We start from the raw sequence: 72,089 nt of genomic DNA, 5'->3' as shown, positions 1-72,089 counted from the left end.
ACTGCACAATCAGTAACAATCCCGAAAAGAAAGAAGAATGGAAAGCATTTATGGAGACCAGGATGGCTGAATACTGAACTTAAAAGCTTGCTAAAAAGGAACAAAGAAATGAATATCAAATGAAAAGAAGGGTTCATATCTAGAGATGAGCGTTGTTCTACTCGAACTGTTCGCCAATCTCAAATTCGAGCTGTTTTGGGCGGTGTTCGAGCCGGTCGGCGAACACGAACAATTTGAGAAAAATTCGGCTGTTCGAGGTTATGTTCGATAACTGTTCGTGCACCAAAATCATAACTGGATTTTTTCTCAGTAATGATGAAAATTAATGTTAATACGCAGTTTGAGTGTACAGCGGGGCGGGGGGAGGGGCAGGGGATGGATCTCTGCAGGAACAATGAAGATCTCCATTTTTTTTTCTCTTTCCCGCATTTGCAGTGGGGAGGTGCAATCTGTCAGCCTATCAGCAGCGCACACACGGAGCGAAGTGCTTTTTTTCACACAAGCAAGGGCATGTGTGATTGGCAGTGTATGTCACATGTCCTTGCCCTATAAGACCAAGCCATTTTCCCCGTCGCCACCATTTTCTCACTGCTGCAGCTACGTGCTAGACGGCACCGCTGTTGCTGTGTGCGCTATACCTTGTTAATTTCAAGCCAATTTTCGCACAAATATACAGATAGCTTGGGAGTAGGGAATAGTTGTGATTGCAGTCCTTTTAAGGACTAGGTTACAGCATTTCCTACGACTTTTATCAAGCAGGTCTGTGATCTTAAATAGATAGATTGTGGGAGTAAAGACTAATTGTAATTGGAGTCCTTTTCAGGACTAGGTTACATCAGTTCCTATCAGTTTTTGCCAGGCAGGTCTGTGCCAGTGCTGTGCAAGTTTTTTTCACAGCATTTGGCTGAATCTAGCAAAGCTAATCCTTTTTGGCCCATTGCAGAGTGTGTTAGTCAGTGGAGTAGCCTATCTGTGTTGCAAGATATACCACCTGTGTATAGAATACCAATTTTTTTACTGCACCTAGTGAAGTAAAATCTTTTGGGCATAGCATCATTCTATTAGTCCATCTATACTGACCTCCATCAGGATGCAAACTGAATATAATTTTTTTCTGCATCTAGCTCTGAAAAAATATTTGGGCTTCTAGCAGTGTGTGGGACTTGGTCTATTAGTCCATCTATACTGACCTCCATCAGGTTGCAAATTAAAAATAATTTTTTTCTTCATTTAGCTCTGAAAAAATATTTGGGCTTCTAGCAGTGTGTGGGCCTTGTTCTATTAGTCCTTCTATACTGACCTCCAGCAGGTTGCAAACTGAATATAATTTTTTTCAGTATCTAGCTCTGAAAAAATATTTGGGCTTCTAGCGGTGTGTGGGACTTGGTCTATTAGTCCATCTATACTGACCTCCATCAGGTTGCAAATTAAAAATAATTTTTTTCTGCATCTAGCTCTGAAAAAATATTTGGGCTTCGAGCAGTGTGTGGGACTTGGTCTATTAGTCCATCTATACTGACCTCCATCAGGTTGCAAATTAAAAATAATTTTTTTCTTCATTTATCTCTGAAAAAATATTTGGGCTTCTAGCAGCGTGTGGGACTTGTTCTATTAGTCCATCTATACTGACCTCCATCAGGTTGCAAATTAAAAATAATTTTTTTCTGCATCTAGCTCTGAAAAAATATTTGGGCTTCTAGCAGTGTGTGGGACTTGGTCTATTAGTCCATCTATACTGACCTCCATCAGGTTGCAAATTAAAAATAATTTTTTTCTGCATCTAGCTCTGAAAAAATATTTGGCCTTCTAGCTGTGTGTGGGACTTGGTCTATTAGTCCATCTATACTGACCTCCAGCAGGTTGCAAATTGAATATAATTTTTTTCTGCATCTAGCTCTGAAAAAATATTTGGGCTTCTAGCGGTGTGTGGGACTTGGTCTATTAGTCCATCTATACTGACCTCCATCAGGTTGCAAATTAAAAATAATTTTTTTCTGCATCTAGCTCTGAAAAAATATTTGGGCTTCTAGCAGTGTGTGGGACTTGGTCTATTAGTCCATCTATACTGACCTCCATCAGGTTGCAAATTGAATAAAAAAATTTTCTGCATCTAGCTCTGAAAAAATATTTGGGCTTCTAGCGGTGTGTGGGACTTGGTCTATTAGTCCATCTATACTGACCTCCATCAGGTTGCAAATTAAAAATAATTTTTTTCTGCATCTAACCCAGCCAATAGTTTTTTCCTAATACCTCAGTTTGGCCACTCAGCTCTGCTCGGTTACCATCCATTGTTTTTTTGTGCAAACAACTCCAGAGTTGTGAATTAGTTAAAAACCAAAATGAGTGGAAAAAGGCCTGCTGCTGGTGGAAAGGGGAATAGGCGTGTTGGGAAGGGGAAAAAAGGTTGTGTCCGTGGGGTAGGTGCAGAAGAAAGACCATCTTCCAGCCAAACTAAAATGTCTTCTTCTTTTAGCGGACAATGTGATAAGATCCCTTTCTTACGGCCACGCCAATCGCTACAAATTCCAGATGAGGCACAAAAACAGCAGGTGCTTCAACGGATATCAAGTGCTCCTTTAAGTGGGCTCTCCTCCACATCAACTTCAACATCACAAATACTCCAGTCCTCAAAGGTGTCACCCAAATCGCACTTGCTTCCTCACAGCTCCCAAATCTCCAGCTGCCCGTCTGAGTATGAGGTAGAACAGATGGTTGAGTCTGCAGAGCTGTTTACTCATACTATAGCCTGGGAATCAGAGGTCGACTCCAGCGCTTCTGTGAATCCAGACGAGGAAATGATCTGCACTGATGCCCAGAATCTTTATGAGTCGGATCCAGGACCAGACGCAGAAGGTTCTGACCATAATGTAGACCCTCATTCCCAAACTGCAACTCCTGTTGGTGGAGACAATGAGGAAGACGATGATAAGACTCAAATACCTGATTGGAGCGACAACTTTAGTTTTTTGTCAGGGCAGGAACAGGTTGGCTCTGAGGACGACGGGTGTGATAACGCACAGGGTGATGATGATGAGGTCGGAGATCCCACTTACTGTCAACCCACAGTCAGCCAAGAGATGAGGTCAGCAGAGGAGGTGGAGGAAGATGCTAGTGACGACGAGGTCAGGTTGCGCCTTCCTGGACAGAGACGTAGTACTGGAAGCACGTCAACAACTGCATCCTCAAACACAACTCTGCCTCTCACCACAAGTCGTGGTGGCTCTTCAGGTCGCATGGGTGCTAAGCCTTGCATAGCCTGGGCATTTTTTCAGATCGATAAAGATGACCCAACTCGTGTTATCTGTAACATTTGTCAGCAAAAGCTAAGTAGAGGCCAAAAAATACATAGTTTGAGTACTTCATGCATGAACCGGCACATGGACATGAAGCATAAGTTGCAGTGGGAAGCTCAGTGTGCTGCAATGCGGCCTAGCCGGCCGGGGAAACCACCGTCTGCCATATCTTGTGCATCCGCGGCCTCTTCATCCTCTGTGACTGGGGGGACAGCAGTCACACCTGTTTTGGGGCGCAGACCTGCCACCTCTTTACCCGCAACAGCCAGCGTGATTGGCAGGTCATCATTTTCTTTGGAGGTGGTAACACCAGCTGGTCTTGAGCGCTGTCCGACATCGATAGCACCACCTTTGGATCAAGGCAACCTAACATGTCCGCCTGCATCTTCCTCACAGACCGGCAGTTTGCCGGGGACACCCTTATCAACCCCTTCTAAGCACAATAGCCAGCCCTCGGTCCCTCAGATGTGGACAAGTTAAAGACCATTTCCTCCTAGCCATGAGAAAGCTAAGAGGTTGAATTTCACCATCTGCAAGCTCTTGGCTACAGAAATGCTGCCTTTCCGCCTGGTGGACACAGAGGATTTTCGAGACCTTATGTCCGTCGCAGTACCCCAGTACCAGATGCCCAGTCGGCACTACTTCTCAAAGAAAGGTGTGCCTGCGCTCCACCAGCATGTCGCACACAACATCACCGCTTCTTTGAGAAACTCTGTGTGTGACAGGGTGCATTTCACCACAGACACTTGGACGAGTAGGCATGGACAGGGGCGTTACATGTCGCTGACTGGGCACTGGGTAACTATGGTGACAGCAGGACAAGGGGCTGCTGTCCAAGTCTTGCCGTCCCCACGAGTTGTGCGTCAATCCTCTTTATGTCAAAGTTCCTCCACTGCTTCTGCCTCCTCAACCTCCTCTCGGTCTTCCACCTGCACCCAAAGCCTGTCTGGTCATGCCACAAGCTTTCTAACTGCGCAGAAGGGATCCTGCACACCTCCTTACTATGCTGGCAGTAGGGCTCAACGTCATCAGGCGGTTTTTACATTGAAATGTCTGGGAAATGTGAGTCACACAGCTGAGGAGTTGTGGTCAGCTCTGGAGAACCAATTTCATGAATGGTTGTCTCCACTGGACCTGAAACCAGGGAAGGCCGTGTGCGACAATGCTGCAAACCTGGGTGCGGCCCTTCGCCGGGGCAATGTCACACACGTGCCTTGTATGGCTCACGTGTTGAACCTGGTTGTCCAGCAATTTTTAGCCCACTATCCCAGACTAGATGGCCTTCTGCAGAGGGCACGGTCGCTGTGTGCTCACTTCCGCCGTTCGCATCCCGCAGCTCAGCGACTTACATCTCTACAGAAGTCGTTGGGCCTGCCACTTCACCGGCTAAAATGCGATGTGCGTACCCGGTGGAATTCAACTCTGCACATGTTGCAGCGACTGTGGCAGCACCGACAAACCCTGGTGCAATACGTTCTGACGTATAGCCTGGGCCAACGAGATTCAGAGGTGGGGCAAATCACGCTGGAGGAGTGGTCTCAGATCAGGGACCTATGCACCCTTCTGCACAGTTTTGAAATGGCGACGAAGATGTTTAGTGCTGACGATGCCATTATCAGCATGACTATTCCGGTGATTTACATGCTGGAGCACATGTTAAACAGAATTCGGAGTCAGGTGGTGGCACAAGAGGAGGTGGAGGAAGTAGAGGAGGAGGAGTTGTATGCGGAATGGCTAACATCTGCAAGGTCCAGACGGTCGGCAGCACCAAGGCGGCAGGTATGTGAGGGTGGGGGAGATGATTTTACCAGGGCGCATGGTAGCAGCCAAACTAGTGAGGAAGGTGCAGGAGCCCAGGAAGAAGTGGAGGACGAACTGATGGAAGACTCATCAGATGAGGGAGACCTTGATCACATTTCTGTTGTGCGAGGTTGGGGGGAGAGGACAGAGGAAGGAAGCATGATTGTTACCTCGCCACCAACACAACAGGGACTTGGTGCTCCTGGATGCGCAACACACATGAGTGCCTTCTTGCTGCACTACCTGCAACATGACCCTCGAATTGTGAGAATTAGAAATAATCCTGACTACTGGGTTGCCACACTGTTAGATCCCCGGTACAAAAGTAAATTTGCAGAAATTATTCCTGCCATAGAAAGGGATGCACGCATGCAGGAGTATCAGCAGAGACTGTTGCAGAATCTTACATGTGCTTTTCCACAAAATACCAGTGGTGCACGTAGTGAATCTCACAGTTCCAACTTGCCAACCGTGGGACCGTCAAGTGTTCAGCACTCAAACCGTAACAGAACCACAGTATCTGCTGGTAACATCAATTTTGCGGAATCATTTCACCACTTTTTTAGCCCATCCTTTGCAAGGCCACAGGAGACAAGAAGTCTGACACATAGTCAACGCCTAGAGACGATGGTACAGGAGTATCTCCAAGTAAACATTGAAGCCACGACTGTGTCACTGGACCCTTGCTCTTTTTGGGCTTCCAATCTGGATAAATGGCCGGAGCTAGCCACTTACGCCTTGGAGATCTTGTCATGCCCCGCAGCCAGCGTTCTGTCTGAACGTGTGTTCAGCGCTGCTGGTGGTGTGCTGACAGATAAGCGCACGCGGCTCTCCACTGATAATGTAGACAGACTCACGTTCATAAAGATGAACAAATCATGGATCCGAAACGACTTTTCTACCCCTGTGTCATCCTGGGGAGAGTAAAAGCTTGATGATTGGTTAAAATCACCCTACCAACCGTTTTAAGCTTTCAAATTACTAATCATGTTTATCTGTATCTTGACTGGAAAATAATTTGGGCTTTGTAGCAGTGTGCAGCACTGATCCTATTAGGCCATCTATAATAAGCTTCACCAGATTTAAAATTAAAAATAATTTTTAGCTGCATCTAGCCCGGAAAATAATTTTGGGGCTCCGAGATGCGCAAGACACATAAGTGCCTTCTTGCTGCACTACCTGCAGCATGACCCTCATATTGTCAGAATTCGAAGTAATCATGACTACTGGGTTGCCACACTCTTAGATCCCCCAAACTTTTCGATCAACCTTTTCATTTTAATAAAGACCAAAAAAATGGTCATTTTTGAAATTATAAGCATTAGCAGGTTGTTAGAAACTGAAATCAAACAGTTTTCAACTCAAAACTTTATTCTAGGTGATGTTACATTTTCACATAGGACCCCTTGTTCGAAAGGAGCTTCTGAACTCTCTCGTCCATTGAATTTGTCAGGTTTTGGATGGTTTCTGCTTCAATTGTTTTGCATGAGGACAGAATACCCTCCCAGAGCTGTTGCTTAGATGTGAACTGCCTCCCGCCATCATAGACACTCCTTTTAATGATGCTCCAAAGGTTCTGAATGGGGTAGAGGTCAGGGGAGCATGGGGGTCACACCATAAGTTTGTCCCCTTTTATGCCCATATCAGCCAGAGATGCAGATGTTTTATGTGCAGCATGAGATGGTGCATTATCATGCAGAAAAATGATCTTGCTGTGAAATACACGGTTCTTCTTCTTGAACCATGGCAGGAAGTGCTGTTTGAGAAAATCCACATACATTATGGAGTTCATCTTTAGCGCCTTCAGGGATCCTAAAGAGGCCGACAATCTCTCTCCCCATGATTCCAGCCCAAAACATTATTCCACCTCCTCCTTGTTGGCGCTGTAGCCGTGTTTGCGTGGGTTGTCCATCAACCAGCCATCCTCCACTACATTCATCTGGACCATCGAGCGCTGCACGGCACTCATCCGTGAACAAAACAGTTTTGAAATCAGTCTTCATGTAATGTTTGGCCCACTGGAGCCGTTTCTGCTTGTGTGAAGTGGATAGAGGAGGTAGACAGGATGGCGTATGCACAGCTGCAAACCTCTGAAGGACCCTGCATCTTGTTGTTCGGGGGACGTTGGAGGCACAAGCAGCTTCAAAAACTTGTCTGCTGCTATGACAAGGCTTTTTTGCCGCTGCTCTTTTAACCTGACATAATTGCCTGTAGGAAAGAGTCCTCAATTTGCCCTTATCAGCACGCACACGTGTGTACTGTGAATCAGCTACATACTTCTTGATTGCCAAGACACTTCATCCTGATCATCGCACAATGTTGATTGTAGTCATGCCTTGACCTAAACACTCCACAATTTGTTGCTTCTCAGCAGCCGACACATCCTTTTTCTTTCCCATTTTGGCAGAAAATGTAGGCTGCTTAATAATGTGAGAGAGCCTTCTTAAGTAGTCTTGCCTTTCATTGGACACACCTGCCAAACTAATTAGCACAGGTGTCTGCAATTGCTTACAGTGACATAAAGAGCCCTGACACACATCACCATCAATGAGTTTAACTGACAAACAAACAAATTCTTCCCTTATCACTCCTAAACACTTTTTGCATAATAATTTGGAACGCGGTGTACATGTGCTTTTCCACAAAACACCAGTGGTTCACGTAGTGAATCTTACAGTTCTAACTTGCCAACCGTGGTCTGTATGGAATTGTTCAATAAAGGGCCCAAAATTAAGATAACATAGATGGGAGAGGTCTCTATGAATAGGAATTCCTAAGTATTTGATACCCTGTGAGGGCCAGGCAAAGGGAAAGTTGGACTGGATGGAATCCTATATGGATTTAGGGAGGGAGACATCGAGGGCCTCAGACTTCGCTGCATTGATTTTAAAATTTTACCATGTAACAAAGTGATCTATTTCAGCCATAACAGCAGGGATGGATATATGTGATTGAGTGATATATACTAGGACATCATCAGCAAATAGAGAGCACTTGTACTCGGTGCCTCCCACCTCAATCCACCTAATATTGGGGTTATGGCGAATTGATGAGAGCAGGTTCTCCGTCACTAGGATGTATAAGAGAGGGGACAGAGGACATCCCTGCCTTGTCCCATTGGTGATTGTGAAAGGTGATGAAAATGTTCTGACGCACCCCCTGGGCCTTGGGACACCCGGAGCCGGACCCTTTTTGGTGGATGCTGGTGGTTGTAGTCTTCGTGGCGGCGATCCGGTTCCGTGGTTCAGGGCGGTCAAACCAGTGGCGGAACTATTTATGTGGTTTTGATGTTTAAATGTCCGACTACGCCACCCGTGGATTGCGGTCAGAGTGAACCGCCGCTACAGAGCAGACCGCTAAGGCTGGTGTTGTGGGTGCAGCAGAGCGTAGCATAACTCCCCACGGGAGGAGTATAGCCTCAGGGCAGTGTATGCGGAGGATGGGGGTGATGGTGCAGGGCAGCAGCAGTAACGACACGGAGTCAGTGATGCAGTTCAGGGCCTTTACTCACAGTTCTTATTATCCAGACCACGTCTGCAGGTAACGGCTGCCCACGTCGTACTGTGCTCACCAGGTGAGGGGCTCAGACAACTCCCAGATAACTTTGGAGTGCTTCACAGGACCCCCTTTGTGTGTCCTTTGTCTGGCCTTTCTTACCAACACTTCTGTCCGGCTGCCTCGGGCCTCCTCTTGGTAAACTTGGCGCCAGTTTCCCTGACCCTATGTGGTGCCTTCCTAGCGGGTGGAGCAAGGGGCTGCGCCACATAAAATGTCAGAGCCTCCGGTTTCTAGCTGAGGGTCGTTTCCTGACTCCACTAGTTCGGGGACCGGTCTCCCCCTTTGGCCTGACCCCTCCACGCAGGTGGATTCGGGAGTGCGGTGGCGACTCGCCCGTCCGCACCCCTGGGATCCCTTCATTCCTCGTTCCTGGAGCCTTCTCCGCTCCTCTTCCTTCCTTCTCCCTCTTGCAGGCCTGGGCCTCTGTTACTAGGCCCGCCTCCGGAGCAGAGCTCATGCAGAGCCCCTGCTCCCTGCCACTTCTGCTCAGACTTCTCTGCACTGAACTAAGATGGTGCCCACCTTTTATACTCCCTTCTCAATGCACCCAGGAACTGCTTCCTCCCTGCTCCTGCACTGCAGGGTTCCCCTTCCTCAGTGTTCCCTCCCCCCACTCCAGCCAGGGACAGGGACTGTTGTGCCCATCTCAGGGGCATATTGGTCGCCCTGCCCCATGGCAATGTGGTGTAATGCATGCAGGTGTCGGGTCCTGATCCACACTCCATCCTTATCTGAGAGTGAGATATCACACCTCTGGGTGAGGTGCAATACGTCTGTAGCAACCGAGCCCTCGGTGCTACAGTTCCATTTATCTTCAGCCTAGGTGACGTATTGTGATACAGGGCCGTGATTTTGGCTATAAAAGGGTCCCCTAGACCCCTACCCCAAGCTTTTTAAGAGAATCATATATGGCGTGCCAGGAGACTCTATGGAATGCTTTCTCAGCATCCAACGAGAGTATCTACTTACAAATTTTTAACTGCATCTAGCCCAGGAAATACTTTGTGCCTAGTAGCAGTGTCTGCTAGTCAGCGGATTATCCCGGCTGTTAAGCAAGCTACACCACCTGTAGTTTGGACACTTAATTTTTTCAAAGGAAATGCTTCGGGACCATGGGATACTCAGTGAAGAGCATCAGGAGGCACCCCAAGGCATAGGGGCTGGGACTGGCAGTAGGATGCCTTGCGGTGGACAGCCGAGCTCGATCCTTATAAAAGCTTTTTAACTGCAGCAGCTTAAGTGGACGCTACTGGAGCTGGAATTACGCGGCTGCTGGCATGAGACTTGCCCTCCAATAGATCCTTGTAAATGGATTTAAAGTGTATTCATTCAAATTAGAGGGACAATTTAAATTAAAAAGCTTAGAGCTGCCTCCACCACAGGGGGGCTCTCTCGACCCACCAGCGGACAGGCACCAGTATTGGGAGAGGGGGGCTGGCCGTCAGGGTTCACCGCGGCTCTGGCACAAACCCGGCGACACGGAGGTGGCACGGGCAGGAGCGGACTGGCCGTCTCGGCTTCTCACTTTTTGGATTTTAGAAGGGCATGACATGCCTATATCTGTGTCTCCCCCTCCTTTTACTCCTCCACCTCTTTTCTTTTCGCATGACTATATGTACTTGTCACTTTTCCATGTGTTAGTTGTGTCTTCTGAGCAGTTTGTCAGCTTTTGGACACCTTTGAAGGTGTTTTCTATGTGTTTCTATGTGTTTTTGTTTCCCTGCCATTGGTTTTAACGGTGTTCGAAGGTGTTCGACGAACAGTTCGACGAACAGTTCGGCGAACACACGGGTGTTCGACGAACCGAACCGAACTCGAACACTACGGGGGTGGCTCAACACTATTCATATCTAAAGAATAATATAATGCTGTCTGCAGGGAAAGCTGGGCTAGCGTTAGAAGAACTAAAGCCTGTAATGAAGTGAGGCTTGCAAGAGAGACCAAAAGCAAAAAAGAAAGGATATTGGAAGTAAGACAAAAGTTAAAGAAAAGCCAAAGATGCTATAGGATTTTTAAAGGATGAAAAGGGTAAAGTGGTCAATAATGATGTTGAGAAGACTGAACTTTTAAATTCCTATTTTGCTTCTGTGTTCTCTAAGAAAGCAAATGTAACATCAAGTGATCTTCACTGTGCTGTAGAAGAAAAGGAACATGTGAACAAGTCATACGTATGAATACTGTATATGAGTGGTCATGTTGGCTTTAGGCATCAGAATTAATTACATAATTTATCATCTATGTTACATCCATGTCAGTTCAATCAATGATCAACCATTCTCAAAATTTGACAAAATCATTCTTGGTCAAAAGAAGTCTAACTGCTAGCTCATATCCCTGCTGCCTTTTTAGGGTTATCAATACAGGATGAGCAGAGTGATTAGCAAACATAAACAGAGCCATGCTGCTTCTGCTGCTTTCCAGTAAGTCACCCTAGTGATGAACTCATAGCTACATTGCTCTGCACTGCTGTATAATGTCTTCCTTTCTGCTGCTTCTGATTATCTGTTACGTACAGGCAGGGGTGTAGAAATCCTTCATGTTTGAGTGTCCTGTATGTGGGAGATCACAGCAAGTAATCTATACCACCTAATTCAGTGATATCTAAAAATTAGCGGATGAGCCAACAGAGGAAAGATTAGTTGAATATCTGGATACAAGTCATATGTTTTGTAAAATGGTGCCCCAGAGTCAATGTACAAACAAATCCCTGATAACTACGTTGCTCATGCATAATAATATTTGTATTTTTGTCTAATTAGATATACAATGTTTTCTGCCACTTATATCATTAGCAAATGTCTGATTTAAATAAGTTTGAGCATGTGTATGAGGTAGCATGGCCGAGTGGTCTAAGGCGCTGGAATAAGGATCCAGTCTCTCTGGAGGTGTGGGTTCAAATACACTGCTACCATTATTTATTTGGATCTATTTTTTACCAAAAATTAGGAAACAGTTGAGAAAGTAAAGGGGATTGAGAATTTAGGAGGCAGCGTTAATTCTATCCTATACTTTTGAACTACAAAAGGTGGAAAACCTGCGAAAACTGAGATTTTAAGATTGGACTGTAGAAAGGCAGTTTTTAATGGACTCAGTTAAAAGGAAGGAAAGGTAGGATGTTCTAAAGGAAAGAAATGTCCAGAAAGGATGGGAGATTTTGCTAAATTAAATTCTCACTGCACAATCAGTAACAATCCCGAAAAGAAGGAAGAATGGAAAGCATTTATGGAGACCAGAATGGCTGAATACTGAACTTAAAAGCTTGCTAAAAATGAACAAAGAAATGAGTATCAAATAGAAAGAAGAATATAATGCTGTCTGCAGGGAAAGCTGGGCTAACGTTAGAAGAGCTAAAGCCAGTAATAAATTGAGGCTTGCAAGAGAGACCAAAAGCAATAAGAAAGGATTTTGGAAGTAAGTCAAAAGTTAAAGAAAAGCCAATGTTGCTATCCGATTTTTAAAGGATGAAAAGGGTAAAGTGGTCAATAATGATGTTGAGAAGACTGAACTTTTAAATTGTTATTTGGCTTCTGTGTTCTCTAAGAAAGCAAATGTAACATCAAGTGATCTTCACTGTGCTGTAGAAGAAAAGGAAGATGTGAACAAGTCATACGTATGAATACTGCATATGAGTGGTCATGTTGGCTTTAGGCATGAGAATGAATTACATAATTTACCATCTATGTTACATCCATGTCAGTTCAATCAATGATCAACCATTCTCAAAATTTGCCAAAATCAATCTTGGTCAAAAGAAGTCTAACTGCTAGCTCATATCCCTGCTGCCTTTTTAGGGTTATCAATACAGGATGTGCAGCGTGATTAGCAAACATAAACAGAGCCATGCTGCTTCTGCTGCTTTCCGGTAAGTTACCCTACAGATGAAGTCAAAGCTATATTGCTCTGCACTGCTGTATAATGTCTTCCTTGCTGCTGCTTCTGATTATGTGTTACGTACAGGCAGGGGTGTAGGAATTCTTCATGTTTGAGTGTCCTGTATATGGGAGATCATAGCAAGTAATCAATACCACCTAATTCAGTGTTATCTAAAAATTAGCGGATGAGCCAAAAGAGGAAAGATTAGTTAAATATCTGGATAAATGTCATATGTTTTGTAAATTGTGCCCCCGAGTAAATGTGCAAACAAATCCCTGATAATTACGCTGCTTTTGCATAATAACATTTGTCATTTTGTCTTATTGGATATAAAATATTTTCTGCAACCTATATCATTAGCAAATTTCTGATTTAAATAAGATTTACCATCCATATGAGGTAGCGTGGCCGAGCGGTCTAAGGCGCTGGATTTAGGCTCCAGTATCTCTGGAGGCGTGGGTTCATTATTTATTTGTATCTAATGTTTATCAAAAATTAGGAAACGGTTTAGGAAGTAAAGGGGATTGAGAACTTAGGAGGCAGCGATCATGCTATTCTATAATTATGAACTAGAAAAGGAGGAAAACCTGCGAAAACAGAGATTTTAAGATTGGACTGTAGAAATGCAGTTTTTAACGACTCAGTAAAAAGGAAGGAAAGGTAGGATGTTCTAAAGGAAAGAAATGTCCAGGAAGGATGGGAGATTTTGCTAAATTAAATTCTCAAAGCACAATCAGTAACAATCCCGAAAAGAAGGAAGAATGGAAAGCATTTATGGAGACCAGGATGGCTGAATACTGAACTTAAAAGCTTGCTAAAAAGGAACAAAGAAATGAATATCAAACAGAAAGAAGGGTTGATATCTAAAGAAGAATATAATGCTGTCTGCAGGGAAAGTTGGGCTAGCGTTAGAAGAGCTAAAGCCAGTAATGAAGTGAGGCTTGCAAGAGAGACCAAAAGCAATAAGAAAGGATTTTGGAAGTAAGTCAAAAGTTAAAGAAAAGCCAAAGATGCTATAGGATTTTTAATGGATGAAAAGGGTAAAGTGTTCAATAATGATGTTGAGAAGACTGAACTTTTAAATTCCTATTTTTCTTCTGTGTTCTCTAAGAAAGGAAATGTAACATCAAGTGATCTTCACTGTTCTGTAGAAGAAAAGGAACATGTGAACATGTCATACGTATGAATACTGCATATGAGTGGTCATGTTGGCTTTAGGCATCAGAATTAATTACATAATTTACCATCTATGTTACATCCATGTCAGTTCAATCAATGATCAACCATTCTCAAAATTTGCCAAAATCAATCTTGGTCAAAAGAAGTCTAACTGCTAGCTCATATCCCTGCTGCCTTTTTATGGTTATCAATACAGGATGAGCAGAGTGATTAGCAAACATAAACAGAGCCATGCTGCTTCTGCTGCTTTCCAGTAAGTCACCCTAGTGATGAACTCATAGCTACACTGCTCTGCACTGCTGTATAATGTCTTCCTTGCTGCTGCTTCTAATTATCTGTTACGTACAGGCAGGGGTGTAGGAATCCTTCATGTTTGAGTGTCCTGTATATGGGAGATCATAGCAAGTAATCTATACCACCTAATTCAGTGATATCTAAAAATTAGCGGATGAGCCAACAGAGGAAAGACTAGTTAAATATCTGGATACAAGTCATATGTTTTGTAAAATGGTGCCCCAGAGTCAATGTACAAACAAATCACTGATAACTACGTTGCTCATGCATAATAACATTTGTATTTTTGTCTAATTAGATATACAATGTTTTCTGCCACTTATATTATTAGCAAATTTCTGATTTAAATAAGTTTTAACATCCATATGAAGTAGTGTGGCCGAGCGGTCTAAGGCGCAGAATAAAGGCTTAAGTCTCTCTGGAGGCGTGGGTTCAGATCCTATTGATGCCATTATTTATTTGGATCTAATTTTTACCAAAAATTAGGAAACAGTTGAGTAAGTAAAGGGGATTGAGAATTTAGGAGGCAGCCGTCATGCTATCCTATAATTTTGTAAAACAAAATGTGGAAAACCTGCGAAAACTGAGATTTTAAGATTATACTGTAGAAAGGCAGTTATTAGTCGACTCAGTAAAATGGAAGGAAAGGTAGGATGTTCTAAAGGAAAGAAATGTCCAGGAAGGATGGGAGATTTTGCTAAATTAAATTCTCACTGCACAATCAGTAACAATCCCGAAAAGAAGGAAGAATGGAAAGCATTTATGGAGTCCAGGATGTCTGAATACTGAACTTAAAAGCTTGCTAAAAAGGAACAAAGAAATGATTATCAAATGGAAAGAATGGTTCATATCTAAAGAAGAATATAATGCTGTCTGCAGGGAAAGCTGGGCTAGCGTTAGAAGAGCTAAAGCCAGTAATGAAGTGAGGCTTGCAAGAGAGACCAAAAGCAATACGAAAGGATTTTGGAAGTAAGTCAAAAGTTAAAGAAAAGCCAAAGATGCTATAGGATTTTTAAAGGATGAAAAGGGTAAAGTGGTCAATAATGATGTTGAGAAGACTGAACTTTTAAATTCCTATTTTTCCTCTGTGTTCTCTAAGAAAGCAAATGTAACATCAAGTGATCTTTACTGTGCTGTAGAAGAAAAGGAACATGTGAGCAAGTCATACGTATGAATACTGCATATGAGTGGTTATGTTGGCTTTAGGCATCAGAATTAATTATATAATTTACCATCTATGTTACATCCATGTCAGTTCAATCAATGATCAACCATTCTCAAAATTTGCCAAAATCAATCTTGGTCAAATGAAGTCTAACTGATAGCTCATATCCCTGCTGCCTTTTATGGTTATAAATACAGGATGAGCAGAGTGATTAGTAGTGTTGAGTATTCCGATACTGAAATATCGGGTATCGGCCGATATTCGCGGTATCGGAATTCCGATACTTAATTCCAATACTTTTACAATATCGAATACCGGAATCGTAAGTTCCCATAATGCCTGCGCTCTGCAGGGTCTCTGAAGGATGACAAGCTGGATGGCAGCGCTCAGTTGCGATCCAGCCTGTTATCAGAATGCCATCCCAGCATGATAGAATTCTCCTGATTGTTTAAAAGCCAACGGGCGGTAAAAAGCCGCCGGCTTTTAAACAATCACACAGCCCCATACTGCTTCCCCGCAGCCTCCCACCCCGATCCTACACTCCCCTCGCCACCTCCCATCCTGATCGTAAGTTAGTACCGGGCAAGGAGCGCAGCACCAAGGAGCGGGGAGCGAAGGACCCGGGCGGGGAAGCCGACAGTGAAAAGACTTCACCGCCAGCTTTCCCGTTCTGTGCTGCGCTTTCCCGCCGGTTATTTCAAATGAACAGCTGAGGTATCAGGTGATGCCGATCAGCTGTTCATTTGAAGTAGCCGCGGTGCCCTCAGAGGGTTCATGTGAGTTCATGCTTGACTGCATTGCATGAACTCACATGAACTTTCCCACGGCCGCACAGGTCAGCCTCACCTCCCAGACCATCAGCCCGTCATGATTGGTATGTGCGGTTCTCTGTGCGATGTGTGCGGGTGTGTGCGGTGTCTGTGCGATGTCTGCGAGTGTGTGCGATGTCTGCGGGGGTGTGCGGTGTCTGTGCGATGTCTGCGAGTGTGTGCGATGTCTGTGCGATGTGTGCGGGTGTGCACGGTGTCTGTGCGATGTCTGGGGGTGTGTGCGGGTGTGTGCGGTGTCTGTGCGATGTCTGTGGGTGTGTGCGTGCAGGCAGACATAGGCCGATGTGACACTACTACTCCCATCGGCCTATGTCTGTCCCCCGTCCACTCGTGCCAGCAGGATCAGCTCGATGGGAGCAGTAGTTCCCATCAGCCTGATCCTGCTATTTAAATTGCCCTACTGTGTCCCCAATAAATTTTAAATACATGTCATTGGTGGCCAGTGGTTACCTACAATAAATTAGTTCATACATTACCTGTCCCCGCCGATCGCCTCCTAAAATAAAGCAAAAAATAAAAAACTACACCTATACTCACCTAGACACCTAATTCCCCTAAGCCATCGATCTCCTGTAATAAAATATAAAATAATAAACCACAACCTTATCCTTACCCCTCCGTAGTAGTCCACGAGTGTCCCACGATGATCTCCAGTTTAGAGCAGCCACATAGAATGTGACCGCTCTGAACCGCTGCCACCGCTAGAATGATAGGGCTGTTAAGCAGCCCCGTCATTCCATAACCGGGTTCGCCGGAGTTCAGGCAGCGCTGCTCCGGTTAGCTCCTTTACGGCCCTGCTGTTCCGTGAGAAATTCCCACGGTAGAGCAGTGCCGTAAAGGAGGTCTCCGGAGCTGCGCTGACTGAATGCACTCCGGTGACCTCAGTCAGTGGCTCCCGCTGCCGGAAGCGGACGTGTTCCCGGCAGCGTGAGCTTACAGCAGCCATGCACAGCTGTCACCATCTCCAGATGTGACAGCTGTGCATGGGAGATCAGCGCAGGAACGTGGACAGGTAACTATTTTTTTTTAGTAAACTAAGAAATAAATAAAATGGTGTGTTTTATTTCAAATAACTTATTTTTTTCTGGGTGTAGTGTGTTTTTTCTTTTTAACACTTTGTAGGTTAGTAATGGGGGTGTCTTATAGACGCCCATCATTACTAACCTGGGCTTCATGGCAGCTGGCGCTGACATGAACCCCAACCCTATTACCCCCTGCCACCGCACCAGTGCAGCGTGGAAGAGCAAGGCTAAGTGCCAGAATTGGCGCATCCTATGGATGCGCCATTTCTGGGGCGGCTGACGGCTGGTGTTTCTAGCCTGGGAGGGGGACAATATTCATGGCATCCTTCCTGGGCTATTAATGTCAGCCCCCAGCTGTCTGCCTAGCCTTTGCTAGCTCTTAAAATAGGGGGTACCCCACGTCATTTTTTGGGGGGGTCCCCCATTTTAATAGCTAGTAAAGGCTAGGAATTCAGCTGGGGGCTGATATTAGTAGTCTGGGAAGCTCCGTGGATATTACCCCCTTCCCAGGCTTCAAACATCTGTCCCAGCTGTCTGCTTAACCTCCGCTAGAGACTAAAATTATGGGGGATCCCACGCCAATTTTTTTAAATTAAATCCTTTATTTTAACACTAAATGACATTTGAGGAGTTAATAAAGATGCCGTCCCTAAATTATTATTTATTTTTTAATTAATTTTTCTCAAAAATTTTTTCGTGGGCTTTGCCATATTTTTGTATGCCCGCCAGGTACAGCATCCAGCTTCTATGAACGTGCCATTTTCCGGGGTGGCTGCGGACTGCAATTTGCAGCGGCGGGGGGGCAGAAAGCTTGGGCCTTCCTGCGCTGCAGATTCCATCCCCCAGCTGCCTAGTTGTACCTGGCTGGACACAAAAATAGGGAGAAGCCCCACGTCAATTTTTTTTTTAATTATTTCAGGAAATTCATGAAATAATTAAAAAAAAATTGATGTGGGGCTTCGCCCTATATTTGTGTCCAGCCAGGTACAGCAGGCAGGAACGGGCTGCGCCCAACCTCCAGCTGCCTATTTGTACCTGGCTGGACACAACAATATAGGGAAGCCCTTTTTAAAAAAAATTATTTCATGAAATAATTAAAAAAAAATTGACGTGGGGCTTCGCACTATATTTGTGTCCAGCCGGGTACAGCAGGCAGGAACGGGCTGCCCCCAACCACCAGCTGCCTATTTGTACCTGGCTGGACACAACAATATAGGGAAGCCCTTTTTTTCTTAATTATTTCATGAATTTCAAGAAATAATTTAAAAAAAAAATACGTGGAGCTTCGCCCTATTTTTGTGTCCAGCCAGGTACAACTAGGCAGCTGGGGGCTGGAATCTGCAGCGCAGGGAGGCCCAAGCTTTCTGGGCCCCACCCGCTGCAAATTGCAGTCCGCAGCCACCCCGGAAAATGGCGCATTCATAGAAGCGCCATCTTCTGGCGCTGTACCCAACTAATCCAGGGACCTGGTGCGGTGGCTCACTGGGTAATAAAGGGGTTAAGGCCAGCTTGGCATTATCAGCTGGCCCTAAGCCCGAAATTCATAGGGTCACGCCAATATTAGACATGACCACCATGAATTTCTAGTAAAGTATTTAAAAAATACACAACACCCAGAATAAAGTCCTTTAATTGAAATAAAGACACAATTCTTTATTGTTCTAAATTAAACCATACTTAACATCACTCCCATTCCAGCTGAAGCCAACCATCTCCTGCAATAAAAGAAAAATAATAAAGCAACCTTACCTTTACATGGTTCCCACGACAGCTTCAGCTCTGCTACATCGAGATGACAGGCTGGTCCACAGCAGAACGCTGCCATCCAGCCTGTCATACCGCAGACACTGAGAAGCGCAGGCATGCTTGCGCTCCTCAGTGTCTCTCTGTGACGGCATAAAGATGAGCCGAGGTCATGTCCAATGAACTCGGCTCACCTCATGCACATCACTGACAGCGTGAGAAAATTCTCCTGCACTCAGCGCTTCAGCGTGAGAATTCTCTCACGCTGTCAGTGACGTACATGAGGTGAGCTGAGATCATTGGACATGAACTCACCTCATGTACGTCACTGACAGCGTGGGAAAATTCTCACGCTGAAGCGCTGAGTGCAGGAGAATTTTCCCACGCTGTCAGTGACGTGCATGAGGTGAGCCGAGTTCATTGGACATGACCTCGGCTCATCTTTAAGCCATCACAGCGAGACACTGAGGAGCGCAAGCATGCCTGCGCTTCTCAGTGTCTGCGGGATGACAGGCTGGATGGCAGCGTTCTGCTGCGGTCCAGCCTGTCATCTCGATGTAGCAGAGCTGAAGCTGTCGTGGGAACCATGGAAAGGTAAGGATGAGGTTGCTTTATTATTTTTCTTTTATTGCAGGAGATCGTTGGCTTCAGCTGGAATGGGCGAGACGGTAAGTATGGTTTAATTTAGAACAATAAAAAATTGTGTCTTTATTTCAATTAAAGGACTTTATTCTGGGTGTTTGTGTTTTTCTTTAACTTTGACTATGGGGCTATTGATGGGGGTGTCTTATAGATGCCTCTCCATTACTAACCTGGGCTTGATGTCAGCTGGCATTATAAGCTGACATCAACCCCAACCCTATTACCCCACTGCCACCGCTACAGGGCAGTGGGAAGAGCGAGGCTAAGTGCCAGAATTGGCGCATCCTATGGATGCGCCATTTCTGGGGCTGCTGACGGCTGGTGTTTCTAGCCTGGGAGGGGACCAATATTCATGGCTCCCTTCCTGGGCTATTAATATCAGCCCCCAGCTGTGTGCCTAGCCTTTGCTAGCTATTAAATTAAGGGGGACCCCACGTCATTTTTTGGGGGGGGTCCCCCATTTTAATAGCTAGTAAAGGCTAGGTATTCAGCTGGGGGCTGATATTAGTAGCCTGGGAAGCTCCGTGGGTATTACCCCATTCACAGGCTACAAACATCTGCCCCAGCAGTCTGCTTAACCTCCGGTAGAGACTAAAATTAAGGGGAACCCCACGCCAATTTTTTTTTAAATAAATCCTTTATTTTAACACTAAATGACATGTACAGTAATCAACACTGTCACTGTACTTCATATATATGTGACTGACATGTTTCTATCTATCTAATGTATGTGTGATGCTCTATTCCTTCTATTCTAAATTGTCGCTTACAGATGCTGAATTGCCGGCCGGCTTTTTTAAAGAGACGGTGCATGAAAACACTATTATTTTTTTAAATAAATCCTTTACACTAAATGACAAGTACAGTAACCAACACTGTCACTGTACTTCATATATATGTGACTGACATGTTTCTATCTATCTAATCTATGTGTGAAGCTCTATTCTGTCTGTTATAAATTGTCGGGTACAGATGCTGAATTGCCGGCCGGCTTTTTTAAAGAGATGGTGAATGAAAACACTATTATTTTTTTTAAATAAATCCTTTACACTAAATGACAAGTACAGTAAGCAACACTGTCACTGTACTTCATATATATGTGACTGACATGTTTCTATCTATCTAATCTATGTGTGATGCTCTATTCCTTCTTGTCTAAATTGTCGGGTACCGGTGTATGCCGCTGATGAATTGCCGGCTTTTCGCGTAATACATTCTACATTATTCTTAGTTGTTTTACTTCATGTAGAATTAACCTACAAGGAAAGAAAGGGTTTATTTTCATTCCGATATTTGTGTCCCATTGACTTGCATTGGTTTCCGGTATCGGAATCGGCGATATCCGATACTTTTTGGGTATCGGTCCGATCCAATCCGATACGATATTTCCTGATATCGGAAGGTATCGCTCAACACTAGTGATTAGCAAACATAAACAGAGCCATGCTGCTTCTACTGCTTTCCATTAAGTCACACTAGTGATGGATTCACAGCTACACTGCTCTGCACTGCTGTATAATGTCTTCCTTGCTGCTTCTTCTGATTATCTGTTACGTACAGGCAGGGGTGTAGGAATCCTTCATGTTTGAGTGTCCTGTATATGGGAGATCATAGCAAGTAATCTATACAACCTAATTCAGTGATATCTAAAAATTAGCGGATGAGCCAACATAGGAAAGATTAGTTAAATATATGGATACAAGTCATATGTTTTGTAAAATGGTGCCCCAGAGTCAATGTACAAACAAATCTCTGATAATTATGTTGCTGTTGCATAATAACCTTTGTCTTTTGGTCTTATTGGATAAAAAACATTTTCTGCCACTTACATCAAAAGCAAACTTCTGACATAAATAACTTTAAACATCTGAAAAAGGTAGCATGGCTGAGCGCTAAAAGGCGCTGGATTTAGGCTCCAGTCTCTCTGGAGGCGTGGGTTCAAATCCCACCGCTGCCATTGTTTATTTGGATCTAATTTTTACCAAAAATTAAGAAACGGTTGAGGAAGTAAAGGGGTTTGAGAACTTAGGAGGCAGCGATCATGCTATCCTATACTTTTGAACTACAAAAGGAGGAAAACCTGCGAAAACTGAGATTTTAAGATTGAACTGTAGAAAGGCAGTTTTTAATGCACTCAGTAAAAAGGAAGGAAAGGTAGGATCTTCTAAAGGAAAGAAATGTCCAGGAAGGATGGGAGATTTTGCTAAATTAAATTCTCACTGCACAATCAGTAACAATCCCGAAAAGAAGGAAAAATGGAAATCATTTATGGAGACCAGGATGGCTGAATACTGAACTTAAATGCTTGCTAAAAAAGAACAAAGAAATGAATATCAAATGGAAAGAAGGGTTCATATCTAAAGAAGAATATAATGTTGTCTGCAGGGAAAGCTGGGCTAGTGTTTGAAGAACTAAAGCCAGTAATGAAGTGAGGCTTGAAAGAGAGACCAAAAGCAATAAGAAAGGATTTTGGAAGTAAGTCAAAATTTAAAGAAAATCCAAAGATGCTATAGGATTTTTACAGGATGAAGAGGGTAAAGTGGTCAATAATGATGTTGAGAAGACTGAACTTTTAAATTCCAATTTTGCTTCTGTGTTCTCTAAGAAAGCAAATGTAACATCAAGTGATCTTCACTGTGCTGTAGAAGAAAAGGAACATGTGAACAAGTCATACGTATGAATACTGCACATGAGGGGTCATTTTGGCATTAGGCATCAGAATAAATTACATCATTTAAAATCTATGTTACCTCCATGTCAGATCAATCTATGATCAACCATTCTCAAAATTTGCCAAAATCAATCTTGGTCAAAAGAAGTCTAACTGCTAGCTCATATCTCTACTGCCTTTTAAGGGTTATCAATACAGGATGAGCAGAGTGATTAGCAAACATAAACAGAGCCATGCTGCTTCTGCTGCTTTCCAGTAGGTCACCCTAGTGATGAACTCATAGCTACATTGCTCTGCACTGCTGTATAATGTCTTCCTTGCTGCTGCTTCTGATTATCTGTTACGTACAGGCAGTGGTGTAGGAATCCTTCATGTTTGAGTGTCCTGTATATGGGAGATCATAGCAAGTAATCTATACCACCTAATTCAGTGATATCTAAAAATTAGCGGATGAGCCAACAGAGGAAAGAATAGTTAAATATCTGGATACAAGTCATATGTTTTGTAAAGTGGTGCCCCAGAGTCAATGTACAAACAAATCCCTGATAACTACGTTGCTCATGCATAATAACATTTGTATTTTAGTCTAATTAGTTATACAATGTTTTCAGCAAATTATATCATTAGCAAATTTCTGATTTAAGTAAGTTTGAACATCCGTATGAGGTAGCGTGGCCGAGCGGTCTAAGGCGCTGGATTAAGGCTCCAGTCTCTCTGGAGGCGTGGGTTCAAATCACTCCGCTGCCATTATTTATTTGGATCTAATTTTTACCAAAAATTAGGAAACGGTTGAGGAAGTAAAGGGGGTTGAGAATTTAGGAGGCAGCGGAAATTATATCCCATACTTTTGAACTACAAAAGGTGGAAAACCTGCGAAAACTGAGATTTTAAGATTGGACTATAGAAAGGCAGTTTTTAGTGGACTCAGTAAAAAGGAAGGAAAGGTGGGATGTTCTAAAGGAAAGAAATGTCCAGGAAGGATGGGAGATTTTGCTAAATTTAATTCTCACTGCACAATCAGTAACAATCCCGAAAAGAAGGAAGAATGGAAAGCATTTATGGAGACCAGGATGGCTGAATACTGAACTTAAAAGCTTGCTAAAAAGGAACAAAGAAATGAATATCAAATGGAAAGATAGTTCATATCTAAAGAAGAATATAATGCTGTCTGCAGGGAAAGCTGGGCTAGCGTCAGAAGAGCTAAAGCCAGTAATGAATTGAGGCTTGCAAGAGAGACCAAAAGCAAAAAGAAAGGATTTTGGAAGTAAGTCAAAAGTTAAATAAAAGCCAAAGATGCTATAGGATTTTTAAAAGATGAAAAGGGTAAAGTGGTCAATAATGATGTTGAGAAGACTGAACATTTAAATTCCTATTTGGCTTCTGTGTTCTCTAAGAAAGCAAATGTAACATCAAGTGATCTTCACTGTGCTGTAGAAGAAAAGGAACATGTGAGCAAGTCATACGTATGAATACTGCATATGAGTGGTCATGTTGGTTTTAGGCATCAGAATTAATTACATAATTTACCATCTATGTTACATCCATGTCAGATCAATCAATGATCAACTATTCTCAAAATTTGCCAAAATCAATCTTGGTCAAAAGAAGTCTAACTGCTAGCTCATATCCCTGCTGCCTTTTTAGGGTTATCAATACAGGATGAGCAGAGTGATTAGCAAACATAAACAGAGCCATGCTGCTTCTGCTGCTATCCAGTAAGTCAACCTATTGATGAACTCATAGCTACACTGCTCTCCACTGCTGTATAATGTCTTCCTTGCTGCTGCTTCTGATTATCTGTTACGTACAGGCAGGGGTGTAGAAATCCTTCATGTTTGAGTGTCCTGTATATGGGAAATCATAGCAAGTAATCTATAGAACCTAATTCAGTGACATTTAAAAATTAGCAAATGAGCCAACAGAGGAAAGATTAGTTAAATATCTGGATACAAGTCATATGTTTTGAAAAATGGTGCCCCATAGTCAATCTACAAACAAATCCCTGATAACTACTTTGCTCTTGCATAATAACATTTGTCTTTTTGTCTTATTGGATATAAAATATTTTCTGCCACTTACAACAAAAGCAAAATTCTGATATAAATAGCTTTAAACATCTTTAAGACGTAGCATGGCCGAGCAGTCTAAGTTGCTGGATTTAGGCTCCAGTCTCTCAGGAGGTGTGGATTCAATCCCAGCGCTGCCATTATTTATTTGGATCTAATTTTTACCAAAAATTAGGAAATGGTTGAGGACGTAAAGGGGATTGAGAAATTAGGAGGCAGCGATCATGCCATCCTATTTTGAACTACAAAAGGAGGAAAACCTGTGAAAACTGAGATTTTCAGATTGGACTGTAGAAAGGCAGTTTTTAATGGACTCAGTAAAAAGGAAGGAAAGGTAGGATGTTCTAAAGAATAGAAATGTCCAGGAAGGATGGGAGATTTTGCTAAATTAAATTCTCACTGCATAATCAGTAACAATCTCGAAAAGAAGGAAGAAAGGAAAGCATTTATGGAGACCAGGATGGCTGAATACTTGTTACAAGTCTCCTGTTAGGTTTTTTTCAGTTTGCTGGTTACATGACCATTTTTGCCTATTTAATCCGGCTCCGCCCTCCTGGCATTGCTGGACTTCATTGTATTTACTACTGTTGAGCTAGCTTGGTGCTCTGTTGCCGTTCTCTGTTAGTTTTGCTAGGTCTTCTGACCTCTATGCTTTTTGTTGTGTGTTTGTCTTTGACTGCTACTATTTCTGCTTGGGGGTGTCCAACTTATCCCAGTCCCTAGTTCTTGTAGGGATCTCTCCCTCACATCTATAGGTCTTCGTACAGACTAGCCGAGGACTTTAGCGGGTCTGATCGCAGGATCAGGTTCCCCGTTACATCGTAGGGATCTAGTTTAGTTCTATTGTAGGGACAGATCTCCTGTCTTTCCTTAGTCTCTGTAGCAGATCATAACAGTAATCCAGCCATAAAAGAAAAAAAAATAAATTCTCTAAGGAAAGACCTCCAGTTTTCCATAATGGTCTCGGTGTAATATTTGGCTCAACGCTTGCAGGGACTCTCTCTGGAGGTGGCCAAGCTCCAACAACACGTGAGTAGCTGTTCTGGAGCGCATTTTGTGGAACCAAAGGTAAGTCTGCCTAATCTATTTTTTGGCGAACAACAAGATTTTTTTTCTTTTAAAAATGCTTGTCTATTATATTTTCGTTTGAGACCCGGATCCTCTGGTGATGAATCACAGCGCATAGGGTTCATAATGTCACTTTTGCGCAAAGATCCTCAGGGATGGGCCTTCTCTCTCCAACCTAGTGATCCGTGCTTTAGATCAGTGGATAGTTTTTTTTCTGCTTTGGGTTTGTTGTACGATGATCCTGATCGTGTCTCATCTGCTGAGTCTGAATTAAGACGTTTGAGGCAGGGATCAGGTAATGTGGAAAAATATTGTTCTCACTTCCGTCGGTGGTCTGCCCAGGTGGGGTGGAACGATTCAGCTTTGAAAAGCTTATTTCTTGCAGGGCTAGGTGAAAGGGTTAAGGATTTACTAATTGCTTATCCCACACCTGGAAACTTGCAGGAGGCAATGCAATTAGCTATACGGGTGGACAGGAGACTGCGTGCAAGGGTTAATGAGAGCAAATCCTCTGCTATGTCAGCTCCGAGTCCTGAGAGGGTCTGTGCTGACAATGGAGAGCCGATGGAGATTGGGGCGATGGCACCCCGCTCTCAGGAAAAAGACCGCAGGCTTTCTAAAGGCTTGTGCTTCTATTGCAGAAATTCTGGTCATTTTATTAAGAGCTGTGTGCTTCGTATGAAGAAAGAAAAAAAAATGGTCAGTCATGCCCGTATTGCCTGTTTAAATTCTAAGGGAGTATTCCTATCTGCCACTACTGCTGCTCAGGATGAATTAATTGAATTTTGGGTATTTGTGGATTGTGGTTCTACTCTGAATGTGATTGATGGGGGATTCTTGGAAAAACTTAGATTAGAACCTAAAACTTTGTCATCCCCTATTGCTGTGGTTTCTGTCGATGGCTCTCCCTTGAAGAGTGTTACTCACAAGGTCTGTGAATTTCCCCTCACTATTAATGGTATTCATCAAGAGAATTTGGATTTGGTGGTATTGGATAATTTGCCTTCTCCAGTAATATTGGGGTTACCCTGGTTAAAATTGCACAATCCTGTACTGGATTGGTCTACCAATGAAATTAAGTCCTGGAGCCCTAAGTGTTATGACAAGTGTTGTAACGGGCGCATTGCTGCTGTGGATAGAGGGGAATTGCCTGTACCTATTCAGGATTTTTGGAGAGTTTTTTCTGAGGAGGAGTCGCAGGTTTTGCCTCCCCATAGAGACTATGATTGTACCATTGAACTTGTCCCTGGAGCGACTCTTCCTAAGAGTCGTTTATTTAATCTTACTATTCCTGAGAGAAAGGCTTTGGAGGAATACATACAGACAAGCTTGGCCACCGGTCCCTTTAGGTCTTCCAAGTCTCCTGTGGCTGTTGGATTTTTTTTTGTAAAAAAAAAAGATGGCGGTTTACGTCCTTGTCTGGACTTTCGTGAGATTAATAAAATTACTGTACGCAATCCTTACCCACTGCCATTGATTCCTGATTTATTTAACCAGTTAGTGGGGGCCAAGTGGTTCTCTAAAACTGATCTCCGGGGGGCATACAATTTGTTGCGCATGAAGGAGGGTGATGAATTGAAGACTGCTTTTAACACTCCTGTGGGTCATTTTGAGAATCTGGTTATGCCTTTTGGTCTCACCAATGCTCCAGCATTTTTTCAGAATCCTATTAATGATATCCTTAGACCTTTAATCGGTAAAAATGTGGTTGTGTATTTGGATGACATTTTGATTTATTCGCCGGATCTGGAGTCTCATTGGCAGAGCGTACGTGAGGTATTACAGTTATTAATGCACAATTCGCTTTTTGCTAAGCTGGAGAAATGTGAGTTCGCTGTACAGAGAATTAGTTTTTTGGGCTACATTATCTCCAGTGAAGGTTTTGAGATGGACCCGGTTAAAGTTCAAGCTGTGCAGGAATGGCCTAGGCCTATTGGTTTGAAATCGATACAGAGGTTTTTGGGTTTCGCCAATTATTGCAGAAAATTCATAAAAAAAATTTCTATTATTGTCAAACCACTGACCGATCTCACCAGGAATGGTGCTAATGCGGTTCAGTGGACTTCTGAGGCCATTGAAGCTTTTATGTTTCTAAAGGAGAGGTTCCGCTCTGTTCCCATCCTTATGCAGCCTGATGTGACTAAGCCGTTTTTGGTTGAGGTTGATGCTTCTTCGGTGGGGGTTGGTGAGGTGTTGTCTCAGGAAAACAAGGATGGAGTACATCCCTGTGCCTTTTTTTCAAAAAAATTTTCTGAGACTGAACTTAATTACGATATTGGTAATTGGGAATTGCTGGCGATTAAACTCGCATTTGAACACTGGCGTCACCTCTTGGAAGGTGCTGAATTTCCCATTCAGGTTTTCACTGATCATAAAAATCTGATCTATCTTGATGCTGCCAAGCGCTTGAATGCCCGTCAGGCTAGGTGGGCACTTTTTTTCTTGCGGTTTAATTTTTCCGTTACTTACATCCCGGGTACCAAGAATGTTAAAGCGGATGCTTTGTCTCGCAGTTTTTCTCCCATGGTCGGTGTTGAGGAGGAAGAGGAGACCATTTTACAAGAAGGTGTTGTGATTGCTGCTTTGGACTCCGTTTTGGAGGATGAGATTCTTAAAGCACAGGAGAATGCCCCATCTAACACTCACCATGGGAGGTTGTTTGTGCCTAGGACCTTTAGGAGAGATTTGTTTGTTGAGTGTCATGAGTCTCGGTTGGCAGGTCATCCAGGAATTTCTGAGACCAAGAGACTTGTGGGTCGCAGTTTTTGGTGGCCTGGATGGCAGAAGGAAGTCATTAAGTGGGTGCGCCAATGTACTGTGTGTGCAAGATCCAAGTTTTCGCATGCTCCTGCTGCAGGGTTGCTTTGCCCTCTGGAGGTTCCTAGTGCACCTTGGACACATCTGGCTATGGACTTTATTACTGACCTTCCTCCCTCTGAAGGTTTCACGGTCATCTGGGTGGTCGTGGACCATTTTAGCAAGATGTGTCACTTGGTTCCCTTCATCAAACTGCCTTGCGCTAAGACACTCGCTAAGGCCTTTGTCAAGGAAATTGTCAGACTACATGGTGTTCCTACTGACATTGTTTCTGATAGGGGACCTCAGTTCGTGGCTCGTTTTTGGCGTGCCCTTTGTGACAGGTTGGGAGTTCATTTGTCGTTTTCATCCGGATATCATCCTGAGTCTAATGGCCAGACAGAAAGGAAGAACCAGGATGTTGAGCAGTTCTTGCGTTGTTTTGTGGCAGACAATCAAGAGGGATTGTCTGAGTTTCTGCCACTTGCTGAATTTGCTCTTAACAACCATACATCCTCTTCTGCTGGGTGTTCGCCTTTTTTTTGTTGTTCTGGGAGACATCCGTCTTTTGGGTCATTCTCCAAATTGGTTTCGACTGTGCCTGAGGAGGAGAGTTTTTCCGGTGATTTGGAGAGAGTTTGGAGGGATGTGCGTGGTAATCTTCAGGAGGCTAACAAAAAATCTAAGAGGTACTTTGATAGGAAACGGCAAGAGGTTTTGTTTGCTGTTGGTGACATGGTTTGGTTGTCCTCTAAGAATCTGCGATTGAGGATTCCTTCTAAAAAATTGGGTCCCAAGTTCGTAGGGCCCTATAAGGTGCTTCAGATAGTTAACCAATCTGCTGTTAGGCTGGAGATTCCTACGTCCTGGAGGATTAATCCGGTGTTTCATGTTTCTCTGTTGAAAAAAGCTGATGTGTCGGATGGTGACGCCTCTGCCACTGTTCCTCCGATGGTGGAGGACGGGGAATATGAAATTTCCCGCATCCTAAACTCTAGACGATATAGAGGGAGTTTGCAGTATCTCGTCGCTTGGAAGGGTTTCGGACCTGAGGATAACTCATGGGTGAGGGCGGATGATGTTTCTGCTTCCAGACTTGTCAGAGCATTTCACAGGAGGTTTCCTGGTAAGTCTGGGCCTAGGGGATCCGGAGGATGCTCTTAGAAGAGGGGGTACTGTTACAACTCTACTGTTAGTTTTTTTTTAGTTTGCTGGTCACATGACCATTTTTGCCTTTTTAATCCGGCTCCGCCCTCCTGGCATTGCTGGACTTCATTGTATTTACTACTGTTGAGCTAGCTTGGTGCTCTGTTGCCGTTCTCTGTTAGTTTTGCTAGGTATTCTGACCATTATGCTTTTTGTTGTGTGTTTCTCTTTGACTGCTACTATTTCTGCTAGGGGTGTCCAACTTATCCCAGTCCCTAGTTCTTGTAGGGATCCCTCCCACACATCTATAGGTCTTCGTACAGACTAGCCGAGGACTTTAGCGGGTCTGATCGCAGGATCAGGTTCCCCGTTACATCGTAGGGATCTAGTTTACTTCTATTGTAGGGACAGATCTCCTGTCTTTCCTTAGTCTCTGTAGCAGATCATAACAATACTGAACTTAAAAGCTTGCTAAAAAGGAACAAAGAAATGATTATCAAATGGAAAGAAGGGTTCATATCTAAAGAAGAATATAATGCTGTCTGCAGGGAAAGCTGGGCTAGCGTTAGAAGAGCTAAATCCAGTAATGAAGTGAGGCTTGCAAGAGAGACCAAAAGCAATAAGAAAGGATTTTGGAAGTAAGTCAAAAGTTAAAGAAAAGCCAAAGATGCTATAGGATTTTTAAAAGATGAAAAGGGTAAAGTAGTCAATAATGATGTTGAGAATGCTGAACTTTTAAATTCCTATTTGGCTTCTGTGTTCTCTAAGAAAGCAAATCTAATATCAAGTGATCTTCACTGTGCTGTAGAAGAAAAGGAACATGTGAACAAGTCATACGTACGAATACTGCATATGAGTGGTCATGTTGGCTTTAGGCATCAGAATTAATTACATAATTTACCATCTATGTTACATCCATGTCAGTTCAATCAATGATCAACCATTCTCAAAATTTGCCAAAATCAATCTTGGTCAAAAAAAGTCTAAATTCTAGCTCATTTCCCTGATGCCTTTTTAGGGTTATCAATACAGGATGAGCAGAGTGATTAGCAAACATAAACAGAGTCATGCTGCTTCTGCTGCTTTCCAGTAAGTCACCCTAGTGATGGATTCATAGCTACACTGCTCTGCACTGCTGTATATTGTATTCCTTGCTGCTGCTTCTGATTATCTGTTACGTACAGGCAGGGGTGTAGGAATCCTTCATGTTTGAGTGTCCTGTATATGGTAGATCATAGCAAGTAATCTATACCACCTAATTCAGTGATATCGAAAAATTAGCAGATGAGCCAACAGAGGAAAGATTAGTTAAATATCTGGATACAAGTCATATGTTTTGTAAAATGGTGCCACAGAGTCAATGTACAAACAAATCCCTGATAACTACGTAGCTCATGCATAATAACATTTGTATTTTTGTATAATTAGATATACAATGTTTTCTGCAACTTATATCATTAGCAAATTTCTGATTTAAATAAGATTGAGAATACGTGTGAGGTAGCGTGGCCGAGCAGTCTAAGGCGCTGGATTTAGGCTCCAGTCTCTCTGGAGGTGTGGGATCAAATCCCAGCACTGCCATTATTTATTTGGATCTAATTTTTACCAAAAATTAGGAAACGGTTGAGGAAGTAAAGGGGATTGAGAAATTAGGAGGCAGAGATCATGCAATCCTATAATTTTGAACTACAAAAGGAGGAAAACCTGCGAAAACTGAGATTTTAAGATTGGACTGTAGAAAGGCAGTATTTAATGGACTCAGTAAATAGGAAGGAAAGGCAGGATTTTCTAAAGGATAGAAATGTCCAGGAAGGAAGGGAGATTTTGCTAAATTAAATTTTCACTGCACAATCAGTAACAATCTCGAAAAGAAGTAAGAAAGGAAAGCATTTATGGAGACCAGGATGGCTGAATACTGAACTTAAAAGCTTGCTAAAAAGGAAGAAAGAAATGAATATCAAATGGAAAGAAGGGTTCATATCTAAAGAAGAATATAATGCTGTCTGCAGGGAAAGCTGGGCTAGCGTTGGAAGAGCTAAAGCCAGTAATGAATTGAGGCTTGCAGGAGAGACCAAAAGCAATAAGAAAGGATTTTGGATGTAAGTCAAAAGTTAAAGAAAAACCAAAGATGCTATAGGATTTTTAAAGGATGAAAAGGGTAAAGTGGTCAATATTGATGTTGAGAAGACTGAACTTTTAAATTCCTATTTGGCTTCTGTGTTCTCTAAGAAAGCAAATGTAAAATCAAGTGATCTTCACTGTGCTGTAGAAGAAAAGGAACATGTGAACAAGTCATACGTATGAATACTGCATATTAGTGGTCATGTTGTCTTTAGGCATCAGAATTAATTACATAATTTACCATCTATGTTACATCCATGTCCGTTCAATCAATGATCAACCATTCTCAAAATATTCCAAAATCAATCTTGGTCAAAAGAAGTCTAATTGCTAGCTCATATCCCTGCTGCCTTTTTAGGGATATCAATACAGGATGAGCAGAGTGATTAGCAAATATAAAAAGAGCCATGCTGCTTCTGCTGCATTCCAGTATGTCACCCTAGTGATGAACTCATAGCCACATTGCTCTGCACTGCTGTATAATGTCTTCCTTGCTGCTGCTTCTGATTATCTGTTACGTACAGGCAGGGGTATAGGAATCCTTCATGTTTGAGTGTCCTGTATGTGGGAGATCAAAGCAAGTAATCTATACCACCTAATTCAGTGATATCTAAAAATTAGCGGATGAGCCAACAGAGGATAGATTAGTTAAATATCTGGATACAAGTCATATGTTTTGTAAAATGGTGCCCCATAGTCAATGTGCAAACAAAGCCCTGATAACTACATTGCTCATGCATAATAACATTTGTATTTATGTCTAATTAGATATACAATGTTTTCTGCCAATTATATCATTAGCAAATTTCTGATTTAAATAAGATTGAACATCTGAATTAGGTAGCGTGGCCGAGCGGTCTAAGTCCCTGGATTAAGGCTCCAGTGTATCTCGATGCGTGGGTTCAAATCCCACCGCTGTGTTTATTTATTTGGATCCAATTTTTACCAAAAATTAGGAAACAGTTGAGGAAGTAAAGGGGATTGAGATTTTATGAGGCAGCGGTAATTCTATCCTATACTTTTGAACTACAAAAGGAGGAAAACATGCAAAAACTGAGATTTTAAGATTGGATTGTAGAAAGGCAGTTTTTAATGGACTCAGTAAAAAGGAAGGAAAGGTAGGATGTTCTAAAGGAAAGAAATGTCCAGGAAGGATGGGAGATTTTGCTAAATAAATTCTCACTGCACAATCAGTAACAATCCCGAAAAGAAGGAAGAATGGAAAGCATTTATGGAGACCAGGATGGCTGAATACTGAACTTAAAAGCTTGCTAAAAAGGAACAAAGAAATGAATATCAAATGGAAAGAAGAATATAATGCTGTCTGCAGGGAAAGCTGGGCTAGCGTTAGAAGATCTAAAGCCAGTAATGAATTGAGGCTTGCAAGAGAGACCAAAAGCAATAAGAAAGGATTTTGGAAGTAAGTCAAAAGTTAAAGAAAAGCCAAAGATGCTATAGGATTTTTAAAGGATGAAAAGGGTAAAGTGGTCAATAATGATGTTGAGAAGACTGAACTTTTAAATTCCTATTTGGCTTCTGTGTTCTCTAAGAAAGCAAATGTAAAATCAAGTGATCTTCACTGTGCTGTAGAAGAAAAGGAACATGTGAACAAGTCATACGTATGAATACTGCATATGAGTGGTCATGTTGGCTTTAGGCATCAGAATTAATTACATAATTTACCATCTATGTTATATCCATGTCAGTTCAATCAATGATCAACCATTCTCAAACTTTGCCAAAATCAATCTTGGTCAAAAGAAGTCTAACTGCTAGCTCATATCCCTGCTGCCTTTTTAGGGTTATCAATACAGGATGAGCAGAGTGATTAGCAAACATAAACAGAGCCATGCTGCTTCTGCTGCTTTCCAGTAAGTCACCCTAGTGATGAACTCATAGCTACATTGCTCTGCACTGCTGTATAATGTCTTCCTTGCTGCTGCATCTGATTATCTCTTACGTACAGGCAGGGGTGTAGGAATCCTTCATGTTTGTTGGTCCTGTATATGGGAGATCATAGCAAGTAATCTATACCACCTAATTCAGTGATATCTAAAAATAAGAGGATGATCCAACAGAGGAAAGATTAGTTAAATATCTGGATACAAGTCGTATGTTTTGTAAAATGGTGCCTCATAGTCAATGTGCAAACAAATCCCTGATAACTACATTGCTCATGCATAATAACATTTGTATTTTTGTCTAATTAGATATACAATGTTTTCTGCCCCTTATATCATTAGCAAATTTCTGATTTAAATAAGTTTGAATTTCCATATGAGGTAGCGTGGCAGAGTGGTCTAAGGTGCTGGATTAAGGCTCCAGTCTCTCTGGAGGTGTCAGGTCAAATCCCAACGCTGCCATTATTTATTTGGATCTAATTTTTGCCAAAAATAACGAAATGGTTGAGGAATTAAAGAGGATTGAGAACTTAGGAGGCAGCGATCACGCTATCCTATAATTTTGAACTTCAAAAAGTGGGAAACCTGCGAAAACTGAGATTTTAAGATTGGACTGCAGAAAGGCAGTTTTTAATGGACTCAGTAAAAAGGAAGGAAAGGTAGAATGTTCTAAAGAAAAGAAATGTCCAGGAAGTCTGCGAGATTTTGCTAAATTAAATTCTCACTGCACAATCAGTAACAATCCCGAAAAGAAGGAAGAATGGAAAGCATTTATGGAGACCAGGATGGCTGTATACTGAACTTAAAAGCTTGCTAAAAAGGAACAAAGAAATGATTATCAAATGGAAAGAAGGGTTCATATCTAAAGAAGAATATAATGCTGTCAGCAGGGAAAGCTGGGCTAGCGTTAGAAGAGCTAAAGCCAGTAATGAAGTGAGGCTTGCAAGAGAGACCAAAAGCAATTAGAAAGGATTTTGGAAGTAAGTCAAAAGTTAAAGAAAAGCCAAAGATGCTATAGGATTTTTAAAGGATGAAAATGGTAAAGTTGTCAAAAATGATGTTGAGAAGTCTGAACTTTTAAATTCCTGTTTTGCTTCTGTGTTCTCTAAGAAAGCAAATGTAAAATCAAGTGATCTTCACGGTGCTGTAGAAGAAAAGGAACATGTGAGCAAGTCATATGTATGAATACTGCATATGAGCGGTCATGTTGGCTTTAGGCATCAGAATTAATTACATAATTTACCATCTATGTTACATCCATGTTAGTTCAATCAATGATGATGAACCATTTTAAAAATTTGCCAAAATCAATCTTGGTCAAAAGAAGTCTAACTGCTAGCTCATACCTCTGTTGCTTTTTTAGGGTTATCAATACAGGATGAGCAGAGTGATTAGCAAACATAAACAGAGCCATGCTGCTTCTGCTGCTTTCCAGTAAGTGACCCTAGTGATGGATTCATAGCTACACTGCTCTGCACTGCTGTATAATGTCTTCCTTGCTGCTGCTTCTGATTATCTGTTACGTACAGGCAGGGGTGTAGGAATCCTTCATGTTTGAGTGTCCTGTATATGGGAGATCATAGCAAGTAATCTATACCACCTAATTCAGTGATATCTAAAAATTAGCGGATTAGCCAACAGAGGAAAGATTAGTTAAATATCTGGATACAAGTCATATGTTTTGTAAAATGGTGCCCCAGAGTCAATGTACAAACAAATCCCAGATAATTACGTTGCTGTTGCATAATAACATTTCTGTTTTTGTCTTATTGGATATAAAATATTTTCTGCCACTTACATCGAAAGCAAACTTCTGATATAAATAACTTTAAACGTTTGTAAGAGGTAGTGTGGCTGAGTGGTCTAAGGCGCTGGATTTAGGCTCCAGTCTCTCTGGAGGTGTGGGTTCAAATCCCACTGCTGCCATTATTTATTTGGATCTAATTTTTACCAGAAATTGTTAAACGGTTGAGGAAGTAAAGGGGATTGAGAACTTAGGAGGCAGCGATCATGCTATCCTATAATATTGAACTACAAAAGGAGGAAAACCTGCGAAAACTGAGATTTTTTAAGATTGGACTGTAGAAAGGCAGTTTTTAATGGACTCAGTAAAAAGGAAGGAAAGGTAGGATGTTCTAAAGGAAAGAAATGTCCAGGAAGGATGGGAGATTTTGCTAAATTAAATTCTCACTGCACAATCAGTAACAATCCCGAAAAGAAGGAAGAATGGAAAGCACTTATGGAGACCAGGATGGCTGAATACTGAACTTAAAAGCTTACTAAAAAGGAACAAAGAAATGAATATCAAATGGAAAGAAGAATATAATGCTGTCTGCAGGGAAAGCTGGGCTAACGCTAGAAGAGCTAAAGCCAGTAGTGAATTGAGGCTTGCAAGAGAGACCAAAAGCAATAAGAAAGGATTTAGGAAGTAAGACAAAATTTAAAGAAAAGCCAAAGATGCAATAGGATTTTTAAAGGATGAGAATACTGAACTTTTAAATTCCTATTTGGCTTCTGTGTTCTCTAAGAAAGCAAATGTAACTAGTGTTGAGCCACCCCCGTAGTGTTCGAGTTCGGTTCGGTTCGTCGAACACTCGTGTGTTCGCCGAACTGTTCGTCGAACACCTTCGAACACCGTTAAAACCAATGGCAGGCAAACAAAAACACATAGAAACACATAGAAAACACCTTCAAAGGTGTCCAAAAGCTGACAAACTGCTCAGAAGACACAACTAACACATGGAAAAGTGACAAGTACATATAGTCATGCGAAAAGAAAAGAGGTGGAGGAGTAAAAGGAGGGGGAGACACAGATATAGGCATGTCATGCCCTTCTAAAATCCAAAAAGTGAGAAGCCGACACGTTCAGTCCGCTCCTGCCCATGCCACCTCCGTGTCGCCGGGTTTGTGCCAGAGCAGCAGTGAACCCTGACGGCCAGCCCCCCTCTCCCAATACTGGTGCCTGTCCGCTGGTGGGTCGAGCGAGCCCCCCTGTGGTGGAGGCAGCTCTAAGCTTTTTAATTTAAATTGTCTCTCTAATTTGAATGAATACACTTTAAATCCATTTACAATGATCTATTGGAGGGCAAGTCTCATGCCAGCAGCCGCGTAATTCCAGCTCCAGTAGCGTCCACTAAAGCTGCTGCAGTTAAAAAGCTTTTATAAGGATCGAGCTCGGCTGTCCACCGCAAGGCATCCTACTGCCAGTCCCAGCCCCTATGCCTTGGGGTGCCTCCTGATGCTCTTCACTGAGTATCCCGTGGTCCCGAAGCATTTCCTTTGGAAAATTAAGTGTCCAAACTGCAGGTGGTGTAGCTTGCTTAACAGCCGGGATAATCCGCTGACTAGCAGACACTGCTACTAGGCACAAAGTATTTCCTGGGCTAGATGCAGTTAAAAATTTGTAATTAGATACTCTCGTTGGATGCTGAAAAAGCATTCCATAGAGTCTCCTGGCACGCCATATATGATTCTCTTAAAAAGCTTGGGGTAGGGGTCTAGGGGACCCTTTTATAGCCAAAATCACGGCCCTGTATCGCAATACGTCACCTAGGCTGAAGATAAATGGAACTGTAGCACCCTGAGGGCTCGGTTGCTACAGAGGTATTGCACCTCACCCAGAGGTGTGATATCTCACTCTCAGGTAAGGATGTAGTGTGGATCACGACCCGACACCCGCCTGCATTACACCACATTGCCGTGGGGCAGGGCGACCAATATGCCCCTGAGATGGGCACTACAGTCCCTGTCCCTGGCTGGAGTGGGGGGAGGGAACACTGAGGAAGGGGAACCCTGTAGTGCAGGAGCAGGGAGGAAGCAGTTCCTGGGTGCATTGAGAAGGGAGTATAAAAGGTGGGCACCATCTTAGTTCAGTGCAGAGAAGTCTGAGCAGAAGTGGCAGGGAGCAGGGGCTCTGCATGAGCTCTGCTCCGGAGGCGGGCCTAGTAACAGAGGCCCAGGCCTGGAAGAGGGAGAAGGAAGGAAGAGGAGCGGAGAAGGCTCCAGGAACGAGGAACGAAGGGATCCCAGGGGTGCGGACGGGTGAGTCGCCACCGCACGCCCGAATCCACCTGCGTGGAGGGGTCAGGCCAAAGGGGGAGACCGGTTCCCGAAACTAGTGGAGGCAGGAAATGACCCTCAGCTAGAAACAGGAGGCTGTGACATTTTATGTGGCGCAGCCCCTCGCTACACCCGCTAGGAAGGCAGCACATAGGGTCAGGGTCGGCCCCTTTAGGATCCCTGAAGGCGCTAAAGGTGAACTCCATAATGTATGTGGATTTTCTCAAACAGCACTTCCTGTCATGGTTCAAGAAGAAGAACCGTGTATTTCACAGCAAGATCATTTTTTTGCATGATAATGCACCATCTCATGCTGCACATAAAACATCTGCATCTCTGGCTGATATGGGCATAAAAGGGGACAAATTTATGGTGTGACCCCCATGCTCCCCTGACCTGTACCCCATTCAGAACCTTTGGAGCATCATTAAAAGGAGTGTCTATGATGGCGGGAGGCAGTTCACATCTAAGCAACAGCTCTGGGAGGGTATTCTGTCCTCATGCAAAACAATTGAAGCAGAAACCATCCAAAACCTGACAAATTCAATGGACGAGAGAGTTCAGAAGCTCCTTTCGAACAAGGGGTCCTATGTGAAAATGTAACATCACCTAGGATAAAGTTTTGAGTTGAAAACTGTTTGATTTCAGTTTCTAATAACCTGCTAATGCTTATAACTTCAAAAATGACCATTTTTTTGGTCTTTATTAAAATTAAAAGGTTGATCGAAAAGTTTGGGGGATCTAAGAGTGTGGCAACTAGTGTTGAGCCACCCCCGTAGTGTTCGAGTTCGTTTCGGTTCGTCGAACACCCGTGTGTTCGCCAAACTGTTCGTCGAACACCTTCGAACACCGTTAAAACCAATGGCAGGCAAACAAAAACACATAGAAACACATAGAAAACACATCCAAAGGTGTCCAAAAGCTGACAAACTGCTCAGAAGACACAACTAACACATGGAAAAGTGACAAGTACATATAGTCATGCGAAAAGAAAAGAGGTGGAGGAGTAAAAGGAGGGGGAGACACAGATATAGGCATGTCATGCCCTTCTAAAATCCAAAAAGTGAGAAGCCGACACGGCCAGTCCGCTCCTGCCCGTGCCACCTCCGTGTCGCCGGGTTTGTGCCAGAGCCGCAGTGAACCCTGACGGCCAGCCCCCCTCTCCCAATACTGGTGCCTGTCCGCTGGTGGGTCGAGCGAGCCCCCCTGTGGTGGAGGCAGCTCTATGCTTTTTAATTTAAATTGTCTCTCTAATTTGAATGAATACAGTTTAAATCCATTTACAATGATCTATTGGAGGGCAAGTCTCATGCCAGCAGCCGCGTAATTCCAGCTCCAGTAGCGTCCACTAAAGCTGCTGCAGTTAAAAAGCTTTTATAAGGATCGAGCTCGGCTGTCCACCGCAAGGCATCCTACTGCCAGTCCCAGCCCCTATGCCTTGGGGTGCCTCCTGATGCTCTTCACTGAGTATCCCGTGGTCCCGAAGCATTTCCTTTGGAAAATTAAGTGTCCAAACTGCAGGTGGTGTAGCTTGCTTAACAGCCGGGATAATCCGCTGACTAGCAGACACTGCTACTAGGCACAAAGTATTTCCTGGGCTAGATGCAGTTAAAAATTTGTAATTAGATACTCTCGTTGGATGCTGAGAAAGCATTCCATAGAGTCTCCTGGCACGCCATATATGATTCTCTTAAAAAGCTTGGGGTAGGGGTCTAGGGGACACTTTTATAGCCAAAATCACGGCCCTGTATCGCAATACGTCACCTAGGCTGAAGATAAATGGAACTGTAGCACCCTGAGGGCTCGGTTGCTACAGAGGTATTGCACCTCACCCAGAGGTGTGATATCTCACTCTCAGGTAAGGATGTAGTGTGGATCACGACCCGACACCCGCCTGCATTACACCACATTGCCGTGGGGCAGGGCGACCAATATGCCCCTGAGATGGGCACTACAGTCCCTGTCCCTGGCTGGAGTGGGGGGAGGGAACACTGAGGAAGGGGAACCCTGTAGTGCAGGAGCAGGGAGGAAGCAGTTCCTGGGTGCATTGAGAAGGGAGTATAAAAGGTGGGCACCATCTTAGTTCAGTGCAGAGAAGTCTGAGCAGAAGTGGCAGGGAGCAGGGGCTCTGCATGAGCTCTGCTCCGGAGGCGGGCCTAGTAACAGAGGCCCAGGCCTGGAAGAGGGAGAAGGAAGGAAGAGGAGCGGAGAAGGCTCCAGGAACGAGGAACGAAGGGATCCCAGGGGTGCGGACGGGTGAGTCGCCACCGCAAGCCCGAATCCACCTGCGTGGAGGGGTCAGGCCAAAGGGGGAGACCGGTTCCCGAAACTAGTGGAGGCAGGAAATGACCCTCAGCTAGAAACAGGAGGCTGTGACATTTTATGTGGCGCAGCCCCTCGCTACACCCGCTAGGAAGGCAGCACATAGGGTCAGGGTCGGCCCCTTTAGGATCCCTGAAGGCGCTAAAGGTGAACTCCATAATGTATGTGGATTTTCTCAAACAGCACTTCCTGCCATGGTTCAAGAAGAAGAACCGTGTATTTCACAGCAAGATCATTTTTTTGCATGATAATGCACCATCTCATGCTGCACATAAAACATCTGCATCTCTGGCTGATATGGGCATAAAAGGGGACAAACTTATGGTGTGACCCCCATGCTCCCCTGACCTGTACCCCATTCAGAACCTTTGGAGCATCATTAAAAGGAGTGTCTATGATGGCGGGAGGCAGTTCACATCTAAGCAACAGCTCTGGGAGGGTATTCTGTCCTCATGCAAAACAATTGAAGCAGAAACCATCCAAAACCTGACAAATTCAATGGACGAGAGAGTTCAGAAGCTCCTTTCGAACAAGGGGTCCTATGTGAAAATGTAACATCACCTAGGATAAAGTTTTGAGTTGAAAACTGTTTGATTTCAGTTTCTAATAACCTGCTAATGCTTATAACTTCAAAAATGACCATTTTTTTGGTCTTTATTAAAATTAAAAGGTTGATCGAAAAGTTTGGGGGATCTAAGAGTGTGGCAACTAGTGTTGAGCCACCCCCGTAGTGTTCGAGTTCGTTTCGGTTCGTCGAACACCCGTGTGTTCGCCAAACTGTTCGTCGAACACCTTCGAACACCGTTAAAACCAATGGCAGGCAAACAAAAACACATAGAAACACATAGAAAACACATCCAAAGGTGTCCAAAAGCTGACAAACTGCTCAGAAGACACAACTAACACATGGAAAAGTGACAAGTACATATAGTCATGCGAAAAGAAAAGAGGTGGAGGAGTAAAAGGAGGGGGAGACACAGATATAGGCATGTCATGCCCTTCTAAAATCCAAAAAGTGAGAAGCCGACACGGCCAGTCCGCTCCTGCCCGTGCCACCTCCGTGTCGCCGGGTTTGTGCCAGAGCCGCAGTGAACCCTGACGGCCAGCCCCCCTCTCCCAATACTGGTGCCTGTCCGCTGGTGGGTCGAGCGAGCCCCCCTGTGGTGGAGGCAGCTCTATGCTTTTTAATTTAAATTGTCTCTCTAATTTGAATGAATACAGTTTAAATCCATTTACAATGATCTATTGGAGGGCAAGTCTCATGCCAGCAGCCGCGTAATTCCAGCTCCAGTAGCGTCCACTAAAGCTGCTGCAGTTAAAAAGCTTTTATAAGGATCGAGCTCGGCTGTCCACCGCAAGGCATCCTACTGCCAGTCCCAGCCCCTATGCCTTGGGGTGCCTCCTGATGCTCTTCACTGAGTATCCCGTGGTCCCGAAGCATTTCCTTTGGAAAATTAAGTGTCCAAACTGCAGGTGGTGTAGCTTGCTTAACAGCCGGGATAATCCGCTGACTAGCAGACACTGCTACTAGGCACAAAGTATTTCCTGGGCTAGATGCAGTTAAAAATTTGTAATTAGATACTCTCGTTGGATGCTGAGAAAGCATTCCATAGAGTCTCCTGGCACGCCATATATGATTCTCTTAAAAAGCTTGGGGTAGGGGTCTAGGGGACACTTTTATAGCCAAAATCACGGCCCTGTATCGCAATACGTCACCTAGGCTGAAGATAAATGGAACTGTAGCACCCTGAGGGCTCGGTTGCTACAGAGGTATTGCACCTCACCCAGAGGTGTGATATCTCACTCTCAGGTAAGGATGTAGTGTGGATCACGACCCGACACCCGCCTGCATTACACCACATTGCCGTGGGGCAGGGCGACCAATATGCCCCTGAGATGGGCACTACAGTCCCTGTCCCTGGCTGGAGTGGGGGGAGGGAACACTGAGGAAGGGGAACCCTGTAGTGCAGGAGCAGGGAGGAAGCAGTTCCTGGGTGCATTGAGAAGGGAGTATAAAAGGTGGGCACCATCTTAGTTCAGTGCAGAGAAGTCTGAGCAGAAGTGGCAGGGAGCAGGGGCTCTGCATGAGCTCTGCTCCGGAGGCGGGCCTAGTAACAGAGGCCCAGGCCTGGAAGAGGGAGAAGGAAGGAAGAGGAGCGGAGAAGGCTCCAGGAACGAGGAACGAAGGGATCCCAGGGGTGCGGACGGGTGAGTCGCCACCGCAAGCCCGAATCCACCTGCGTGGAGGGGTCAGGCCAAAGGGGGAGACCGGTTCCCGAAACTAGTGGAGGCAGGAAATGACCCTCAGCTAGAAACAGGAGGCTGTGACATTTTATGTGGCGCAGCCCCTCGCTACACCCGCTAGGAAGGCAGCACATAGGGTCAGGGTCGGCCCCTTTAGGATCCCTGAAGGCGCTAAAGGTGAACTCCATAATGTATGTGGATTTTCTCAAACAGCACTTCCTGCCATGGTTCAAGAAGAAGAACCGTGTATTTCACAGCAAGATCATTTTTTTGCATGATAATGCACCATCTCATGCTGCACATAAAACATCTGCATCTCTGGCTGATATGGGCATAAAAGGGGACAAACTTATGGTGTGACCCCCATGCTCCCCTGACCTGTACCCCATTCAGAACCTTTGGAGCATCATTAAAAGGAGTGTCTATGATGGCGGGAGGCAGTTCACATCTAAGCAACAGCTCTGGGAGGGTATTCTGTCCTCATGCAAAACAATTGAAGCAGAAACCATCCAAAACCTGACAAATTCAATGGACGAGAGAGTTCAGAAGCTCCTTTCGAACAAGGGGTCCTATGTGAAAATGTAACATCACCTAGAATAAAGTTTTGAGTTGAAAACGGTTTGATTTCAGTTTCTAACAACCTGCTAATGCTTATAATTTCAAAAATGAACATTTTTTTGGTCTTTATTAAAATGAAAAGGTTGATCGCAAGTTTGGGGGATCTAAGAGTGTGGCAACCCAGTAGTCATGATTACTTCGAATTCTGACAATATGAGGGTCATGCTGCAGGTAGTGCAGCAAGAAGGCACTTATGTGTCTTGTGCATCTCGGAGCCCCAAATTTATTTTCCGGGCTAGATGCAGCTAAAAATTATTATTAATTTTAAATCTGATAAAGCTTTAGTATAGATGGCCTAATAGGATCAGTGCTGCACACTGCTACAAAGCCCAAATTATTTTCCAGTCAAGATACAGATAAACATGATTAGTAATTTTAAATCTGGTGGAGCTTATTATAGATGGCCTAATAGAATCAGTGCTGCACACTGCTACAAAGCCCAAATTATTTTCCAGCCAAGATACAGATAAACATGATTAGTAATTTGAAAGCTTAAAACGGTTGGTAGGGTGATTTTAACCAATCATCAAGCTTTTACTCTCCCCAGGATGACACACGGGTAGAAAAGTCATTTCGGATCCATGATTTGTTCATCTTTATGAACGTGAGTCTGTCTACATTATCAGTGGAGAGCCGCGTGCGCTTATCTGTCAGCACACAACCAGCAGCGATGAACACACATTCAGACAGAACGCTGGCTGCGGGGCATGACAAGATCTCCAAGGCGTAAGTGGCTAGCTCCGGCCATTTATCCAGATTGGAAGCCCAAAAAGAGCAAGGGTCCAGTGACACAGTCATGGCTTCAATGTTTACTTGGAGATACTCATGTACCATCGTCTCTAGGCGTTGACTATGTGTCAGACTTCTTGTCTCCTGTGGCCTTGCAAAGGATGGGCTAAAAAAGTGGTGAAATGATTCCGCAAAATTGATGTTACCAGCAGATACTGTGGTTCTGTTACGGTTTGAGTGCTGAACACTTGACGGTCCCACAGTTGGCAAGTTGGAACTGTGAGACTCACTTCGTGCACCACTGGTATTTTGTGGAAAAGCACATGTAAGATTCTGCAACAGTCTCTGCTGATACTCCTGCATGCGTGCATCCCTTTCTATGGCAGGAATAATTTCTGCAAATTTACTTTCGTACCGGGGATCTAACAGTGTGGCAACCCAGTAGTCAGGATTATTTCTAATTCTCTCAATTCGAGGGTCATGTTGCAGGTAGTGCAGCAAGAAGGCACTCATGTGTGTTGCGCATCCAGGAGCCCCAAGTCCCTTTTGTGTTGGTGGCGAGGTAACAATCATGCTTCCTTCCTCTGTCCTCTCCCCCCAACCGCGCACAACAGAAATGTGATCAAGGTCTCTCTCATCTGATGAGTCTTCTATCAGTTCGTCCTCCACTTCTTCCTGGGCTCCTGCACCTTCCTCACTAGTTTGGCTGCTACCATGCGCCCTGGTAAAACCATCTACCCCACCCTCACATGCCTGCCGCCTTGGTGCTGCCGACCGTCTGGACCTTGCAGATGTTAGCCCTTCCACATACAACTCCTCCTCCTCTACTTCCTCCACCTCCTCTTGTGCCACCACCTGTCTCCGAATTCTGTTTAGCATGTGCTCCAGCATGTAAATCACCGGAATAGTCATGCTGATAATGGCATCGTCAGCACTAAACATCTTCGTCGCCATTTCAAAACTGTGCAGAAGGGTGCATAGGTCCCTGATCTGAGACCACTCCTCCAGCGTGATTTGCCCCACCTCTGGATCTCGTTGGCCCAGGCTATACGTCAGAACTTATTGCACCAGGGCTTGTCGGTGCTGCTACAGTCGCTGCAACATGTGCAGAGTTGAATTCCACCGGGTAGGCACATCACATTTTAGCCGGTGAAGTGGCAGGCCCAACGACTTCTGTAGAGATGTAAGTCGCTGAGCTGCGGGATGCGAACGGCGGAAGTGAGCACACAGTGACCGTGCCCTCTGCAGAAGGCCATCTAGTCTGGTATAGTGGGCTAAAAATTGCTGGACAACCAGGTTCAACACGTGAGCCATACAAGGCACGTGTGTGACATTGCCCCGGTGAAGGGCCGCACCCAGGTTTGCAGCATTGTCGCACACGGCCTTCCCTGGTTTCAGGTCCAGTGGAGACAACCATTCATGAAATTGGTTCTCCAGAGCTGACCACAACTCCTCAGCTGTGTGACTCACATTTCCCAGACATTTCAATGTAAAAACCGCCTGATGACGTTGAGCCCTACTGCCAGCATAGTAAGGAGGTGTGCAGGATCCCTTCTGCGCAGTTAGAAAGCTTGTGGCATGACCAGTCAGGCTTTGGGTGCAGGTGGAAGACCGAGAGGAGGTTGAGGAGGCAGAAGCAGTGGAGGAACTTTGACATAAAGAGGATTGACGCACAACTCGTGGGGACGGCAATACTTGGACAGCAGCCCCTTGTCCTGCTGTCACCATAGTTACCCAGTGCCCAGTCAGCGACATGTAACGCCCCTGTCCATGCCTACTCGTCCAAGTGTCTGTGGTGAAATGCACCCTGTCACACACAGAGTTTCTCAAAGAAGCGGTGATGTTGTGTGCGACATGCTGGTGGAGCGCAGGCACACCTATCTTTGAGAAGTAGTGCCGACTGGGCATCTGGTACTGGGGCACTGCGACGGACATAAGGTCTCGAAAATCCTCTGTGTCCACCAGGCGGAAAGGCAGCATTTCTGTAGCCAAGAGCTTGCAGATGGTGAAATTCAACCTCTTAGCTTTCTCATGGCTAAGAGGAAATGGTCTTTTACTTGTCCACATCTGAGGGACCGAGGGCTGGCTATTGTGCTTAGACGGGGTTGATAAGGGTGTCCCCGGCAAACTGCCGGTCTGTGAGGAAGATGCAGGCGGACATGTTAGGTTGCCTTGATCCAAAGGTGGTGCTATCGATGTCGGACAGCGCTCAACACCAGCTGGTGTTACCACCTCCAAAGAAAATGATGACCTGCCAATCACGCTGGCTGTTGCGGGTAAAGAGGTGGCAGGTCTGCGCCCCAAAACAGTTGTGACTGCTGTCCCCCCAGTCACAGAGGATGAAGAGGCCGCGGATGCACAAGATATGGCAGGCGGTGGTTGGCCCGGCCGGCTAGGCCGCATTGTAGCACACTGAGCTTCCCACTGCAACTTATGCTTCATGTCCATGTGCCGGTTCATGCATGAAGTACTCAAACTATGTATTTTTTGGCCTCTACTTAGCTTTTGCTGACAAATGTTACAGATAACACGAGTTGGGTCATCTTTATCGATCTGAAAAAATGCCCAGGCTATGCAAGGCTTAGCACCCATGCGACCTGAAAAGCCACCACGACTTGTGGTGAGAGGCAGAGTTGTGTTTGAGGATGCAGTTGTTGACGTACTTCCAGTACTACGTCTCTGTCCAGGAAGGCACAACCTGACCTCGTCATCACTAGCATCTTCCTCCACCTCCTCTGCTGACCTCATCTCTTGGCTGACTGTGGGTTGACAGTAAGTGGGATCTCCAACCTCATCATCATCACCCTGTGCGTTTTCACACCCGTCGTCCTCAGAGCCAACCTGTTCCTGCCCTGACAAAAAACTAAAGTTGTCGCTCCAATCAGGTATTTGAGTCTTATCATCGTCTTCCTCATTGTCTCCACCAACAGGAGTTACAGTTTGGGAATGAGGGTCTACATTATGGTCAGAACCTTCTGCGTCTGGTCCTGGATCCAACTCATAAAGATTCTGGGCATCAGTGCAGATCATTTCCTCGTCTGGATTCACAGAAGCGCTGGAGTCGACCTCTGATTCCCAGGCTATAGTATGAGTAAACAGCTCTGCAGACTCAACCATCTGTTCTACCTCATACTCAGACGGGCAGCTGGAGATTTGGGAGCTGTGAGGAAGCAAGTGCGATTGGGGAGACACCTTTGAGGACTGGAGTATTTGTGATGTTGAAGTTGATGTGGAGGAGAGCCCACTTAAACGAGCACTTGATATGCGTTGAAGCACCTGCTGTTTTTGTGCCTCATCTGGAATTTGTAGCGATTGGCGTGGCCGTAAGAAAGGGATCTTATCACATTGTCCGCTAAAAGAAGTAGACATTTTAGTTTGGCTGGAAGATGGTCTTTCTTCTGCAGATATTACTGTTGCTTTAACACCTACCCCACGGACACAACCTTTTTTCCCCTTCCCAACCCGCCTATTCCCCTTTCCACCAGCAGCAGGCTTTTTTCCAATCATTTTGGTGGTTAACTAATTCACAACTCTGGAGTAGTTTGCACAAAAAAACAATGGATGGGAACGGAGCAGAGCTGAGTGGCCAAACTGTGGTATTAGGCCAAAACTATTGGCTGGGTTAGATGCAGAAAAAAATTATATTCAATTTGCAACCTGATGGAGGTCAGTATAGATGGACTAATAGAACAAGACCCACACACAGCTAGAAGGCCAAATATTTTTTCAGAGGTAGATGCAGAAAATTTTTTTATTCAGTTTGCAACCTGATGGAGGTCTGTATAGATGGATTAATAGAACAAGTCCCGCACACAGCTACAAGCCCAATATTTTTTCAGAGGTAGATGCAGAAAAAAAATATATTCAGTTTACAACCTGATGGAGGTCATTATAGATGGACTAATAGAGAAAGTCCCACACACTGCTAGAAGGCCAAATATTTTTTCAGAGCTAGATGCAGACAAAAAATTATTTTGAATTTGCAACCTGATGGAGGTCAGTATAGGTGGACTAATAGAACAAGTCCCACACACTGCTAGAAGGCCAAATATTTTTTCAGAGCTAGATGCAGAAAAAAATTATATTCAGTTTGCAACCTGATGGAGGTCTGTATAGATGGATTAATAGAACAAGTCCCACACACAGCTAGAAGCCCAAATATTTTTTCAGAGGTAGATGCAGATAAAAATTATTTTTAATTTGCAACCTGATGGAGGTCAGTATAGATGGACTAATAGAGAAAGTCCCACACACTGCTAGAAGGCCAAATATTTTTTCAGAGCTAGATGCAGATAAAAATTATTTTTAATTTGCAACCTGATGGAGGTCAGTATAGATGGACTAATAGAGAAAGTCCCACAAACTGCTAGAAGGCCAAATATTTTTTCAGAGCTAGATGCAGATAAAAATTATATTCAATTTGCAACCTGATGGAGGTCAGTATAGATGGACTAACAGAACAAGTCCCACACACAGCTAGAAGCCCAAATATTTTTTCAGAGGTACTGTAGATGCAGATAAAAATTATTTTGAATTTGCAACCTGATGGAGGTCAGTATAGACTAATACAACAAGTCCCACACACAGCTAGAAGCCCAATATTTTTTCAGAGGTAGATGCAGAAAAAAATATATTCAGTTTACAACCTGATGGAGGTGAGTATAGATGGAGTAATAGAACAAGTCCCACACACAGCTAGAAGCCCAAATATTTTTTCATAGCTAGATGCAGATAAAAATTATATTCAATTTGCAACCTGATGGAGGTCAGTATAGACTAATACAACAAGTCCCACACACAGCTAGAAGCCCAATATTTTTTCAGAGGTAGATGCAGAAAAAAATATATTCAGTTTACAACCTGATGGAGGTGAGTATAGATGGAGTAATAGAACAAGTCCCACACACAGCTAGAAGCCCAAATATTTTTTCATAGCTAGATGCAGATAAAAATTATTTTTAATTTGCAACCTGATGGAGGTCAGTATAGATGGACTAATAGAGAAAGTCCCACACACTTCTAGAAGGCCAAATATTTTTTCAGAGCTAGATGCAGATAAAAATTATATTCAATTTGCAACCTGATGGAGGTCAGTATAGATGGACTAATAGAACAAGTCCCACACACAGCTAGAAGCCCAAATATTTTTTCATAGGTACTGTAGATGCAGATAAAAATTATTTTTCATTTGCAACCTGATGGAGGTCAGTATAGATGGACTAATACAACAAGTCCCACACACAGCTAGAAGCCCAATATTTTTTCAGAGGTAGATGCAGAAAAAAATATGTTCAGTTTGCAACCTGATGGAGGTCAGTATAGATGGAATAATAGAACAAGTCCCACACACAGCTAGAAGCCCAAATATTTTTTCAGAGGTAGATGCAAATAAAAATTATTTTTAATTTGCAACCTGATGGAGGTCAGTATAGATGGACTAATAGAGAAAGTCCCACACACTGCTAGAAGGCCAAATATTTTTTCAGAGCTAGATGCAGATAAAGATTATATTCAATTTGCAACCTGATGGAGGTCAGTATAGATGGACTAATAGAGAAAGTCCCACACACTGCTAGAAGGCCAAATATTTTTTCAGAGGTACTGTAGATGCAGATAAAAATTATTTTTAATTTGCAACCTGATGGATGTCAGTATAGATGGACTAATAGAGAAAGTCCCACACACTGCTAGAAGGCCACATATTTTTTCAGAGGTAGATGCAGAAAAAAATATATTCAGTTTGCAACCTGATGGAGGTCTGTATTAGAGATGAGCGTTGTTCTACTCAAACTGTTCGCCAATCTCAAATTCGAGCTGTTTTGGGCGGTGTTCGAGCCGTTCGGCGAACACGAATAATTTGAGAAAAATTCGTCTGTTCGAGGTTATGTTCGATAACTGTTCGTGCACCAAAATCATAACTGGATTTTTTCTCAGTAATGATGAAAATTAATGTTAATACGCAGTTTGAGTGTACAGCGGGGTGGGGGGAGGGGCAGGGGATGGATCTCTGCAGGAACAATGAAGATCTCCATTTTTTTTTCTCTTTCCCGCATTTGCAGTGGGGAGGTGCAATCTGTCAGCCTATCAGCAGCGCACACACGGAGCGAAGTGCTTTTTTTCACACAAGCAAGGGCATGTGTCATTGGCAGTGTATGTCACATGTCCTTGCCCTTTAAGACCAAGCCATTTTCCCCGTCGCCACCATTTTCTCACTGCTGCAGCTGCGTGTTAGACGGCACCGCTGTTGCTGTGTGCGCTATACCTTGTTAATTTCAAGCCAATTTTCGCACAAATCTACAGATAGCTTGGGAGTAGGGAATAGTTGTGATTGCAGTCCTTTTAAGGACTAGGTTACAGTATTTCCTACGACTTTTATCAGGCAGGTCTGTGCTCTTAAATAGATAGATTGTGGGAGTAAAGACTAATTGTAATTGGAGTCCTTTTCAGGACTAGGTTACATCAGTTCCTATCAGTTTTTGCCAGGCAGGTCTGTGCCAGTGCTGTGCAAGTTTTTTTCACAGCATTTGGCTGAATCTAGCAAAGCTAATCCTTTTTGGCCTATTGCAGAGTGTGTTAGTCAGTGGAGTAGCCTATCTGTGTTGCAAGATATACCACCTGTGTATAGAATAAGAATTTTTTTACTGCACCTAGTGAAGTAAAATCTTTTGGGCATAGCATCATTCCATTAGTCCATCTATACTGACCTCCATCAGGTTGCAAATTGAATATAATTTTTTTCTGCATCTAGCTCTGAAAAAATATTGGGCTTCTAGCTGTGTGTGGGACTTGTTCTATTAATCCATCTATACAGACCTCCATCAGGTTGCAAACTGAATATATTTTTTTCTGCATCTACCTCTGAAAAAATATTGGGCTTCTAGCTGTGTGTGGGACTTGTTCTATTAATCCATCTATACAGACCTCCATCAGGTTGCAAACTGAATATATTTTTTTCTGCATCTACCTCTGAAAAAATATTGGGCTTCTAGCTGTGTGTGGGACTTGTTGTATTAGTCCTTCTATACTGACCTCCATCAGGTTGCAAACTGAATATATTTTTTTCTGCATCTACCTCTGAAGAAATATTGGGCTTCTAGCTGTGTGTGGAACTTGTTCTATTAATCCATCTATACAGACCTCCATCAGGTTGCAAACTGAATATATTTTTTTCTGCATCTACCTCTGAAAAAATATTGGGCTTCTAGCTGTGTGTGGGACTTGTTCTATTAATCCATCTATACAGACCTCCATCAGGTTGCAAACTGAATATATTTTTTTCTGCATCTACCTCTGAAAAAATATTGGGCTTCTAGCTGTGTGTGGGACTTGTTCTATTAATCCATCTATACAGACCTCCATCAGGTTGCAAACTGAATATATTTTTTTCTGCATCTACCTCTAAAAAAATATTGGGCTTCTAGCTGTGTGTGGGACTTGTTGTATTAGTCCATCTATACTGACCTCCATCAGGTTGCAAACTGAATATATTTTTTTCTGCATCTACATCTGAAAAAATATTGGGCTTCTAGCTGTGTGTGGGACTTGTTGTATTAGTCCATCTATACTGACCTCCATCAGGTTGCAAACTGAATATATTTTTTTCTGCATCTACCTCTGAAAAAATATTGGGCTTCTAGCTGTGTGTGGGACTTGTTCTATTAATCCATCTATACAGACCTCCATCAGGTTGCAAACTGATGATATTTTTTTCTGCATCTAGCTCTGAAAAAATATTGGGCTTCTAGCTGTGTGTGGGACTTGTTCTATTAATCCATCTATACAGACCTCCATCAGGTTGCAAACTGAATATATTTTTTTCTGCATCTACCTCTGAAAAAATATTGGGCTTCTAGCTGTGTGTGGGACTTGTTCTATTAATCCATCTATACAGACCTCCATCAGGTTGCAAACTGAATATATTTTTTTCTGCATCTACCTCTGAAAAAATATTGGGCTTCTAGCTGTGTGTGGGACTTGTTCTATTAATCCATCTATACAGACCTCCATCAGGTTGCAAACTGAATATATTTTTTTCTGCATCTACCTCTGAAAAAATATTGGGCTTCTAGCTGTGTGTGGGACTTGTTCTATTAATCCATCTATACAGACCTCCATCAGGTTGCAAATTGAATATAATTTTTTTCTGCATCTAACCCAGCCAATAGTTTTGGCCTAATACCACAGTTTGGCCACTCAGCTCTGCTCGGTTCCCATCCATTGTTTTTTTGTGCAAACAACTCCAGAGTTGTGAATTAGTTAACCACCAAAATGAGTGGAAAAAGGCCTGCTGCTGGTGGAAAGGGGAATAGGCGTGTTGGGAAGGGGAAAAAAGGTTGTGTCCGTGGGGTAGCTGTTAAAGCAACAGTAACATCTGCAGAAGAAAGACCATCTTCCAGCCAAACTAAAATGTCTACTTCTTTTAGCGGACAATGTGATAAGATCCCTTTCTTACGGCCACGCCAATCGCTACAAATTCCAGATGAGGCACAAAAACAGCAGGTGCTTCAACGGATATCAAGTGCTCCTTTAAGTGGGCTCTCCTCCACATCAACTTCAACATCACAAATACTCCAGTCCTCAAAGGTGTCACCCCAATCGCACTTGCTTCCTCACAGCTCCCAAATCTCCAGCTGCGCGTCTGAGTATGAGGTAGAACAGATGGTTGAGTCTGCAGAACTGTTACTCATACTATAGCCTGGGAATCAGAGGTCGACTCCAGCGCTTCTGTGAATCCAGACGAGGAAATGATCTGCACTGATGCCCAGAATCTTTATGAGTCGGATCCAGGACCAGATGCAGAAGGTTCTGACCATAATGTAGACCCTCATTCCCAAACTGTAACTCCTGTTGGTGGAGACAATGAGGAAGACGATGATAAGACTCAAATACCTGATTGGAGCGACAACTTTAGTTTTTTGTCAGGGCAGGAACAGGTTGGCTCTGAGGACGACGGGTGTGATAACGCACAGGGTGATGATGATGAGGTTGGAGATCCCACTTACTGTCAACCCACAGTCAGCCAAGAGATGAGGTCAGCAGAAGAGGTGGAGGAAGATGCTAGTGACGACGAGGTCAGGTTGCGCCTTCCTGGACAGAGACGTAGTACTGGAAGCACGTCAACAACTGCATCCTCAAACACAACTCTGCCTCTCACCACAAGTCGTGGTGGCTCTTCAGGTCGCATGGGTGCTAAGCCTTGCATAGCCTGGGCATTTTTTCAGATCGATAAAGATGACCCAACTCGTGTTATCTGTAACATTTGTCAGCAAAAGCTAAGTAGAGGCCAAAAAATACATAGTTTGAGTACTTCATGCATGAACCGGCACATGGACATGAAGCATAAGTTGCAGTGGGAAGCTCAGTGTGCTACAATGCGGCCTAGCTGGCCGGGCCAACCACCGTCTGCCATATCTTGTGCATCCGCGGCCTCTTCATCCTCTGTGACTGGGGGGACAGCAGTCACACCTGTTTTGGGGCGCAGACCTGCCACCTCTTTACCCGCAACAGCCAGCGTGATTGGCAGGTCATCATTTTCTTTGGAGGTGGTAACACCAGCTGGTGTTGAGCGCTGTCCGACATCGATAGCACCACCTTTGGATCAAGGCAACCTAACATGTCCGCCTGCATCTTCCTCACAGACCGGCAGTTTGCCGGGGACACCCTTATCAACCCCGTCTAAGCACAATAGCCAGCCCTCGGTCCCTCAGATGTGGACAAGTAAAAGACCATTTCCTCCTAGCCATGAGAAAGCTAAGAGGTTGAATTTCACCATCTACAAGCTCTTGGCTACAGAAATGCTGCCTTTCCGACTGGTGGACACAGAGGATTTTCGAGACCTTATGTCCGTCGCAGTGCCCCAGTACCAGATGCCCAGTCGGCACTACTTCTCAAACAAAGGTGTGCCTGCGCTCCACCAGCATGTCGCACACAACCTCACCGCTTCTTTGAGAAACTCTGTGTGTGACAGGGTGCATTTCACCACAGACACTTGGACGAGTAGGCATGGACAGGGGCGTTACATGTCGCTGACTGGGCACTGGGTAACTATGGTGACAGCAGGACTAGGGGCTGCTGTCCAAGTCTTGCCGTCCCAACGAGTTGTGCGTCAATCCTCTTTATGTCAAAGTTCCTCCACTGCTTCTGCCTCCTCAACCTCCTCTCGGTCTTCCACCTGCACCCAAAGCCTGTCTGGTCATGCCACAAGCTTTCTAACTGCGCAGAAGGGATCCTGCACATGCTGGCAGTAGGGCTCAACGTCATCAGGCGGTTTTTACATTGAAATGTCTGGGAAATGTGAGTCACACAGCTGAGGAGTTGTGGTCAGCTCTGGAGAACCAATTTCATGAATGGTTGTCTCCACTGGACCTGAAACCAGGGAAGGCCGTGTGCGACAATGCTGCATACCTGGGTGCGGCCCTTCGCCGGGGCAATGTCACACACGTGCCTTGTATGGCTCACGTGTTGAACCTGGTTGTCCAGCAATTTTTAGCCCACTATCCCAGACTAGATGGCCTTCTGCAGAGGGCACGGTCGCTGTGTGCTCACTTCCGCCGTTCGCATCCCGCAACTCAGCGGCTTACATCTCTACAGAAGTCGTTGGGCCTGCCACTTCACCGGCTAAAATGCGATGTGCCTACCCGGTGGAATTCAACTCTACACATGTTGCAGCGACTGTGGCAGCACCGACAAGCCCTGGTGCAATACGTTCTGACGTATAGCCTGGGCCAACGAGATTCAGAGGTGGGGCAAATCACGCTGGAGGAGTGGTCTCAGATCAGGGACCTATGCACCCTTCTGCACAGTTTTGAAATGGCGACGAAGATGTTTAGTGCTGACGATGCCATTATCAGCATGACTATTCCGGTGATTTACATGCTGGAGCTCATGTTAAACAGAATTCGGAGTCAGGTGGTGGCACAAGAGGAGGTGGAGGAAGTAGAGGAGGAGGAGTTGTATGCGGAAGGGCTAACATCTGCAAGGTCCAGACGGTCGGCAGCACCAAGGCGGCAGTCATGTGAGGGTGGGGGAGATGGTTTTACCAGGGCGCATGGTAGCAGCCAAACTAGTGAGGAAGGTGCAGGAGCCCAGGAAGAAGTGGAGGACGAACTGATGGAAGACTCATCAGATGAGGGAGACCTTGATCACATTTCTGTTGTGCGAGGTTGGTTGGAGAGGACAGAGGAAGGAAGCATGATTGTTACCTCGCCACCAACACAACAGGGACTTGGTGCTCCTGGATGCGCAACACACATGAGTGCTTTCTTGCTGCACTACCTGCAACATGACCCTCGAATTGTGAGAATTAGAAATAATCCTGACTACTGGGTTGCCACACTGTTAGATCCCCGGTACAAAAGTAAATTTGCAGAAATTATTCCTGCCATAGAAAGGGATGCACGCATGCAGGAGTATCAGCAGAGACTGTTGCAGAATCTTACATGTGCTTTTCCACAAAATACCTGTGGTGCACGTAGTGAATCTCACAGTTCCAACTTGCCAACCGTGGGACCGTCAAGTGTTCAGCACTCAAACCGTAACAGAACCACAGTATCTGCTGGTAACATCAATTTTGCGGAATCATTTCACCACTTTTTTAGCCCATCCTTTGCAAGGCCACCGGAGACAAGAAGTCTGACACATAGTCAACGCCTAGAGACGATGGTACAGGAGTATCTCCAAGTAAACATTGAAGCCACGACTGTGTCACTGGACCCTTGCTCTTTTTGGGCTTCCAATCTGGATAAATGGCCGGAGCTAGCCACTTACGCCTTGGAGATCTTGTCATGCCCCGCAGCCAGCGTTCTGTCTGAACGTGTGTTCAGCGCTGCTGGTGGTGTGCTGACAGATAAGCGCACGCGGCTCTCCACTGATAATGTAGACAGACTCACGTTCATAAAGATGAACAAATCATGGATCCGAAACCACTTTTCTACCCTTGTTTCATCCTGGGGAGAGTAAAAGCTTGATGATTGGTTAAAATCACCCTACCAACCATTTTAAGCTTTCAAATTACTAATCATGTTTATCTGTATCTTGGCTGGAAAATAATTTGGGCTTTGTAGCAGTGTGCAGCAATGATCCTATTAGGCCATCTACACTAAAGCTTCACCAGATTTAAAATTAATAATAATTTTTAGCTGCATCTAGCCCGGAAAATAATTTTGGGGCTCCGAGATGCGCAAGACACATAAGTGCCTTCTTGCTGCACTACCTGCAGCATGACCCTCATATTGTCAGACTTCGAAGTAATCATGACTACTGGGTTGCCACACTCTTAGATCCCCCAAACTTTTCGATCAACCTTTTCATTTTAATAAAAACCAAAAAAATGGTCATTTTTGAAATTATAAGCATTAGCAGGTTGTTAGAAACTGAAATCAAACAGTTTTCAACTCAAAACTTTATTCTAGGTGATGTTACATTTTCACATAGGACCCCTTGTTCGAAAGGAGCTTCTGAACTCTCTCGTCCATTGAATTTGTCAGGTTTTGGATGGTTTCTGCTTCAATTGTTTTGCATGAGGACAGAATACCCTCCCAGAGCTGTTGCTTAGATGTGAACTGCCTCCCGCCATCATAGACACTCCTTTTAATGATGCTCCAAAGGTTCTGAATGGGGTACAGGTCAGGGGAGAATGGGGGTCACACCATAAGTTTGTCCCCTTTTATGCCCATATCAGCCAGAGATGCAGATGTTTTATGTGCAGCATGAGATGGTGCATTATCATGCAGAAAAATGATCTTGCTGTGAAATACACGGTTCTTCTTCTTGAACCATGGCAGGAAGTGCTGTTTGAGAAAATCCACATACATTATGGTGTTCATCTTTAGCGCCTTCAGGGATCCTAAAGGGGCCGACAATCTCTCTCCCCATGATTCCAGCCCAAAACATTACTCCACCTCCTCCTTGTTGGCGCTGTAGCCGTGTTTGTGTGGGGTGTCCATCAACCAGCCATCCTCCACTCCATCCACCTGGACCATCGAGCGCTGCACGGCACACATCCGTGAACAAAACAGTTTTGAAATCAGTCTTCATGTAATGTTTGGCCCACTGGAGCCGTTTCTGCGTGTGTGAAGTGGATAGAGGAGGTCGACAGGATGGCGTATGCACAGCTGCAAACCTCTGAAGGACCCTGCATCTTGTTGTTCGGGGGACGTTGGAGGCACAAGCAGCTTCAAAAACTTGTCTGCTGCTATGACAAGGCTTTTTTGCCGCTGCTCTTTCAACCTGACGTAATTGCCTGTAGGAAAGAGTCCTCAATTTGCCCTTATCAGCACGCACACGTGTGTACTGTGAATCAGCTACATACTTCTTGATTGCCAAGACACTTCATCCTGATCATCGCACAATGTTGATTGTAGTCATGCCTTGACCTAAACACTCCACAATTTGTTGCTTCTCAGCAGCCGACACATCCTTTTTCTTTCCCATTTTGGCAGAAAATGTAGGCTCCTTAATAATGTGAGACAGCCTTCTTAAGTAGTCTTGCCTTTCATTGGACACACCTGCCAAACTAATTAGCACAGGTGTCTGCAATTGCTTACAGTGATATAAAGAGCCCTGACACACATCACCATCAATGAGTTTAACTGACAAACAAACAAATTCTTCCCTTATCGCTCCTTAACACTTTTTGCATAATAATTTGGAACGCAGTGTACATGTGCTTTTCCACAAAACACCAGTGGTTCACGTAGTGAATCTTACAGTTCTAACTTGCCAACCGTGGTCTGTATGGAGTTGTTCAATATAGGGCCAAAAATTAAGATAACATAGATGGGAGAGGTCTCTATGAATAGGAATTCCTAAGTATTTGATACCCTGTGAGGGCCAGGCAAAGGGAAAGTTGGACTGGATGGAATCCTATATGGATTTGGGGATGGAGACATCGAGGGCCTCAGACTTCGCTGCATTGATTTTAAAATTTGACCATGTAACAAAGTGATCTATTTCAGCCATAACAGCATGGATGGATATATGTGATTGAGTGATATATACTAGGACATCATCAGCAAATAGAGAGCACTTGTACTCGGTGCCTCCCACCTCAATCCACCTAATATTGGGGTTATGGCGAATTGATGAGAGCAGGTGCTCCGTCACTAGGATGTATAAGAGAGGGGACAGAGGACATCCCTGCCTTGTCCCATTGGAGATTGTGAAAGGTGATGAAAATGTTCTGATGCACCCCCTGGGCCTTGGGACAACCGGAGCCGGACCCTTTTTGGTGGATGCTGGTGGTTGTAGTCTTCGTGGCGGCGACCCGGTTCCGTGGCTCAGGGTGGTCAAACCAGTGGCGGAACTATTTATGTGGTTTTGATGTTTAAATGTCCGACTAAGCCAAACGTGGATTGCGGTCAGAGTGAACCGCCGCTGCAGGGCAGACCGCTGAGGCTGGTGTTGTGGGTGCAGCAGAGCGTAGCATAACTCCCCACGGGAGGAGTTTAGCCTCAGGGCAGTGTATGCGGAGGATGGGGGTGATTGTGCAGGGCAGCAGCAGTAACGACACGGAGTCAGTGATGCAGTCAAGGGCCTTTACTCACAGTTCTTATTATCCAGACCACGTCTGCAGGTAACGGCTGCCCACGTCATACTGTGCTCACCAGGTGAGGGGCTCAGACAACTCCCAGATAACTTTGGAGTGCTTCACAGGACCCCCTTTGTGTGTCCTTTGTCTGGCCTTTCTTACCAACCCTTCTGTCCGGCTGCCTCGGGCCTCCTCTTGGTAAACTTGGCGCCAGTTTCCCTGACCCTATGTGGTGCCTTCCTAGCGGGTGTAGCGAGGGGCTGCGCCACATAAAATGTCACAGCCTCCGGTTTCTAGCTGAGGGTCGTTTCCTGCCTCCACTAGTTTCGGGGACCGGTCTCCCCCTTTGGCCTGACCCCTCCACGCAGGTGGATTCGGGCGTGCGGTGGCGACTCGCCCGTCCGCACCCCTGGGATCCCTTCATTCCTCGTTCCTGGAGCCTTCTCCGCTCCTCTTCCTTCCTTCTCCCTCTTCCAGGCCTGGGCCTCTGTTACTAGGCCCGCCTCTGGAGCAGAGCTCATGCAGAGCCCCTACTCCCTGCCACTTCTGCTCAGACTTCTCTCCACTGAACTAAGATGGTGCCCACCTTTTATACTCCCTTCTCAATGCACCCAGGAACTGCTTCCTCCCTGCTCCTGCACTTCAGGGTTCCCCTTCCTCAGTGTTCCCTCCCCCCACTCCAGCCAGGGACAGGGACTGTCGTGCCCATCTCAGAGGCATATTGGTCGCCCTGCCCCACGGCAATGTGGTGTAATGCATGCCTGTGTCGGTTCCTGATCCACACTCCATCCTTACCTGAGAGTGAGATATCACACCTCTGGGTGAGGTGCAATACCTCTGTAGCAACCGAGCCCTCAGGGTGCTACAGTTCCATTTATCTTCAGCCTAGGTGACGTATTGTGATACAGGGCCGTGATTTTGGCTATAAAAGGGTCCCCTAGACCCCTACCCCAAGCTGTTTAAGAGAATCATATATGGCGTGCCAGGAGACTCTATGGAATGCTATCTCAGCATCCAACGAGAGTATCTAATTACAAATTTTTAACTGCATCTAGCCCAGGAAATACTTTGTGCCTAGTAGCAGTGTCTGCTAGTCAGCGGATTATCCCGGCTGTTAAGCAAGCTACACCACCTGTAGTTTAGACACTTAATTTTTTCAAAGGAAATGCTTCGGGACCACGGGATACTCAGTGAAGAGCATCAGGAGGCACCCCAAGGCATAGGGGCTGGGACTGGCAGTAGGATGCCTTGCGGTGGACAGCCGAGCTCGATCTTTATAAAAGCTTTTTAACTGCAGCAGCTTTAGTGGACGCTACTGGAGCTGGAATTACGCGGCTGCTGGCATGAGACTTGCCCTCCAATAGATCCTTTTAAATGGATTTAAAGTGTATTCATTCAAATTAGAGAGACAATTTAAATTAAAAAGTTTAGAGCTGCCTCCACCACAGGGGGGCTCACTCGACCCACCAGCGGACAGGCACCAGTATTGGGAGAGGGGGGCTGGCCATCAGGGTTCACCGCGGCTCTGGCACAAACCCGGCGACACGGAGGTGGCACGGGCAGGAGCGGACTGGCCTTGTCGGCTTCTCACTTTTTGGATTTTAGAAAAGCATGACATGCCTATATCTGTGTCTCCCCCTCCTTTTACTCCTCCACCTCTTTTATTTTCGCATGACTATGTGTACTTGTCACTTTTCCATGTGTTAGTTATGTCTTCTGAGCAGTTTGTCAGCTTTTGGACACGTTTGAAGGTGTTTTCTATGTGTTTCTATGTGTTTTTGTTTGCCTGCCATTGGTTTTAACGGTGTTCGAAGGTGTTCGACGAACAGTTCGACGAACAGTTCGGCGAACACATGGGTGTTCGACGAACCGAACCGAACTCGAACACTACGGGGGTGGCTCAACACTAGTCTGTATAGATGGATTAATAGAACAAGTCCCACACACAGCTAGAAGCCCAATATTTTTTCAGAGGTAGATGCAGAAAAAAATATATTCAGTTTGCAACCTGATGGAGGTCAGTATAGATGGACTAATACAACAAGTCCTAAACACAGCAAGAAGCCCAATATTTTTTCAGAGGTAGATGCAGAAAAAAATATATTCAGTTTGCAACCTGATGGAGGTCTGTATAGATGGATTAATAGAACAAGTCCCACACACAGCTAGAAGCCCAATATTTTTTCAGAGGTAGATGCAGAAAAAAATATATTCAGTTTGCAACCTGATGGAGGTCAGTATAGATGGACTAATACAACAAGTCCCACACACAGCTAGAAGCCCAATATTTTTTCAGAGCTAGATGCAGAAAAAAATTATATTCAATTTGCAACCTTATGGAGGTCAGTATAGATGGACTAATAGAATGATGCTATGCCCAAAAGATTTTACTTCACTAGGTGCAGTAAAAAAATTGGTATTCTATACACAGGTGGTATATCTTGCAACACAGATAGGCTACTCCATTGACTAACACACTCTGCAATAGGCCAAAAAGGATTAGCTTTGCTAGATTCAGCCAAATGCTGTGAAAAAAACTTGCACAGCACTGGCACAGACCTGCCTGGCAAAAACTGATAGGAACTGATGTAACCTAGTCCTGAAAAGGACTCCAATTACAATTAGTCTTTACTCCCACAATCTATCTATTTAAGAGCACAGACCTGCCTGATAAAAGTCGTAGGAAATGCTGTAACCTAGTCCTTAAAAGGACTGCAATCACAACTATTCCCTTCTCCCAAGCTATCTGTAGATTTGTGCGAAAATTGACTTGAAATTAACAAGGTAAAGCGCACACAGCAACAGCGGTGCCGTCTAACACGCAGCTGCAGCAGTGAGAAAATGGTGGCGACGGGGAAAATGGCATGGTCTTATAGGGCAAGGACATGTGACATACACTGCCAATGACACATGCCCTTGCTTGTGTGAAAAAAAGCACTTCGCTCCGTGTGTGCACTGCTGATAGGCTGACAGATTGCACCTCCCCACTGTAAATGCGGGAAAGAGAAAAAAAAAATGGAGATCTTCATTGTTCCTGCAGAGATCCATCCCCTTCCCCTCCTCCCACCCCGCTGTACACTCAAACTGCGTATTAACATTAATTTTCATCATTACTGAGAAAAAATCCAGTTATGATTTTGGTGCACGAACAATTATCGAACATAACCTCGAACAGCCGAATTTTTCTCAAATTGTTCGTATTCGCCGAACGGCTCGAACACCGCACAAAACAGCTCGAATTTGAGATTGGCGAACAGTTCGAGTAGAACAACGCTCATCTCTAGTGGCAACCCAGTAGTCATGATTACTTCGAATTCTGACAATATGAGGGTCATGTTGCAAGTAGTGCAGCAAGAAGGCACTTATGTGTCTTGCGCATCTCGGAGCCCCAAAATTATTTTCCGGGCTAGATGCAGCTAAAAATTATTATTAATTTTAAATCTGGTGAAGCTTAGTATAGATGGCCTTATAGGATCAGTTCTGCACACTGCTACAAAGCCCAAATTATTTTCCAGTCAAGATACAGATAAACATGATTAGTAATTTTAAATCTGGTGGAGCTTATTATAGATGGCCTAAAAGAATCAGTGCTGCACACTGCTACAAAGCCCAAATTATTTTCCAGCCAAGATCTAGATAAACATGATTAGTAATTTGAAATCTTAAAACGGTTGGTAGGGTGATTTTAACCAATCATCAAGCTTTTACTCTCCCCAGGATGACACAGGGGTAGAAAAGTCGTTTCGGATCCATGATTTGTTCATCTTTATGAACGTGAGTCTGTCTACATTATCAGTGGAGAGCCACGTGCGCTTATCTGTCAGCACACCACCAGCAGAGCTGAACACACGTTCAGACAGAACGCTGGCTGCGGGGCATGACAAGATCTCCAAGGCGTAAGTGGCTAGCTCCGGCCATTTATCCAGATTGGAAGCCCAAAAAGAGCAAGGGTCCAGTGACACAGTCATGGCTTCAATGTTTACTTGGAGATACTCCTGTACCATCGTCTTTAGGCGTTGACTATGTGTCAGACTTCTTGTCTCCTATGGCCTTGCAAAGGATGGGCTAAAAAAGTGGTGAAATGATTCTGCAAAATTGATGTTACCAGCAGATACTGTGGTTCTGTTACGGTTTGAGTGCTGAACACTTGACGGTCCCACGGTTGGCAATTTGGAACTGTGAGATTCACTACGTGCACCACTGGTGTTTTGTGGAAAAGCACATGTAAGATTCTGCAACAGTCTCTGCTGATACTCCTGCATGCGTGCATCCCTTTCTATGGCAGGAATAATTTCTGCAAATTTACTTTTGTACCGGGGATCTGACAGTGTGGCAACCCAGTAGTCAGGATTATTTCTAATTCTCACAATTCGAGGGTCATGTTGCAGGTAGTGCAGCAAGAAGGCACTCATGTGTGTTGCGCATCCAGGAGCACCAAGTCCCTGTTGTGTTGGTGGCGAGGTAACAATCATGCTTCCTTCCTCTGTCCTCTCCCCCCAACCTCGCAAAACAGAAATGTGATCAAGGTCTCCCTCATCTGATGAGTCTTCCATCAGTTCGTCCTCCACTTCTTCCTGGGCTCCTGCACCTTCCTCACTAGTTTGGCTGCTACCATGCGCCCTGGTAAAACCCTTCACATGCCTGCCGCCTTGGTGCTGCCGACCGTCTGGACCTTGCAGATGTTAGCCATTCCGCATACAACTCCTCCTCCTCTACTTCCTCCACCTCCTCTTGTGCCACCACCTGACTCCAAATTCTGTTTAACATGTGCTCCAGCATGTAAATCACCGGAATAATCATGCTGATAATGGCATCGTCAGCGCTAAACATCTTCATCGCCATTTCAAAACTGTGCAGAAGGGTGCATAGGTCCCTGATCTGAGACCACTCCTCCAGCGTGATTTGCCCCACCTCTGGATCTCGTTGGCCTAGGCTATACGTCAGAACATATTGCACCAGGGCTTGTCGGTGCTGCCACAGTCGCTGCAACATGTGCAGAGTTCAATTCCACCGGGTAGGCACATCGCATTTTAGCCGGTGAAGTGGCAGGCCCAACGACTTCTGTAGAGATGTAAGTCGTTGAGCTGCAGGATGTGAACGGCGGAAGTAAGCACACAGCGACCGTGCCCTCTGCAGAAGGCCATCTAGTCTGGGATAGTGGGCTAAAAATTGCTGGACAACCAGGTTCAACACGTGAGCCATACAAGGCACGTGTGTGACATTGCCCCGGCGAAGGGCCGCACCCAGGTTTGCAGCATTGTCGCACACGGCCTTCCCTGGTTTCAGGTCCAGTTTAGACAACCGTTCATGAAATTGGTTCTCCAGAGCTGACCACAACTCCTCAGCTGTGTGACTCACATTTCCCAGACATTTCAAAGTAAAAACCGCCTGATGACGTTGAGCCCTACTGCCAGCATAGTAAGGAGGTGTGCAATATCCCTTCTGCGCAGTTAGAAAGCTTGTGGCATGACCAGACAGGCTTTGGGTGCAGGTGGAAGACCAAGAGGAGGTTGAGGAGGCAGAAGCAGTGGAGGAACTTTGACATAAAGAGGATTAACGCACAACTCGTGGGGACGGCAAGACTTGGACAGCAGCCCCTTGTCCTGCTGTCACCATAGTTACCCAGTGCCTAGTCAGCGACATGTAACGCCCCTGTCCATGCCTACTCGTCCAAGTGTCTGTGGTGAAATGCACCCTGTCACACACAGAGTTTCTCAAAGAAGCGGTGATGTTGTGTGCGACATGCTGGTGGAGCGCAGGCACACCTTTGTTTGAGAAGTAGTGCCGACTGAGCATCTGGTACTGTGGCACTGCGACGGACATAAGGTCTCGAAAATCCTCTGTGTCCACCAGGCGGAAAGGCAGCATTTCTGTAGCCAAGAGCTTGCAGATGGTGAAATTCAACCTCTTAGCTTTCTCATGGCTAGGAGGAAATCGTCTTTTACTTGTCAACATCTGAGGGACCGAGGGCTGGCTATTGTGCTTAGACGGGGTTGATAAGGGTGTCCCCGGCAAACTGCCTGTCTGTGAGGAAGATGCAGGCGGACATGTTAGGTTGCCTTGATCCAAAGGTGGTGCTATCGATGTCGGACAGCGCTCAACACCAGCTCGTGTTACCACCTCCAAAGAAAATGATGACCTGCCAATCACGCTGGCTGTTGCGGGTTAAGAGGCGGCAGGTCTGCGCCCCAAAACAGGTGTGACTCCTGTCCCCCCTGTCACAGAGGATGAAGAGGCCACGGATGCAAAAGATATGGCAGACGGTGGTTGGCCCGGCCGGCTAGGCCGCATTGTAGCACACTGAGCTTCCCACTGCAACTTATGCTTCATGTCCATGTGTCGGTTCATGCATGAAGTACTCAAACTATGTATTTTTTGGACTCTACTTAGCTTTTGCTGACAAATGTTACAGATAACACGAGTTGGGTCATCTTTATCGATCTGAAAAAATGCCCAGGCTATGCAAGGCTTAGCACCCATGCGACCTGAAGAGCCAGCACGACTTGTGTTGAGAGGCAGAGTTGTGTTTTGAGAATGCAGTTGTTGATGTGCTTCCTGTACTACGTCTCTGTCCAGGAAGGCACAACCTGACCTCGTCGTCACTAGCATCACTAGTATGAGTAAACAGCTCTGTAGACTCAACCATCTGTTCTACCTCATACTCAGACGGGCAGCTGGAGATTTGGGAGCTGTGAGGAAGCAAGTGCGATTGGGGTGACACCTTTGAGGACTGGAGTATTTGTGATGTTGAAAATGAAGTGGAGGAGAGCCCACTTAAAGGAGCACTTGATATCCGTTGAAGCACCTGCTGTTTTTGTGCCTCATCTGGAATTTGTAGCGATTGGCATGGCCGTAAGAAAGGGATCTTATCACATTGTCCGCTAAAGAAGTAGACATTTTAGTTTGGCTGGAAGATGGTCTTTCTTCTGCAGATGTAACTGTTGCTTTAACACCTACCCCACGGACACAACCTTTTTTCCCCTTCCCAACACGCCTATTCCCCTTTCCACCAGCAGCAGGCCTTTTTCCACTCATTTTTGTGCTTAACTAATTCACAACTCTGGAGTTGTTTGCACAAAAAACAATGGATGGGAACCGAGCAGAGCTGAGTGGCCAAACTGTGGTATTAGGACAAAACTATTGGCTGGGTTAGATGCAGAAAAAAATTATATTCAATTTGCAACCTGATGGAGGTCAGTATAGATGGACTAATAGAACAAGTCCCACACACAGCTAGAAGCCCAAATATTTTTTCAGAGGTAGATGCAGAAAAAAATTGTATTCAGTTTGCAACCTGATGGAGGTCAGTATAGATGGACTAATAGAACAAGCCCTACACACAGCTAGAAGCCCAAATATTTTTTCACAGGTAGATGCAGAAAAAAATTATATTCAGTTTGCAACCTGATGGAGGTCAGTATAGATGGACTAATAGAACAAGTCCCACACACAGCTAGAAGGCCAAATATTTTTTCAGAGCTAGATGCAGACAAACAATTATTTTGAATTTGCAACCTGATGGAGGTTAGTATAGATGGACTAATAGAACAAGTCCCACACACTGCTAGAAGGCCAAATATTTTTTCAGAGCTAGATGCAGACAAAAAATTATTTTTAATTTGCAACCTGATGGAGGTCAGTATAGATGTACTAATAGAGAAAGTCCCACACACTGCTAGAAGGAAAATATTTTTTCAGAGCTAGATGCAGATATAAATTATTTTTAATTTGCAACCTGATGGAGGTCAGAATAGATGGACTAATAGAGAAAGTCCCACACACTGCTAGAAGGCCAAATATTTTTTCAGAGCTATATGCAGATCTAAATTATTTTTAATTTGCAACCTGATGGAGGTCAGTATAGATGGACTAATAGAACAAGTACCACACACTGCTAGAAGGCCAAATATTTTTTCAGAGGTAGATGCAGAAAAAAAATATATTCAGTTTGCAACCTGATGGAGGTCAGTATAGATGGACTAATAGAGAAAGTACCACACACTGCTAGAAGGCTAAATATTTTTTCAGAGCTAGATGCAGACAAAAAATTATTTTGAATTTGCAACCTGATGGAGGTCAGTATAGATGGACTAATAGAGAAAGTCCCACACACTGCTAGAAGGCCAAATATTTTTTCAGAGCTAGATGCAGACAAAAATTATTTTTCATTTGCAACCTAATGGAGGTCAGTATAGATGGACTAATAGAGAAAGTCCCACACACTGCTAGAAGGCCAAATATTTTTTCAGAGCTAGATGCAGATAAAAATTATTTTTAATTTGCAACCTGATGGAGGTCAGTATAGATGGACTAATAGAGAAAGTCCCACACACTGCTAGAAGGCCAAATATTTTTTCAGAGCTAGATGCAGAAAAAAATTATATTCAGTTTGCAACCTGATGGAGGTCAGTATAGATGGACTAATAGAACAAGTCGCACACACAGCTAGAAGCCCAAATATTTTTTCAGAGGTAGATGCAGATAAAAATTATTTTTAATTTGCAACCTGATGGAGGTCAGTATAGATGGACTAATAGAGAAAGTCCCACACACTGCTAGAAGGCCAAATATTTTTTCAGAGCTAGATGCAGACAAAAAATTATTTTGAATTTGCAGCGTGATGGAGGTCAGTATAGATGGACTAATAGAACAAGTCCCACACACTGCTAGAAGGCCAAATATTTTTTCAGAGCTAGATGCAGAAAAAAATTATATTCAGTTTGCAACCTGATGGAGGTCAGTATAGATGGACTAATAGAACAAGTCCCACACACTGCTAGAAGCCCAAATATTTTTTTAGAGCTAGATGCAGAAAAAAATTATATTCAATTTGCAACCTGATGGAGGTCAGTATAGATGGACTAATAGAATGATGCTATGCCCAAAAGATTTTACTTCACTAGGTGCAGTAAAAAAATTGGTATTCTATACACAGGTGGTATATCTTGCAACACAGATAGGCTACTCCACTGACTAACACACTCTGCAATAGGCCAAAAAGGATTAGCTTTGCTAGATTCAGCCAAATGCTGTGAAAAAAACTTGCACAGCACTGGCATAGACCTGCCTGGCAAAAACTGATAGGAACTGATGTAACCTAGTCCTGAAAAGGACTCCAATTACAATTAGTCTTTACTCCCACAATCTATCTATTTAAGAGCACTGACCTGCCTGATAAAAGTCGTAGGAAATGCTGTAACCTATTCCTTAAAAGGACTGCAATCACAACTATTCCCTACTCCCAAGCTATCTTTAGATTTGTGCGAAAATTGGCTTGAAATTAACAAGGTATAGCGCACACAGCAACAGCGGTGCCGTCTAACACGAAGCTGCAGCAGTGAGAAAATGGTGGCGACGGGGAAAATGGCTTGGTCTTATAGGGCAAGGACATGTGACATACACTGCCAATGACACATGCCCTTGCTTGTGTGAAAAAAAGCACTTCGCTCCGTGTGTGCGCTGCTGATAGGCTGACAGATTGCACCTCCCCACTGTAAATGCGGGAAAGAGAAAAAAAAATGGAAATCTTCATTATTCCTGCAGAGATCCATCCCCTGCCCCTCCCCCAACCCCGCTGTACAGTGAAACTGCGTATTAACATTAATTTTCATCACTACTGAGAAAAAGTCCAGTTATGATTTTGGTGCACGAACAGTTATCGAACATAACCTCGAACAGCCGAATTTTTCTCAAATCGTTCGTGTTCGCCGAACGGCTCGAACACCGCCCAAAACAGCTCGAATTTGAGATTGGCGAACAGTTCGAGTCGAACAACGCTCATCTCTAAATGTAACATCAAGTGATCTTCACTGTGCTGTAGAAGAAAATTAACATGTGAACAAGTCATACGTATGAATACTGCATATGAGTGGTCATGTTTAGTGTTGAGCCACCCCCGTAGTGTTCGACTTCGGTTCGGTTCGTCGAACACCCGTGTGTTCGCCGACCTGTTCGTCGAACTGTTCATCGAACACCTTCGAACACCGTTAAAACCAATGGCAGGCAAACAAAAACACATAGAAACACATAGAAAACACCTTCAAAGGTGTCCAAAAGCTGACAAACTGCTCAGAAGACACAACTAACACATGGAAAAGTGACAAGTACATATAGTCATGCGAAAAGAAGAGAGGTGGAGGAGTAAAAGGAGGGGGAGACACAGATATAGGCATGTCATGCCCTTCTAAAATCCAAAAAGTGAGAAGCCGACACGGCCAGTCCGTTCCTGCCCGTGCCACCTCCGTGTCGCCGGGTTTGTGCCAGAGCCGCGGTGGACGCTGACGGCCAGCCCCCCTATCCCAATACTGGTGCCTGTCCGCCGGTGGGTCGAGGCCCCCCACGGTGGGGGGGGAGTAACATCTGTAGAAGAAAGCCCATCTTCCAGCCAAACTAAGATGTCAACTTCTTATCGTGGACAATGTGATACGATCCCATTCTTACTGACACGCCCATCGCTACAAATTTTAGATGAGGCACAAAAACAGCAGGTGCTTCTACGGATATCAAGTGCTCCTTCAAGTGGGCTCTCCATCACCTCAATTTCAACATCACAAATACTCCAGTCCTCAGAGGTGTCACCCCAATCGCACTTGCTTCCTCACAGCTACCAAGTCTCCAGCTGCCCGTCTGAGTATGGGGTAACACAGATGGTTGAGTCTGCACAGCTGTTTACTCATACTATAGCCTGGGAAATGGAGGTCTGCTCCAGACCTTCTGTTAATCCAGATGAGGAAATGATCTGATCTGATGCCCAGAATCTTTATAAGTCGGATCCAGGACCTGATGAAGAAGGTTCTGAGCATAATGTAGACCCTTGTTCCCAAACTGTAACTCCTGTTGGTGGAGACAATGATGAAGACGATGATGAGATTCAAATACCTGATTGGAGCGACAACTTGACTTTTCGGTCAGTACAGGAAGAGGTTGGCTCTGAGGACGACGGGTGTGATAACACACAGGGTGATGATGACGAGGTTGGAGATCCCACTTGCTGTCAACCCACAGTCAGCCAGTCGATGAGGTCAGCAGAGGAGGTGGAGGAGGATGTGACTAGCCCTGGGGATGGGGATGACTCGGTACCCGGGCATTTGCCTGGTCTTGGGGATGTCACGGTGGTTGGCTCCCTGGCCCGTACCCTGGGGTCTCTCTTTAAAAGGGTGGATAATTGTTAATTTTATAAGAGTTCATGACGCCACCTGTGGTATCTGGTGACAAGCACCTGCGCTGCAGCAGTCCACTGAGGCCGGTGATAAGGCAGCTCGATGGTATAGCTCCCCACAGGTGGAGCTAGGTCTCAGGGCAGCGTATGCAGGGGGAATGCAGGACAGGCGAGACCCAGCTGGGTCAGAGCAAGAACGGGAACGGACACGGTAGTCACTTCAGTACCTTTTACTGGTGGAAATTCAGGCACATCCCGGAGCACTGTAGGGTGAAGGGTGTATATCAGGATCCTCCCCAATGAGCGGGTGTAGGGCCTCCTGTTTCTTGCCTCTGCGTAGTAAGTTTCTGACCTGCCTGGAGCTAGGCCTAACTTTGTCTCTGTCCTGCGCTGGCTGACCTTGTGGTAGGGCTTTCTCTTGGAGTTCACGCTCCCAGTATGCGGGGCCTAAGCGTCTCCTGGCTCTGTTACATATCAGCACCTTAGCGATCCTGGGACTTGTAGTTCTCCAGGGATTCCGGTTATGCCTTACTGGGTCATAGAGATACCGGTAAGCTCGGATCCTGTGTCCGGTAAATGCTTCGGGGTGAGCTGGTTAAGCTCCTCTGCCCCTTATGTACTAACTCGCCACTCGCCTTCGGCCTACTCGGGCCCTCACTAGGCTATACACACTAACGGCAGCTTGCCGCGCTTCACTGATCTTATGGCACCGGCACACCTTAAGCTCTATCTGGGCTCCCTGAATCTAGCAAGCAGGAGCCTCGTGCTCCACTGCTGAACTATTAACTGCGTTCTCTAGACTAGACTGAGCTCCACTGCAGACTGACCTCTCTTAGGCTTCTCTACTGCAGGAAATCTTCAGAGGAACTGAACTGCCTAGCTCCACCTTCCTTATTTATATCCCTAACGGGCTCCCTCTGCTGGTCTGAGGTGGAAGGTGGAGATGTGTGAATGTTTATGGGGGCCTCTTGTGGAGGAATCCATCAATGCACTCTTCTAGGATCTGTGATACCAAGCGCAGCGGGGCATCACAGATGCTATTGACGACGAGGTTAGGTTGCGCCTTCCTGAACAGAGACGGAGTACTGGAAGCACGTCAACAACTGCATCCTCAACCACAACTCTGCCTCTGACCACAAGTCATAGTGGCTCTTCAGGTCACATGGGCTCTAAGCCTTGCATAGCCTGGGCATTTATTCAGATCGATAAGGATGACCCAACTCGTGTTATCTGTAATATTTGTCAGCAAAAGCTAAGTAGAGGCCAAAAAATCCATAGTTTGAGTACTTCATGCATGTACCGTCACATGGATATGAAGCATAAGTTGCAGTGGGAAGCTCACTGTGCTACAATGCGGCCTAGCCGGCTGGGCCAACCACCGTCTGCCCCATCTTGTGCATCCGCAGCCTCTTCATCCTCTGTGACTGGGGGGACAGCAGTAACACATGTTTTTGGACGCAGACCTGCCACCTCTTTACCCGCAACAGCCAGTGTGATTGGCAGGTCGTCAGTTCATTGGGAAGTGGAAACACCTGCTAGTGTTGAGCACTCTCCGACATCGAGAGCACCACCTTTGGATCAAGGCAACCTAACATGTCCGCCTGCATCTTCCTCACAGACCGGCAGTTTGCCGGGGGCACCCTACTCAACACCGTCTAAGCACAACAGCCAGCCCTCGGTCCCTCAGATGTGGGAAAGTAAAAGACCATTTCCTCCTAGCCATGAGAAAGCTAAGAGGTTGAATTTCACCATCTGCAAGCTGTTGGCTACAGAAATTCTGCCTTTCCACCTGGAGGACACAGAGGATTTTCAAGACCTTATGACCGTCACAGTGCCCCAGTACCAGATGCCCAGTCGGCACTACTTCTCAAAGAAAGGTGTGCCTGCGCTCCACTAGCATGTCGCACACAACATCACCGCTTCTTTGAGAAACTCTGTGTGTGACAGTGTGCACTTCACCACAGACACTTGTATGAGAAGGCATGGACAGGGGCGTTACATGTCGCTGACTGGGCACTGGGTAACTATGGTGACAGCAGGACAAGGGGCTGCTGTCCAAGTCTTACCGTCCCCACGAGTTGTGCGTCAATCCTCTTTATCTCGAAGTTCCTCCACTGCTTCTGCCTCCTCAACCTCCTCTCGGTCCACCACCTGCACCCAAAGCCTGTCTGGTAATGACACCTGCTTTCTAACTGCGCAGAAGGAATCCTGCACACCTCCTTACTATGCTGGCAGCAGGGCTCAACGGCATCAGTGTTTACTTTGAAATGTCTGGGAAATGTGAGTCACACAGCTGAGGAGTTGTGGTCAGCTCTGGAGACCCAGTTTCATGAAAGGTTGTCTCCACTGGACCTGCAACCAGGGAAGGCCATGTGCGACAATGCTGCAAACCTGGGTGCGGCCCTTAGCCGGGGCAATGTCACACACGTGCCTTGTATGGCTCACGTGTTGAACCTGGTTGTCCAGCAATTTTTAGCCCACTATCCCGGACTAGATGGCCTTCTGCAGAGGGCTCGGTCGCTGTGTGCTCACTTCCGCTGTTTGCATCCTGCAGTTCAACGACTTACATCTCTACAGAAGTCGTTGGGCCTGCCAGTTCACCGGCTGAAATGCGATGTGCCGACACGGTGGAATTCAACTCTGCACATGTTGCAGCGACTGTGGCAGCACCGACAAGCCCTGGTGCAATACGTTCTGACGTATAGCCTGGGCCAACGAGATCCAGAGGTGGGTAAAATCACGCTGCAGGAGTGGTCTCAGATCAGGGACCTATGAAGTTGACGCGCCCCCTGGACCATGGGGTACCCTGAGCCGAGCCGGTAGACGCTGGGGGTTGTAGTCACTGTGGCGGTGACCCAGTCCGTGACCCAGGGCGGTCAATCCAAGGGTAATTTGTATATATGGATTTTATAATGTCTGACTATGCCAATTGTGGAGTGCGGCCAAAGGGGCCGCCGCTGCGGAACAGTCCTCTGAAGCTGGTGGTTTTGCAGTAACGGTATTATTACTCACCACAGGAAGAGTGTAGCTTCAGGGCAGTGTGGGTGGATGATGGTGGTTGTAGTGCAGGGAGTCAGTAATGAACACAGAGTCCGTGTGATGCCGTCTCAATATATTACTCACAGTTGTTGTAGTCCAGATTACAGATACCAGAGCAATCTCCCCCGTCGTGCTGTGCATACTCAGTGAGGGGCTCAGTCCACCCCCAGATAGCTCCGGAGTACTTAGCAGGACCCCCTTCTGTGTGTCCTTTCTCTGGCCTTC

General features: G+C 44.9%; 3 non-coding genes across 3 annotated transcripts; all 3 read left to right on the top strand.

The window, feature by feature from the left end:
- Positions 1 to 21,274: 21,274 nt before the first annotated feature.
- Positions 21,275 to 21,356, top strand: TRNAL-UAG (transfer RNA leucine (anticodon UAG)). Its single transcript has one exon. It is a non-coding gene; the product is annotated as a tRNA-Leu (tRNA).
- Positions 21,357 to 22,735: 1,379 nt separating this feature from the next.
- Positions 22,736 to 22,817, top strand: TRNAL-AAG (transfer RNA leucine (anticodon AAG)). Its single transcript has one exon. It is a non-coding gene; the product is annotated as a tRNA-Leu (tRNA).
- A 12,195-nt stretch (positions 22,818 to 35,012) lies between these two features.
- On the top strand, positions 35,013 to 35,094 carry TRNAL-UAG (transfer RNA leucine (anticodon UAG)). Its single transcript has one exon. It is a non-coding gene; the product is annotated as a tRNA-Leu (tRNA).
- Positions 35,095 to 72,089: the final 36,995 nt, after the last annotated feature.

The sequence above is a fragment of the Phyllobates terribilis genome, unplaced genomic scaffold, assembly GCF_046119375.1.
Source record: "Phyllobates terribilis strain yellow unplaced genomic scaffold, ASM4611937v1 Scaffold_11__3_contigs__length_659146591, whole genome shotgun sequence".
Lineage (NCBI taxonomy): Eukaryota > Metazoa > Chordata > Amphibia > Anura > Dendrobatidae > Phyllobates > Phyllobates terribilis.
Note: the sequence above shows the minus strand (reverse complement) of the source record. Positions and strands in the feature narration are given on the sequence as shown.